This window comes from Notothenia rossii (assembly GCF_949606895.1).
Source record: "Notothenia rossii genome assembly, chromosome: 3".
Taxonomy (NCBI): Eukaryota; Metazoa; Chordata; class Actinopteri; order Perciformes; family Nototheniidae; genus Notothenia; species Notothenia rossii.
Window position 1 is genome coordinate 52033847 of NC_136901.1, and position 72089 is coordinate 52105935.

The 72089-nt window shown below is 41.5% G+C and overlaps 2 long non-coding RNA genes across 2 annotated transcripts; one reads left to right on the top strand and one right to left on the bottom strand.

Annotated features, from left to right (window-relative positions):
- Nucleotides 1–41884: 41884 nt before the first annotated feature.
- Nucleotides 41885–44296, top strand: LOC307031287. The gene is made up of 2 exons (XR_013805911.1): nucleotides 41885–42225; nucleotides 44113–44296. It is a non-coding gene; the product is annotated as an uncharacterized lncRNA (long non-coding RNA).
- Nucleotides 44297–44479: 183 nt separating this feature from the next.
- LOC307031286 lies at nucleotides 44480–46228 on the bottom strand. Its single transcript, XR_013805910.1, has 2 exons — nucleotides 45276–46228; nucleotides 44480–45055 (listed from the first exon to the last, which is right to left on the bottom strand). It is a non-coding gene; the product is annotated as an uncharacterized lncRNA (long non-coding RNA).
- Between the last annotated feature and the right edge of the window lie 25861 nt (nucleotides 46229–72089).

Consider the following 72089-nt stretch of genomic DNA (forward strand, 5'->3'; position numbering starts at 1 on the left):
CAGACAGTCAAACCCATGTTCCACAGGTTCGTCAAGTCCTCCAGAAGCTACTGGAAAACCAGTTGTACGTCAAAGCCGAGAAGTGTGAGTTTCACGCAGACACCGTTTATTTTCTGGGACACATTGTAACCGCCAACCAGGTACAGGTGGACTCTTCCAAGGTTAGTGCTGTGGCTAATTGGCCCACACTAACCAACAAGAAAAAGGTGCAACAGTTCATAGGGTTTGCAAACTTTGATCCTAAATTAATCCGGAACTTTAGCTCTGTAGCCGCTCCTCTGCAGAATCTCACTTCCTCCAAAGTCTCCTTTCAGTGGAGTCCCCAGGCTGAGACCGCCTTCCGGACTCTTAAGGAGAGATTCACCCCGGCACCTGTTCTTACCATCCCAGACCCCAGCGACATTTCGTGGTGGAGGTGGATGCCTCCAACGTGGGAATAGGAGCAGTGTTGTCCCAGAGATCCACCAAGGACAACCGGATGCATCCCTGCGCATACCTGTCCCGTAAGTTATCCTCAGCTGAGCGAAACTACGATGTAGGTTACAAGGAGTTGCTAGCGGTCAAGGCAGCATTAGAGGAGTGGAGACACTGGCTAAAGGGGCCGGAGCAACCCTTTATTGTCTGGACAGACCATAAGAACTTACTCAACAGAGAAAAAATACTATGGTGCATCATCCAGATGGCCACGGAAACTGCTCAGTGGCTGCAGGTACTTGCAAGGCTTTATGACTGTGGAAGGGGAGGTGGTGGATGTCAGTTTTTTCTTGGCTTCTATTATTAAGATGGGATAAAGTAGTGTTTTGTGCTCTCCATACACTTCTGGAGCAGGTTGTGTTTTGAGGATTCTCTTCTGTGGCTTCATTCTTGAAGAAATAATAATATAAAGTGTGGTTCTTGTATAGTTATTAGGGCTATCAAACGATTACAATTTTTTATCAGATTAATCACAGCTTAAAAATTAATTAATCATGATTAATCACCATTCGAACTATGTCCAAAATATGCAATTTCTTTATTTATATTGTTGTGGGAATGGAAAGATAAATGAAAGAAGGCGGATATATCCATGTTGATTATAACATTTTGTCTGTGTGTCAAAATGAAAGACAGCCCACACACCTATCAATCATCAAACCGTGGGGTCTTAATTCATTACGTGTTGATTTCTATCAACGGGGGAGTACTTCAGGAAAGTCGACGGGTTGGGGGGCGGCTAGTGGAGTACTTCGTGACCACAGAGTGTGAACGTCGTGATCAGCTGTTTTAGCACAGTTCTACAGTGAAGGGGGGGAGTCTCCCTCCACAGCCGGTTGGCTTAGTTTTGGCACAATTCCGTTGTACAGACCGACGTTAACAGCATCCCTGTCTGTGCACACGGAGACCGACTCTGTCGTCCGGTGATCTAACCGCCTTCTGGAAAAACTTCACAAGTACGTCGGTACGCAAATGCGCTTTGTGACACAAGTGACGGCATTTCAGATTACACACATAACCTGCGTACCAGTTATGCAAAAGTATTTCCGTCGGGACTTCCTGCAACAACCGCCGTTATCTTGATTCTGATCGGCCAGAAGACATTATCAAAGATGTTCTATTGAGAAGACGATCACTACGTGACAAAAGTTTTCAAAACCGTTTCTGGTCTTCGGTAAGTGGCTACTGAAACCAATCTTACTAAGCCATTTCTTGGTATGGGTGTAGCCTGCCCCAGCCATACCCTGGCGATGCCACTGGTGGGATGCATGGGGCGGGCCATTCTGCACATGAATTAAATGCGTTAAATCTTTTAACGCAATTAATTAAAAAAATTAATTACCGCCGTTAACGAGATCATTTTGACAGCATTAATAGTTATAAAACAAAGAATAACAATTAATCAAAAAAGCAGTAAACGTTGTTTAGAACCTTGCAGTGAATGGAGTTAGGTTTGGCAAGGACTACATCCCAATGATGGAAATGCAATATACAAACATTACATACATCGGTTAATTTTAACTGATGATTCAATTTTTTATCAAACTTTTTTGGTTTTGATATTTCGCCTTTGTTATTCTTCTAGTATTTTAAATAATAAATTCATGGATACCCTTTTTATATTATTGTTTTATGAGTATGTACAAACATTTTATTGAAACATTTATCCACTAGGGGGAAAATATTAATAAATACAACAATAAGTGTAAGAACATGTCAGAACCACGATAGACAGTTTCTGTTTTATTCCTGGATTGAGATGACATACTCATTTGAAATACTGTGATAAGATGTCGAAAATAAAACACACACGTCCCTTATCACAAGACTCTCAATGTTTCATCCAGCTTTCTACATAATTGAAAGCTGGCTCTAACTAGCTCACACACACACATATACACACTAGGGGTTTCACCAACTAATCGACTAGTTGACTAGTCGACTACCTTTACCACTAGTCGGCGCTGTCGGCCCCAGTCAACTAGTCGTGAAACAAATGGAAGTAAACGAGGTGCTGCAAAATCCTACAAAACACGTCCGACATTCTTATATATGGTAGTACTTCAACGAAGATGTAACCAACTCCACAGTGAAGTGTCAGTTGTGTACAGCTGTACTGAAGTACAATACAAATGCATCTGCTATGCGCAACCATCTGAAGATGAAACACCCGCTGCCGACAGCTAGCACTAGCAGTAATGCTAGCACCAGTGAGCAACGGACCGGCGTCAGCACTGAACAGAGGCAAACGAACAGCAAGAAAACACCGGTCAACAGTGATGCGGATGATGAGCTACGGGATTACTGCCAGCGGACACCGCATATCCCCACAATGGATAATCCACTGGAGTGGTGGGCAGAAAACGTGCACCGCTTCCCCCGCTTTCGAGGAGCTACCTGGCTATTTCAGCCACAAGCACCCCGAGTGAGAGGGTTTTTTCCCTGGCATGCAACACTGTCATCCGAAAGCGGTCAAGCATTCTTCCCTCACATGTCGATGCGTTGGTGTTTAAACCAAAAAAAATGGAAAGGTGGACGTTATCGTGGAGGACAGCGAATAAAGTGTTGCGCAATGCGCTGTTGCGCACTGGATTTACGTGGCATTTATGTAAACAAGAGTTTTTTGCTGTCGATTTTTGGTGAGTCCAGTTACTGTTTGTTATTTACTCAGCCATGTAACACAAATTTAAAATGCAGTGTTTAATGTTACTGTATGACTTCCAATAGAAAATACAGTTGTAAACCTCTCTTTGTGTGTCTTTATTATGACGTAACGACTAGTCGACTGCTATTTTGAAAAACGTGTCGACTAGTAAATATTGGTAGTTGTGAAACCCCTAAAACACACACACACACACACACACACACACACACACACACACACACACACACACACACACACACACACACACACACACACACACACACACACACACACACACACACACACACACACACACACACACACACACACACACACACCACTTCCAGAGTACTTGTGTTCCATCATACGCTAACCGACTAACATATGCCAGTACATCATCGGGGAGCTGGGGTAGACATGATTCGGTTAGACGTTCTTTTTCTCGTTCAGTGACATTTTGTCTAATTGGTGTTTATGTTGGTCTAGGCCAGGGGTCGGCAACCCGCGGCCCATGGGCCGCATGCGGCCCTTTAAGCCCTCTGCTCTAGCTCCCTTGAGCTTAGACAAAAATAAGAAGGATATAAAATAAAAGTATTTGTAGGACTATTTATATTTTGTTGCATGGTTGAAAATGTTTCGTATCTTGTATTTTGAGGTGATACTGTGACACATAAATTAAAAAAAAAACGTTTTTAATTAGGTCAACTAAAATATGCGTCACATCCTGCTACGGTCCCGCGTGAAAGCCTTTTCTTGGAGGCACTCGCGCGGGGACCCCCGGCTCGATAAGCGAACTATGGATAAATCAAAGAAAAGTACCGGAGGATCACAGGATTTAATTCAGTGTGGACAGAGTTATATGCTTTCACAGCAAACGATGCTGGTTTACCGGTATGTTTGATATGAAGAGAGAAGTTGTCAACGGTGCTGCAGCCTTTACGTATCGAGGAACAACAAGGGAGAGGAAGACAGCTGACGATCTTCAGTCATAATTCAATGGGGTATGTAATTTATTTCAGAAAACACTTTTTGTTATATTCCATGGAATGCTCTTAACGTCCCATAAAGCGATGAATATATTACATGCTTTGACAATAAATACATACACAAATTAATATCTGGAAGCCGTAGCGCTGTAAAGATCACGACCAATCATTTTAGCCGACCCGGCTAAAATAACTGGATGGCCTACCTGCCTGTCAGCCTTCCATCTGTGCACAAATCTATCTCGTGGCCTCATTGATGATGCGCGTTCGTGTGTGTTGGAGGAGGGACTCTGTAAGAAAGTCTGAAGGAAGAGGCCTATTTTTTCCGGTTGTGTATTTTCAAATTCTAGCGTACTCAAGCTGGTTTCTCCATTCTTACCTACCCTACAAATAACTCTTTTTAGGGTGCAGCTATATATTTTATTTATTTCAAAGTGGGCCCATATTAATATATTTTGTTCCTTAAAATGTGCAGAGGACGCCCCAAGTGCTGTGTTTAATTTATCTTAAAGTAGGCCTGTGTATTATTTGTAATTCTCCTTATAGGAGTTCTTTGTTTCTTATTAGAGGTTAACAGTTGTATATAATGTAATAAATAGCCTAATAAATGCAAAAAAACTGTAGTTTTTGTCTGATATAACAATAAATACAACTTTATTAGCTATCAAACTATGAAATATGTTTTGAGAAAAAGGAGCAAAATTGCTCTTTTGGTCAAAAAGGTTGCAGACCCCTGGTCTAGGCCTTACACTGGTTCAAATCTGAACCATTGGGATAGTAGGAGTTAGGACCAATAACGGCCATTCAATGGTCTTATAACATTGGAAACAGGAGACAAAACATGCCATTTATTCAATTCTGATGGACACAGCTGAATATAATTGTTCTTTATCATGTACAAGACAACTGTTCAATAAATGCGTTTTTTCTTTGTAAAGTAAGGAACATTTGTATTCAAAAGCACCCTAAAGAATATAGGTTTCTATTGGATATCCTTTATTTGTCTCAATAGGCAGGTACAAGTGTTAGACACCTTGTAATTGTTACTGCTGAGGTTACAGGTTGACGGTTTTAAAGATTAATACTATAACAAAAAAACACCTTGGAGGCCCGAGGCATCTGTACTGCAGGGTATTACTTCATGTTAATACCAGCAGTACTGCGACTTAACAACTGGCCAGAGGGTTTTAGTGTCTTTATCACAGGATGGAGGAAAAGACCAGTCTGAAGATGATGCCATCTGCTTCATTTACCCCATGCCTATTAATACAGTAAATGAGTCTCCGGCTACTTAAGCTTCTCCTGTTATCTCACTGTTAACCTTCAGTTTAATTTCAAGGTGGATGAAATAGTAACAAGAAAGTATTGGAGAATACAAATTGAGCATGGACTAGCATATGACACCAATGGCTAAAAATGACTTGGCCGATTTGGACAATTTTGGTGTGGTTTTGGGGATGTTGAATCAATTTCTGCAATTTTCAGGATAAGCTATTTCAGTTTTAACCAGAAAGCAGCCATATTTGTACTGAAATGTATTCAAAATCGTCAATATACCTCCAAAACCACACCAACATTGACAAATCGGCCAAGCCATTGTTTAGTCTGCATATACTTATTAATGCTAATTAGTGCACCTTGTGCTAATTGTGTGAATCGCCAAACATGTGCAAGTTAGCATCCGGCAGTTTCTATGTGCTGTGGACTTGCACTATACATTTCTAACATAAACCCTTGTTTACAGTTCCGGGTTAGCAATAGGACTATGTGCTTGCATATCGACTATAATAGGCTAAAGATAACAGAGTTGTTCCCCCTTATTTGACTCCATGCAGAGAAAACAACAAAAGAGACAGCAGGGAACATTGACATCCAACATGATCACAGTGCCAGCAAATACACATCAGAGGCATCAGTTTTAAAAGTTGAATCCACTGTGTCATAGAAAATGTCTGTTGTGTCCCGTCAAAAGTGTTGAGTCTAGTCATGTTTCATGTTTTTGTTTAGTCAATGTTGTATTGTTTCCCACTTCCTGTTTTGTTTTGACACTCACCTGTTACATTTCATTCCAGGTTCCCTGACTCCCTACCCGTGGCCGTTTCTCAATCTCGAGAATACTGGCTTCCAAGCCAATATTTCAAGGATGCTATCAAGTGGCGCAGCAGGACCGTTCCAATGTCCAGCATACTTGGAATTCCACCGAGGCCGCGTCCTTGGTTTGGGGGAAATTTCGAGGCTGCACATGGGTAGACTTCGCGTTCTTAAAATCCCCACAATGCTTTAAGCACGGACCAATTTCAAAAACCCTTGCGGAAAATGGCTGAACCGACGGAGCACACATTTAAATGTAAGTATGTAGTGGCGTAGAACATGTGTTGGTAAATATGTTACTTTGTTACATTTGTTATCACCAAAAATGTGTTCCGTGAAAGTAAAGCAAGTTCATAATTAGATAGACATCGTGAGATATTTATTTTCGGTACAGTTTATGTTGAAACCGTTAGAGAGAGTGGCACACTTGTTAGCCTGTTCCATTCTTCTTCGTTTTCTGAAGCCGTGGCTTGGAAGTATACTTGCTTTGCTTCTGAAGGAAGTGACTTGGAAGTACGCGACTACCAAGCCAGCATCCTCGAGATTGAGAAACGGCCCGTGTGTGTGTCTCCCGCTCTCATCAGCGCCAGCCCCGCCCCTGATTGTTTCCACCTGTGCCCAGTTACCTTTTGTTTAAATGCCCCAGTCTCCCCTTGTCTTGTGTCAGTTCGTCTTTTTTTGTGTCAGTTCGTCTTGTCCTGTGTCAGTTTGTCTTGTCCTGTGTCAGTTTGTCTTGTCTTGTGTCAGTTCGTCTTGTCCTGTGTCAGTTCATCTTGTCCTGTATCAGTTCGTCTTGTCTTGTGTCAGTTCGTCTTGTCCTGTGTCAGTTCGTCTTGTCCTGTGTCAGTTTGTCTTGTCCTGTGTCAGTTCGTCTTGTCCTGTGTCAGTTTGTCTTGTCCTGTCTCTATGCAAGTAGTCAGCGTGCCTGTGATTACTCACCTTTTCTCAAGCCTGATTTTTGCTCGCAAGTTATTTTGTAAGTTTGTTCCTCACTTAGTGAGCGATTTTCTTTTGTGCCTTTTTTAACCTTTTTTGTCACCTCATCCAGAGTGTCGATTCTTATTTATATCCTGATTTTTTGAATAAAGTATCTTACTCATACTTTACCTCTTTACTCTCCTGGGTCGTGCATTTGAGTTCAATACCTTGTGTTTCCAAGTTCGTGACAATGTATCCCTACTCAAAATGCTGGGCCAAAATGAGAACGCCTGGGTTTATCGGCCTCCGTTACGAGCAGACTTGACATAATGTGAACAGCGAATAGAGGGGAAATTGTAACTCTTGATAGCTGGCTGAGTCTTGGTCAGCAAAAGTGTTTTGCCTTGGGGAGACTGGGGTTGAGGGAGAGGCAGGGTACGGGGATACATTGTGCTTAGAAGGAAGTTTCTACTGATGCTGATCATTCCTTTAAAGTTGGGAGGTTATTGTTCTTGTAGCCAGGGCAGACAGCTCATAAGAGCTGTGTGTGTCTTATGTGTGGAGGGCTTGAGGAATTGGTTGGTTCAATGTTAAAACTAGAAAAAAAGTCTGGTAATCTGTTCAAAGCAATTGTTTAGCTTTTGAGCCTTTTTGTATATCTTAATTTAACACAAAGACAGAATTGTTTCACTGGTCTGTTTACATCTGTTTTCCCCACTTGCTGAGCAACCAAGCTAATCACAGCTTTGTAATAAGGATTAACACTATAACTCAAAAAGAAGTTTAAGAATGCATGAAGGTGTGAGACCATAAAGTGGTTTAATGTTCATCTATTTTAATATATAGATTTGACAAAGTAATTGTTTCAAAGTCATTCGATTTATTTATTTTACAATATCTTCAGTTTATTTCATTTCGCAGTTAATCATCGGCTACATTTTAAAATTAATCAGACTGTAGGCTACATAAACAAGTAAATAACACACCTAATAATCAACTTATTGTAGATTAAAAAGATTTAGTAAAGTATCTACTTTGGATAAAAACGTATGAAGTCGCACTGTGGGGGCTCCCTCTCTCTTTCTCTCCAGTCAGTTTGCATGTATCCATTAATGATTGACCCAACGCTAAAGAATGTATATATTTAAAATACATTTAGGTAATGGAAGAGATAGGCAAGATTGCGAAATCTAATAGTTCAAACTAGAATTGAGAAAAATTGAATTGAAATAAAAAAATATATATATAGTCATTTTGTATGTGACCTTGAGTCTGAAATAAAGATTGAATTGAATCAATCAATTAAACATTAAGTATTGATAGGTGACTGACCATGGCAGCATCATACTGCTGTTTCTATGAGGGGGTATCCCATTGGAAGATACATATACAGTTGCAAGAAAAAGTATGTGAACCCTTTGGAACTACCTGGATTTCTGCATAAATTGGTCATAAAATGTGTTCTGATCTTCATCTAAGTCACAACAATAGACAAACACAGTCTGCTTAAGCTAAAACCACACAAACAATTATGTTTTTATGTTTTTATTGAACACACCATGTAAACATTCACAGTGCAGGGTGGAAAAAGTATGTGAGCCCTTGAATTTAATAACTGGTTGACCCTCCTTTGGCAGCAATAACCTCAACCAAACGTTTCCTATAGCTGCATATCAGACCTGCACAACGGTCAGGAGGAATTTTGGACCATTCCTCTTTACAAAACTGTTTCAGTTCAGCAATATTCTTGGGATGTCTGGTGTTAATCGCTCTCTTGAGGTCATGCCACAGCATCTCAATTGGGTTGAGGTCAGGACTCTGACTGGGCCACTCCAGAAGGCCTATTTTCTTCTGTTGAAGCCATTCTGTTGTTGATTTACTTCTGTGCTTTGGGTCATTGTCCTGTTACATCACCCATCTTCTGTTGAGCTTCAATTGGTGGACAGATGGCCTTAAGTTCTCCAGCAAAATGTCTTGATAAACTTGAGAATTCATTTTTCCCTCGATGATGGCAATCTGTCCAGGCCCTGAGGCAGTAAAGCAGCCCCAAACCATGATGCTCCCTCCACCATACTTCACAGTTGGGATGAGGTTTTGATGTTGGTGTGCTGTGCCTTTTTTTCTCCACACATAGCGTTGCGTGTTCCTTCCAAACAACTCAACTTTGGTTTCATCTGTCCACAGAATATGTTGCCAGTAGTGCTGTGGAACATCCAGGTGCTCTTTTGCAAACTTCAAACGTGCAGATCAGAACACATTTTATGACCAACTTATGCAGAAATCCAGGTAATTCCAAAGGGTTCACATACTTTTTCTTGCAACTATATTTGAAAATGCAAGGTGGTAAAAATGAATGAATCTTGGCGGTAGGATGTTATGGCGACAAGTTCAGGATAGATAAAAGCAGCTTTACAAAATGATGGAAATCAACAAACAGAAATAAACAAATGTAACTGTTTTTAGACAGAAGCAGAAATGTATAGTTTACGTAACTCTGAAGGAACAAATACTCCTAAATCAGATGTTCTTGTTTTTGTAGAGATAAAACACAACTAAAGGGGAATCTCTGAGTTTATGAAACTTCAAGGGACCTTCTACTCCTAAATCAGATATTTGATATGAAGCTTGATGTCACAAAAAACATATCAAAGATGCATGTACATAAATAACTAATAAACACAGCAGGTACAAGATCAAATGTAATGAATGCAGTGGTAATTACAATTTTCATTACACTGGTATTTTTATTTTACTTTCTACGTCTCATATGGTTCTGAAATGGGCCATTAGAGTACTTTATGTATAAATGGATGCAAATATCTTTCCCCTTTTCAGTAAGATTTCCAATGCACTACTTTGACTTGTTTTACTGTATTTTTACAATTTGGAATTGCTTGTTTACTTAGTATTATTTCTGAGGACTGCTTTTTCCACCGCTGAATGAAATCAATATGAATATCATAATGTATTTCCAACCAAGTGACCTTGCCTCACTGCTAACAGTATGGCTGGCCACTGTAACCTGTATCCTCAGTTTCTAACCTTACGATTACTAATAAATACGAATTAATTAAAAAAGTATTCTGCAAAAAGGGTAATTTTGACTCATTTATGCAAGCAATGTTACAAAATAAATGGTCATGCTACACCCGGCAGGCTCCTTGCTCAAGCTGTTTAATAGTTTAGCCTGTGTGAGGTTAAACACAAGTCTTTTTTTGACTTCTTCAATATACTGTAATGGGGTGAGCTGTTCCAAGCTTGTCTCTCTCTGTCTTATTCACCTTGAGTCAGCTCAGCCCTTTCAATTACTGGTTAATATTACATGAGCTTGTGAAGATGTAGAGCTCTCTTTTTCTTACTTTGTTTCTGTGCTTCTCTCAGTGCTGACTCCCACTATCATTAATGGCTCCTCTCCTATTGAATATCTAGAGTGTGAAGTTGGAAAAACCCTTATGCAAGACAATATAGTTGCAAGTATTACAAGAAAATACATTACAGAAGCAGAACACTGGGAAAGTATTTTTCTTCTTGGCCCTCACCTGCCAAATGGAGGAATCAATGTGGTCGGAAATCAAACTCTGATTATTTCTTCTTGCTTAAAGGTGGGGTAGGTAAGAATGGAGAAACCAGCTCGAGTGCGCTACAGTTTGAAACTGCGCAGCCAAGCTGCACATAGCTCCAACGATCCATCACACACACACACACACACACACACACACACACACACACACACACACACACACACACACACACACACACACACACACACACACTTTGTATTGTATTTTTGTATTGTATGGTGCTGACAGCCCCGCCCCTGCCGTCCGCTTGCGGCAGACCACACTTCCACGCTCACCGGCAGGCACCGACTGGCCATTGGGAGGACCGGGAGGGTGTGTGTATGTGTGGCGCGAGCGAGCAAGAGCGAGAACGTGTATTGTTTTTTGTTAGCATCTGGATATAACGGATATAAGGAGCTGTTTAAATGAAAACAGAGGAGCGACATTTCGCCGACAACTGCGCCGAGCACTTGACTTTATGCAGGCAGCCAGACAGTGGGACATTGTACGAAAAGTCAGCACACTCAGCACGGATCAACATGATTGCAGCGTCCAGGCAGCTCCCGTTCGAGCATATGCCTTGAGTTGCACATAGCTCCAACGATCCATCACACACACGCACGCACACACACACACACACACACACACACACACACACACACACACACACACACACGCACACACACACACACACACAGACACACACACAAACACACATTAATCGTGATTAACTATGGACAATGATGCGATTAATCGCGATTAAATATTTGTAATCGACTGACAGCCCTAGTATTTTTACCTAAGTAGTTATGTGATTTAGGAACATACACAATGAAGTTACATAGGAACGGAGTTACGTAGCTACGTATGTCTAAATGTTGTGACCAACTTTACTTAAAATAACTCAACGTGTTTTAGTATCGCACAAAAATAAGTAAGGGTGTTCTTCTGGTTGAAAGTCATAATTTCTACGAACTTCTAGAGCAGGGGTCGGCAACCCGCGGCCCTCGAGCCGCATGCAGCCCTTTAAGCCCTCTGCTCTGGCTCCCTTGAGCTTAGACAAAAATAAGAAGGAAATAAAATAAAAGTATTTGTAGGACTATTTATATTTTGTTGCATGGTTGAAAATGTTTCGTATCTTGTATTTTGAGGTGATACTGTGACACATAAATAAAAAACAATTGGTTTTAATTAAGTAAACTAAAATATGCGTCACATCCTGCTACGGTCCCGCGCCAGCGCCTTTTCCTGCGGGTGAATAACCTGACCCCCGGCTCGATGAGCGAATTATGGATAAATCAAAGAGAAGTACCGGAGGAACACAGGATTTAATTCTGTGTGGACAGAGTTATATGCTTTCACAGCAAACGATGCTGGTTTACCGGTATGTTTGATATGTAGAGAGAAGTTGTCAAAGGTGCTGCAGCCTTTACATATTGAGGAACAACACGGGAGAGGAAGACAGCTGACGATCTTCAGTCATAATTCAATGGGGTATGTCATTCATTTCAGAAAACACTTTTTGTTATATTCCATGGAATGCTCTTAACGTCCCGATAGCCATCCATCCATCCATCCATCTTCTCCCGCTTATCCGTGGTCGGGTCGCGGAGGTAGCAGTTCCAGCAGAGAGCCCCAAACTTTCTTTTCCCTGGCCACATCAACCAGCTCTGACTGGGGGATCCCAAGGCGCTCCCAGGCCAGAGAAGAGATATAATCCCTCCACCTGGTTCTAGGTCTACCCCTTGGTCTCTTCCCAGCTGGACGTGCCTGGAACACCTCCCTAGGGAGGCACCCAGGTGGCATCCTAACTAGGTGCCCGAACCACCTCAACTGGCTCCTTTCGACGCGAAGGAGGAGCGGTTCAACTCCGAGTCCCTCCCGGATGACCGAACTTCTCACCTTATCCCTAAGGGAGACACCAGCCACCCTGCGGAGAAAACCCATCTCGGCCGCTTGTACCCGCGATCTCGTTCTTTCGGTCATGACCCATCCTTCATGACCATAGGTGAGGGTAGGAACGAAAATGGCCCGGTAGACAGAGAGCTTTGCCTTCTGGCTCAGCTCCCTTTTCGTCACAACGGTGCGGTAAAGAGACTGCAGTACCGCTCCCGCTGCTCCGATTCTCCGACCCATCTCACGCTCCATTGTTCCCTCACTCGAGAACAAGACCCCGAGATACTTGAACTCCTTCACTTGGGGTAAGGACTCATTCCCTACTTGGAGTGGACAGTCCATCGGTTTCCTGCTGAGAACCATGGCCTCAGATTTGGAGGTGCTGATCCTCATCCCAGCCGCTTCACACTCGGTTGCGAACCGATCCAGTGAGTGCTGAAGGTCGCAGACCGATGAAGCCATCAGAACCACATCATCTGCAAAAAGCAGTGGTGCAATCCTTAGTCCACCGAACTGCAGACCCCCTCCCCCACGACTACGCCTCGAAATCCGATCCATGTATATTACAAACAGGATTGGTGACAAAGCGCAGCCCTGGCGGAGGCCAACCCTCACCTGAAATGGGTCCGACTTACTGCCGAGGACCCGGACACAGCTCTCGCTTTGGGAGTACAGAGATTGGATGGCCCTGAGTAGAGACCCCCTCACCCCATACTCCCGCAGCACCTCCCACAGTGACTCCCTGGGAACCCGGTCATATGCCTTCTCCAAGTCTACAAAACACATGTAGACTGGATAAGCATACTCCCAGGCACCCTCCAGGATCCTTGCGAGAGTAAAAAGCTGATCCGTCGTTCCACGACCAGGACGGAATCCGCATTGTTCCTCCTCAATCTGAGGTTCAACAATCGGCCTGACCCTCCTTTCGAGTACCTTAGAGTAAACTTTCCCGGGGAGGCTGAGTAGTGTGATGCCTCGGTAATTGGCACACACCCTCTGATCCCCCTTTTTGAAAAGGGGAACCACCACTCCGGTCTGCCACTCCTTCGGTACTGTTTCCGACTTCCACGCAACGTTGATGAGACGTGTCAACCATGACAGTCCCTCAACACCCAGAGCCTTCAGCATTTCTGGGCGGATCTCATCCACCCCCGGGGCTTTGCCACTGTGAAGTTGTTTGACGACCTCAGTGACCTCCCCCCGGGAGATTGGTGTCGATCCCCCTTCATACTCCAGCTCTGCCTCTAACATAGAGGGCGGAGTTGTCGGGTTCAGGAGTTCCTCAAAGTGCTCCTTCCAACGCCCTAACACTCCATCAGTTGAGGTCAACAACGTCCCATCCTTACTGTACACAGCTTGGATGGTTCCCTGCTTCCCCCTCCTGAGGTGTCGGACAGTTTTCCAGAACAACTTTGGTGCCGCCCGAAAGTCTTTTTCCATGTCTTCTCCGAACTTCTCCCACACCCGCTGCTTTGCCTCGGCCACGGCTGAGGCTGCTGCCCTTCGGGCCTGTCGGTACCTTGCAACTGCCTCGGGAGTCCCCCGGGATAACAAATCCCTGAAGGCCTCCTTCTTCAGTCGGACGGCTTCCCTGACCACCGGTGTCCACCAGGAGGTTCGAGGGTTACCGCCCCTTGAGGCACCTAGGACCTTGAGACCACAGCTCCCCGCCGCGGCTTCGGCAATAGAGGCTTTGAACACCGACCACTCTGGTTCAATGTCCCCAACCTCCACAGGAATGCCCGAAAAGCTCCGCCGGAGGTGTGAGTTGAAGGCCTCCTGAACTTGGGCCTCCTCCAGACGTTCCCAGTTCACCCGAACTACACGTTTGGGCTTACCAGGTCTATCCAGAGGCTTCCCCCGCCACTCGACCCAACTCACCACCAGATGGTGATCAGTTGACAACTCCGCCCCTCTCTTTACCCGAGTGTCCAAAACATACGGCCTCAGGTCCGATGATACGATAACCAAATCGATCATGGACCTTCTGCCTAGGGTGCTCTGGTACCACGTACACTTATGAGCATCCTTATGTTCGAACATGGTGTTTGTTATGGCCAATCCATGACTAGCACAGAAGTCCAGTAACAAACCACCACTCCGGTTAAGATCAGGGGGGCCGTTCCTCCCAATCACTCCCCTCCAAGTGTCTCCATCATTGCCCACATGTGCGTTGAAGTCTCCCATCAAGATTAAAGAGTCCCCTTCAGGAGCCCCATACAGGACTCTTTCCAGGGTCTCCAAGAAGGCCGTATACTCTGAACTGCTGTTGGGTGCATAAGCACACACAACAGTCAGAGTTTTCCCCCCCATAACCCGCAGGCGTAGGGAGGCAACCCTCTCGTCCACTGAGGTAGACTCCAACAACGAAGCACCCAACCGGGGACTTGTGAGTATCCCCACACCCGCCCGGCGCCTCACACCTTGAGCAACTCCGGAGAAGAATAGAGTCCAACCCCTATCCAGAAGTAAGGTTCCAGAGCCGACGCTGTGCGTAGAGGTGAGCCCAACCAGATCCAACTAGTAACGCTCCACCTCCCGCACAAGCTCCGACTCCTTCCCCCCCAGAGAGGTGACGTTCCACGTCCCCAAAGCCAGCTTCTGTCGCCCGGGTCTGGTCCGTCGAGACCCTCTGCCTTCACTGCCACCCTTCTGGCAGCGCACCCGACCCCATCGCTGTTTCCCGTAGGTGGTGGGCCCGCGGGACGGAGAAGCGGAGGTGTTGCCCACGTCGCCTTTTCGGGCTGTGCCCGGCCGGGCTCCGTGGCAAGCCCGGCCACCAGACGCTCGCCGACGAGTCCTCCTTCTGGGCCTGGCTCCAGAAGGGGACCCCGGGCTTCCTCCGGGCCGGGTATCCTCACTTCGTGTGTCGTCTTTCATGAGGTCTTTTGAACCAATCTTAGTCTGGCCCCTTGCCTGAGACCAATTTGCCATGGGAGACCCTACCAGGAACACAAGGTTCCAGACAACACAGCCCCCAGGTTCATCAGGGCACACAAACCTCTCTACCACGGTAAGGTGCTGGTTCTTCAGAGAGGACGTCCCGATAGCAATGAATATATTAAATGCTTTGACAATAAATACATACACAAATTAATCTCTGGCTGTAAAAAGCACGACCAATCATCTGAGCCGACCCGGCTAATATAACTGGATGGCCTACCTGCCTGTCAGCCTTCCATCTGTGCACAAATGTATCTCGTGCCCTCATTGGTCATGTGCGCGTTCTTGTGTGTTGGAGGAGGGGCTCTGTAAGGAAGTCTGAAGGAAGAGGCAGATTTTTCCTGGTTGTGTATTTTCAAATTCTAGCGCACTCGAGCTGGTTTCTCCTTACCTACCCCAACCGTTAACTCTTTTTAGGGTGCAGCTATATGTTTTGTTTATTTCGAAGTGGGCACATTTTAATTATGTGTTTCCTTCAAATGCGCAGAGGACTCCCCAACTGCTGTGTTTAATTTATTTTAAAGTAGGCCTGTGTATTATTTTTAATTCTCCTTATAGGAGTTATTTGTTTCTTATTAGAGGTTAACCGTTTTATATAACGTAATAAATAGCAAAATGGCTCTTTTGGTCAAAAAGGTTGCAGACCCCCGGTTAGCGTATGATGGAAAACAAGTACTCTGGAAGTGATGTGTGTGTGTGTGTGTGTGTGTGTGTGTGTGTGTGTGTGTGTGTGTGTGTGTGTGTGTGTGTGTGTGTGTATGTGTGTGTGTGTGTGTGTGTGTGTGTGTGTGTGTGTGTGTGTGTGTGTGTGTGTGTGTGTGTGTGTGTGTGTGTGTGTGTGTGTGTGTGTCCACCTTAAAGCTCACTGACCTGACTTACCTACCAGTCCTTTTCCCCTAGTTGGGAGCATTTAGAAAACAACACAACACCGGGGACTTGATCGACCCCGGCGGGGCCACCCTGGGGAGAGAGTGTCTGGTGATAATGGCCGAAACACTCGATGATCTCTGGGTCCACTACTGAGGATGTGTTCAAAACAAAACTCATAAAGGACTATTTTGCTCCCCCAAATCCTCTATTCTTGACAACAAACAACAACTGACTACCTGTCACTATTGCTATCTCACCATTTTTACCAAACATAGTATACTCTCTCTGGTTTTATTTAGATGGATGACAAACCATGGCAATTGGATCTTCAGATAATACTGATAGTTTATATTATTCATGTGTAACAAAACAAATCAGTTTAACCAATGGTGTGGTTTCTCTCTGACTAAAAGACTATCTGTCTTTCAATTTAAACCACTAAATACAACCAATAATGTACTCTTCTCTTTTACCAGTCTAACCTTAAAAAACTCTCCCATCTCTCAGTATTTATTTCAATCCCTCTTGTATTTTTAACAAAAATAACAATTGTTCTATTCTACTAAGCAGACCGGGTGAAAAAAGTGTACTCGCACTACCCTCTGTCACCACTAGATGGAGGCAGGAGACCACGAATGGATGGCTGACGACTACAGTAGATCTGCAAACCACTAATCATGGGTACTATATCTCTTTAATAAACCTTATTTTCGGATCATTTATTTCTTAAAAAAACAGATCATTTTAACTACACGGATCTGGCCTTTTTACATAATCCTAACATATCTGATCCATCAATATATGTACTCTTTGACCTTATTTTTCACTCTTAAACCTAACCATTTAGTTCTGTCACTTATAACCTTAATACTTTAGATTATATACTTTTAACTAGGGATATTATTACCTCTCATTCTTTTTAGTATACATCAATAGGCCTATTACCTGACCTTTAATCTGATCTCTAAACTTAAACAGTCGGGTTTAGATGCCTAATCCTAAATTCAGTTCCATATCCATTTATTTATGGACCATCTTTCCCTCAGTTTGACCACTAATCCTAACCACTTTGGCTCTTTGCCTAATCCTAAAATACTTCTCCATAAAAGGCTATTTGACTTTCAATTCCAACAATTAAAATTAACTTATGGTACACTCTTATCTTAAGTCCCAAATTAGAAATTTATTTAGATAAATAGTTGGATTTATCCCTCAGTCAGACCCCGGTCTGCCATAGCTGATAAGGGTGGGTGTGGTTCTTTTCAAACAGGCGGTGCTTTTACACGGCAAAGTTTGTTTGGACTGGGCTCCCCCGACCGGGGGTGACTTTATTTGAACTGGAATGGTAATTCCCTCAGTCGGTTCCGGCCCTTCCCTGGTCGAGGGGGAGAGTTGGTTTTGCCCGGATTGAGCGGTGTTCTGGCGCGGCTGATGTTTGGTGGACCCGGTTTCCCCTGCTTGGTGAGTCCCTGTCTGAACTGTTGTGATAGATCACTGGCACTAGGAGGCATATCATTTATTTTCTCTAAAAATACATCTCCACAAAGAGCTATTTGACTCTTAATTCAAACAACTAAACTTAACTAATGGTACACTTTTACTTAAGCCTCATAGTCTAATATTAATTTATAGAACCACATACTCTCTCTTAACAGACCAGATGGAAAAAATAATACTCTATTTGGTTCACCAATGGATCTAGCACCTGACCTTAATCTGACCTCTACATTTAACCAGTCGGGCTTAGATGCCTAATCCTAAATTCAATATCTATTATTTTATGGACCATCTTTCCCTCAGTTTGACCACTAATCTTAACCACTCTGGCTCTTGGCCTAAATCTAAACCACATTTTCTCCTCACTTTTTCATTCTGCTCTTCCAACCCCTTCTGGTCCGAGCCCCTTTGGGGGATGACGAAAGGAAACGGGTTATAAACAGATACGGCCATTGCGGCAAGGGGAGATTTCGGCGGGAACCACTAATGAACCTCCCTGTCTCTGTCCTTCAAGCTTAAATTACTCTGTCTACTTCACCTTTACATATTTATGACTCAGTCATTATGCTAAGCTAAGGCATGTGCCGACACGTCCTCTAGTGCGCGTGCCTTTCCTTGGATCTCTGTATAACCATGAAGTCGTCGGGCGACATGGGGAGATCTGGTGGCTTTTTACCTAACCTAACCCTAATCCTAACCCTCACACCAGATACTGACTGGTTTTCGGACCCCCCCAGACCCCCCCAATAAAGCAAAAATGCATTTTTCAGAGTGGCCTTTTATTGTGGCCAGCCTAAGGCACACCTGTGCAATAATCATGCTGTCTAATCAGCATCTTGATATACCACACCTGTGAGATGGGATGGATTATCTCGGCAAAGGAGAAGTGCTCACTATTACAGATTTTTTCAGATTTGTGAACAATATTTGAGAGAAATGGTTATTTTGTGTATATAGAAAATGTTTTAGATCTTTGAGTTCATCTAATGAAAAATGGGAGCAAAAACAAAAGTGTTGCGTTTATATTTTTGTTCAGTGTAAGTAGAAGTAGATCAGCGCAAATGGTATTTTCTTCCACTTTTGTGTTATAATCAAAAGGTGGTTTTTTTGGCTATTTGTGAGTAGTTAAGGTACAGTACAACCTGTGATTTCTGCCTTGAGTAAAATGATTACCCGTTGATAAGTATTTTTCCGAAAGTCATTTTGGACTTTCAAGGGCGGAACTCAGTAGGTTATCTGTAAGACTTTTTTGTATGATCTGGAAACTTAAATTAATAAAAGGAGGAAATGTTATGTCAAGTATTGGACCTTCTCAATATAACTATAATTTAATTACAGTTTCCAGATATTAGAAGAGGCCCATGAGTCTCTTTGCTAATTATCAATGGTCTTTGCAATTAACAGAGGAACTCCAAGAGAGGGCTTCCTCAGATATAATACAGTTAAAGTCTTGTTAGTTAGTGGTTCATATCCTGCAAGACTCCTAAAGAGGCCTTGAGACGATTGGGTCACACAGTTAGAGAGACAATGGTCGGTCTGAATTATCAATAGATGTATTCATTTTAAGTGAGCTGACTTCCAGGTTGGAGGAAGTTCAGAGAAGGCCTTAGGCTATAAGAACAGTTAACCTTTGTTAGTTGACTAATCCTATGGATGTCATGGGAGGATGACGTTTAAACATATACAAATATAGCTTTCATAGAGATAAACATGTGACAAGTGTGGTGGGCTGCATGATCAAATGTGTGTGTGATCTAAAGTAACTTACATGTATTACTTGTATTAGCCAGTGGAGTTTCTATGTGTACAAAACTGGGGGGGCAGAGAGAGGTGGGGGGGAGAGAGAGAGAGAGAGAGAGAGAGAGAGAGAGAGAGAGAGGGGGGGGGACAGAGAGAGGGGGGGAGGAGAGAGAGAGAGGGGGGAGAGAGAGAGGGGGGGAGGAGAGAGAGAGAGGGGGACTGTCAAATTACATACTGAAGACCACACGGAGCAACACTGTGAACGCATACATTTACGTACACAGGGTGGGGATGTCATAGTAATGCACCTTAATACATGGAGTAAAGGGCAACATCACAAAGCAATTATTAACAATAACAACAACCGTAATGCTTTAGCATTAAAACACCATAGACTGTAAATGTATGGAAAACACAGACACTCATCACCGAGGTCACAATATCAATCGATCCAGCAGAGGCAAAACACAGAAGATCAACAAAATATATGACATAAATGAACTTACCAAAGCTGAAGGCTCACTTGAGAAGAAAAGCGGCACGGCGGTCCTTCCTCTTACAGAATGTGTCTATCACTTTGGGGATGAAGTCCTGTAGTTGCTGGATCAACTGGCTTTCAATTGAAAGCATGGCCAATGCGTTAAGTCGCGGCTGTCCCATGGTGTTGCGAGTGAAAGTCTTTATCCTTTTGAGGGTGGAAAAGTTCCTCTCTGACTCGGATGTCGTCATCGGAGTTGTTACTATTATTTTGAACAAAATAACAGTCTCAGCAAACGTATCCTCCAAGTTGTTCTCGTGAATGGATTTCAACAGAGACAGTGTTTCCAGTGTGAAGCTCACTGTGGCGGTAGAGTGTGGTCAGCTCAGACTTCAACTTCTCCTTGTTTCCCAACGCAGGCCACAGTTTCACGGCGCAGTCAAGCTCAGGTGTAGGAAATGACAGGACATGCTGTGGGAAGAATGAGCTGTCAACAAGCTTTGCAGCGATCAAATGGTCACTCTGTGAGAACCTCTGTTCCACCTGTGAGATGAGTGTGTCACAAGCCTCCTTCATCACCGGCGCGGTGCTGCTGACTAGTCGGCCTGGCTCGTCTGTTCCATCATGAGCGGTGGTGGCCAATGCATCAGTTTGCTGCCTCATTTTCTGGAAAATTTTTTTGAAACGGCAGACCGTTGTATAAAACATCCAATTCTGGCATAAGCAACGAAAAAAACTCCAGGAGCTGCATAAATGCTCGGTCTCGCAGTTTCTTTGACAGGCCATATGCCTCACTTATGGTGACCGCATCCCATCCTGGTTGTGTGCGTATATGCTCCATACACTGAAGCAGTGCTTCTCGGGTCTCCCAAACCGCGTTCACAGTTCTGCTTTTAAAGTTCCATCTCACAGCTTGTGGCCGTGGTATGCGTCTCTGTGTTGCGTCTGCAAGAGCTGCAACACCTTTTGGAGCACCGGAGAAAAAAGTGGAAAAAGCAGTTAGATCTGCAAAAAACACCTTCAGGATGCTCATCCTTGCTGAACACAGTTGCTGCAGGGTCAGGTTCAGTTGGTGGGTAGCAGTGAACAAACTGAGCGTTTGGGTACGTCTCCTTCATCACCGTCTGTACCCCGCGCATGTTACCGCTCATGACGGCCGCCCCGTCATAGGTCTGAGCGATTAGCTTTTCTTTCAGCTTCAGAGGTTCCAGAACAGCCTTGATGCTGTTTGAGAGACCTACGCCAGTTTTTTCCTTTACTTCCACAAACTACAAAAAACGCTCTCTAACTGTGAGGTCAGGCATAATGTATCGCAGCACAATCACCATTTGCGATTTAAAGGAGACATCGGTTGTCTCGTCGGCCTGAACGGCAACAAATGATGTGTTGTCCACTTGCTTGGCTATGTCCTCCCTGTACACATCATACATTCAGTCTAAGAGTTCATTCTGTATGGCGCTTGATGTCCCTTTGAAAACGGGCTGAGCTTCCTAGTGCCGTCGAAGCCTGGAATCATCCTCACACATTGTCTCGAAAATTGACCTGAATATCCCTGGATTCAGAGAGTCTGCCGACTCGTTGTGGCCCCGCAGTGCTGTCTCACATTTCCCACACAGTTTAATACAGGTTATGATCCGACCCAGCACGTACCTGTTTTATTCCACCTTCCTATTATGATCATCAATGCCACGTCTGTCGGCGCTGTCAATCTGAGCTGCAACATTCACCCTTCGCAGTAATCCCAATTTTACGGCATTTTCCAAATGACTGTTGCTGCGCTCATGCTTCATTGTCCTCTCCGAAATATGCTTTAAATCCTTGTAACCTGTCCTCGACCAAGTACCTTGATCTTCACCAAAAAGCAGGCAAGGAAAGCAAAAGAGGGAAATCTTCTGGATGCTCGCCGTTAGCCATTTCTTTTTAGCAAACCACTCAGTGTTAAACCCACGTTTAACTTTGCCCGCAGTCTGGACCATTTGGAAATCCGGTGGATGGTGGGCACCGAGGCGCTTTACCTCCAGTTTCTCTCCGAGACTAAGTCTCTCAAATGTGTGCTCCAGTAAATGGTCAACTTCATTCATTTTCTTTCAGTTTTTTACTTCTTTTAATAGCTGGTGATTTTAGCTATATTCTGCTCTCTCGTCTCCTCTTCAAACTACACGTGACGTTTCGCAGCACTGCACACGTGACGTACTTACAGCCAATCAATTCTGAATTATGTGAGATGACGTATGGTGGGGATGGCAGCTCAATGCCCCTATGGTCATTATTTTTTTGCCACACCCATTAAATAGAAAAATACTCGTTTTTACAGTCACCGTTCACTTAGACAGTAAGGGGGAGGGGCAGGATCGGGTTTTGTCCCACTTGGCTCTAAACAGTTCAAAACGGCACTGTAGACACTAATTAGAAGAACACAGACTAAAACAGCAATGTACAGACGAATCAGATGATAAAACCTGATCTAAAAAATATATTTTATATATATTTTTATTTATTTGTTTGTATTTTTTTGTAATCATTATTTGTAATACTTTCTGCTGACACTAGGTGAGGCTGTGCCCCTAATGACCCGTCGCCACTGGTATTAGCAAACTATAAACAACTATATCTTAAACATATCTTTAAGATGCCAAAAGTATGTGAAACTGTGTGTGTATTAAACTGATGGGGGAGGGGGCGGAGAGAAGGAAGTCTATGCAAAATGTGTGTGTGTGTGTGTGTGTGTGTGCAGGCTGCCAGATGCAAGTACCGGACACCAAATGTGTCTGTTTTACCTCAAACTTAAGAGACTCCTGTTTCCGGGTCGCCTCGGCTGGCTCGCGCTGATTCGCTGCGACAGGCTATCGTTTTTGTATCTCCCAATAAGATGACCCCCAGGGAGGAGCAACCGACACAACTCCTCCCAACTTGTGTGTATAAATATTATGATATTCTTATGCTCGGGGCTCCTTCTGACTGACCATCCCGATATTGTATCGCACGGTAGTAGAATTGAGCCCAGAGTACTCTGTATTTTGTATTGTTGTTTTTTTTACCATTGAAACAGATTATTGTTTAACCTTTATCTTGGTGCTTTGAATTCCTTCTTTTATAATTTAACCAGCTCATCAAAGGACGCGCGGAGCCGAGGTGGGTTTCAGACCACTCAGCGCCCCAACAAGCGCTAGCGCACCTAGGCGAGTCAGATCATGTGTCCCTTCTCCTAATTCCGGCCTACTCCCCGATCAGGAAAAGTATTTCCGTCACTATAAAGACAATTAAAACCTGGCCTTTAGACGCCACTCCACAGCTGCAAGACTGTTTTGAGAACACCGACTGGGTGGTTTTCTAACATGAGGACCTGGAACAGTACACATCAGCGGTCCTGGGATACATAAAGCAATGTTCAGACTCCGTCACTGTGGATAAGCGCATCCGGGTTCATCCCAACAAGAACAAGCACTTTGTACGACTGCGCTCAGGCAGGCGCTTCTGTACCATGTCTTCCCGGACAAACAGACTCAAATTCAGTTTTTTTCCCAGGGCCATATGAGCACTAAACGCTGCTAATATTTAAATTATATAAGCCTTCCGTGCAATAAGAGGGGAATCGTGCAATTTAATTTATTATTTATTTATGTACATATTCCCTATCATGTCTATTTAAAGGCCCAGTGAAGTGCATATTTTTGCACCAAAATGAAATGGCAGTTTCATTCCTTACATATCATTGTGCCTGTTCATGGCTAAAATAATTTTTAATAATTCATAATTAATGAATTAATGAATTATTAATTTTGCCGTCTGAGCCTAACGGAAGTTGCAGACGATAGTGGCTGTGACGTCACAAGATGTACCCAGTTGCGATTGTAAACATGGCGGAGACTCTGGAAAGTGATACTAGTGTGAGAGAAATGATTGATTTGGACAGCTTTTCGGACAGGATAGATGAGGAAAATGATCAATCTGGTGCACTTTGAGGGCAACATTAAGAGATTTACGGATACAGCTCTCAACACTCATATGAAACATATATTTCAATAATCAAAAAACATTGGAATGATTTCTTAACCTATTTTATACAACTAATATTACATAGATGGAAATATTTGTTTACATAGATGACCAAACCCACTGAGATAACTTAGGCTACAGTTTACCTCCCTGAGCTGACGTTATCTCTCTCAGTCCCACAGGAGAGCACTCTCCCTCTCCTTATTGTTGAAAGAGCTAATCTCCGTTAGCTCCGAGCTAGCACCAGATGCTAACAACAACCCTGTAACTCTCTCAGTCTCTCTTTCTCTCTCTCTCGAATCGACCAGTGGCCTTTATTTATCATGATCAATCAAAGAATCTCCGAAACAATGACACCAGCCAGGCTCACCTTCATCTTTTGGGAACAGAAACATCGCCACTTCGGCAGACTTGACATTACTACAGCCAGCGGCAATGCATCGTTTCCCCTGTGTTTTTCATCCCTCTTTCTTCACTGTCGCCTCCATTGTCAGGTTTTCTCGATTGGCAATCACTTCCAGTCGACTCCGACACACTTTCCAGGAAAATACTAGCTCAAAAACGTTGAGAAATTCGACTTTGAAAAAGAGAAAAAACGAACGGTGGTGAATGTAAACAGTGCAGCGGCGTCCATCTCGTGACGTCACGCAGTAGATCGCAAGCCACGCCCACGAAGGCAAAGGTCGACTGCAGATTTCCCCGGAAAATTCAAAACTCGTCAAATTTGTTGCTATTCCAACATTTTTTGATATGGGTTCCAATGGACAATTTTGGTCATTACTATACGTATTAGCATAACAGATCATGCACAGGTGCACACTTCACTGGGCCTTTAAGTCCCATTTCTTGTTTTTATAGTGTCTTGTTGTTTTTATATTGTCTTGTTGTTTTCATATTGTCTTGTTGTTGCGTGTTGGCACCTTGAGTTCATTGTAATTTTGTTGTATCTGTACAATGACAAATTAAAGACCTATCAATCTATCAATCAATCCATGTTCTCATCTGTCTATCCGCCGGTTACTTCCACTAACAGCGAAGCTCCGGAGGCGAAGTCCCGCCCATCTACTTCCGACCTATGGGACCTTATTATCAACAGTTCACGAGCATGTCCCCCCCCCTCCCCCACCTGTTGACAGTGCATGAGCATGCCTCCCCCACCCCTAGTTTGTCAACTACATTCATTCGTTGGGCCAAGACGTTTAAATGTATGGATTTTGTTGCAGCGGTTTGACTCTGATATTGTGTAAACATATGTTTTAGGATAAGTTTTGGCGTAGTTTAAGTTTGACAGTTCAGTAACATAGAGGGGAATGGGAGTCACCTGACAGGTTGCAAACGGAAAAATTCATCTAATCATTCACTATCATGTTAAATCCCCGTCCAATCAGCAAAAAGAAACTGCCTGCTAACTTTTGGCCTTTTCCACTTGCCTTGGAGCTTGAGGAGGAACGTTGGAAATGTTGTGCATCGAAAATGGTAAGTTACGTGCTTTGCTTTCTTCTTTTTGTATTCATTGTATTGTATTTGTTGAAAATGCTTTCTTTCATGTGCACTCTGGACCTCTTTGAATTCACTATTACTACTCACGGTGTTGGCTGCGTTAGCTCAATATCGTCATGTAACCTACACACTACTTGGCTGTATAATTCGTATAATGTTCATTATTGTTAGTCCATAAGTTAATAGGGACCCATTGCTTTTCAAAAGTAAATTATAGCTATCTTGCAAGCCGATTAAAAATTGTAGTTAATCACCACAGCCAACATTAGCCCCGCTTCAGAACGGAGAACTTGCTAGCTAGCTAACAACTGGCGCGAAGGCACATGGTTATCTTTTACTTGGTTTAACCCCCTCTCTGTACTCCCAAAGCGAGAGCTGTGTACGGGTCCTTGGCAGTAAGTCGGACCCATTTCCGGTGAGGGTTGGCCTCCGCCAGGGCTACGCTTTGTCACCAATCCTGTTTGTAATATACATGGATCGAATTTCGAGGCGTAGTCGTGGGGGAGGGAGTTTGGTGGACTAAGGATTGCACCACTGCTTTTTGCAGATGATGTGGTTCTAATGGCTTCATCGGTCTGCGACCTTCAGCACTCACTGGATCGGTTCACAACCAAGTGTGAAGCGGCTGGGATGAGGATCAGCACCTCCAGGGGGCCATGGTTCTCAGCAGGAAACCGATGGACTGTCCACTCCAAGTAGGGAATGAGTCCTTACCCCAAGTGAAGGAGTTCAAGTATCTCAGGGTCTTGTTCTCGAGTGAGGGAACAATGGAGCGTGAGATGGGTCGGAGAATCGGAGCAGCGGGAGCGGTACTGCAGTCGCTTTACCGCACCGTTGTGACGAAAAGGGAGCTAAGCCAGAAGGCAAAGCTCTCTGTCTACCGGGCCATTTTCATTCCTACCCTCACCTATGGTCATGAAGGATGGGTCATGACCGAAAGAACGAGATCGCGGATACAAGCGGCCGAGATGGGTTTTTTCCGCAGGGTGGCTGGCGTCTCCCTTAGGGATAAGGTGAGAAGTTCAGTCATCCGGGAGGGACTCGGAGTTGAACCGCTCCTCCTTTGCGTGGAAAGGTCAGTCGCTTTCATTTGGCCAGCTCGCTGCCTTTTAGACTCATGTTTGTGCACTCCAACTGTTATCCAATGTACATATTCAGCCCTTTACACAATATGTAATAGCTTTATTCTTATTTTTTGCCTAAGGCAAAGAAGAAGAATCAGGTCCCAAAAGAGGAATCGAGGATGGAGTTGATCAAAGACGATCTAAATGGTAAATTGTATATCCCACAACTAAGAAGTACAACTTAAATGATTTCCTTGATTTTAACATTCATGTCCTCTATTCATTTTGTGAGTTTATTGTTCTTATACCATAGGTCCTGAAGATACAGAAAGCTTGGCCCCAAGTTGCAGTACCATTCTTGGATCAGGTGATTTCTTTTTTTTTCTTGCATTGATTCTTTGTGTTGGTAGTTTATAAACATTAAACTATATGGTGTTATTTCTCGTTCATCCTGAGATGGAAATTGTTGCCAGATGTAGCACCTCCTTAAGTTATGGTAAAAAATAAACAGCTCGTCAAAATTCTGAGACTGTATAGGTTAGAGACAATTCACTTCAGTAGCCTTCCAAGGATAAATGTAAGCTTAAAAGAGAACCCAACATGTAAATAAATGTTTCTGTTATATTGTGCTTTATAGAATAAAAGCACACATTGCCTCCAGGTTCATGTTTGGCCACTCAATGATACATTTACATATTCACAACATAGTGATCACTAATATATAAAAAGTGTAGTTTTTCCTTACCACTGTGCATGCTCATGTGGGTCAAAGTTGGGTCTCTATAAAATGTAAGAGTAGGCCTACACAGGGTTCCCGCGGGGTCTTAAAAAGTCTTACATTTGATAATCTGAATTTAAGGCCTTAAAAAGGTCTTAAAAATGATCGGATTTGAAAGGTACTTCTGTGTTTTGGGGGAAAGGTCCGGGCTGCAAAGTAACCAGTACGGTAAGAGCCTTTCAGTTCCCCCCAACAATTTGTATTGAATTAAATCAACATGGAGCCAGTAATCACTAAGTTTGTTTCCCCCGGCCCCTTATTGGAGAATACCCAGCTACTAACCTAGCAACCAAACTTCAGCTAGCGGCAGTCAGAAACTCATGTATCTTCGAACCAACTTACAAATTAATATGGGGAAGTGTCAGTTAAACCGTATTTGGTTGGAAAACATCTAATTTAGTGCTTGGTTGAAACCAGTGGAGGGGAACGTGTTTGAAGCCTGCCGCAACTTTTGCAAAATAAATTAGCGTTTGTTTTGCTAATGTAGCGTTAGCTAGTGCAGCGTAAGCTAGTGCAGCAGCTCCCGCAACAACACCGGGGGACCTCCGGGCGACGTCAACCCTAAAAGCGGAGGTGCTGTAGACGCTAAATACCGTAGCTAAACACCAATCATACAACAGCAACGATGAAATAGTGTAGACAAGGCAGCAGAGCTCTGAATATAGCTCTTGTTACTCTCTCACTCTCTCACACACACACACACACACACACACACACTAGAGATGTTAAGATTCACCGATTCGCATCGGTGCACCGGCATAAACGTTCAAGATGCGAGTGCACCGGTTGAAAGAGTGCACATCGGCTACAGTTTGGGTTGAACCGGGTTGAACTCGCGATGCATCGATTGCGTAGCGTCTTTGCATCGGTAAAAAACCGATTAATTCATATAAAATCCCCTCATCTTGTCAACGCTCAGCAGAGACGATCTTTGATATTTGCTTCGCCACTACGGAGAACGAGAGTCTCAGTTATCAACACACACGGAAGTTGAGGAGAAAGAGAAACACAGCGCACCGAAAAATACCTACAAACGTTTGGCAACACTTCGGATTGTTCAAGAAAGACGGTGTAATAGTCATTTATGCTATATAGTTGACCGCAGGTCATAGAGAGTAATAAGGTATCCGTAGACCTTTGTATGAGGTATCTTTATTACTTAACAGGTCTACAGCCATGATACATAGATCCGTCCTAGATGCGGACTTGCATACACACAGTATCACTCCGCAGCCGCACCCCATCAGCAACGTCCTGATGGTATATGTGCGCGGCACTATTACTACAGACGGTCAACTTGAAAAATCACTCGCAAATTGTTAACGATGCCGAGCCGCTTTAAAGTACACAAGTAGTACGAGGAACTTAGCGACGCACATAAAGAGGCGACGTGGGGTCTGCGGCTGAAAAGAGAAACCTGAAAGTGAGACATATGAGTTAAATCACTCAGTGAGGTGTTCTGTCAGAGAGGTGTTTAGCTTACAGCAGCCTGTGACGGCCAATAATAATTTAAATGTATTCCTTACTGTAAGCAGTTATGAAATACCTGTTTGTGAAAGGTTATTTGTTTTCTTTATTGTTCAGATAGAAACCACTGCTTTCTGCTCACTGGTGAGTGTTAAGCACATCAGGCTTGCAGCTGTATGGGCATTGCTCTATGGTAGCTGTTATTTGCACATTGTTAATCATGAGCAATGCATCCTTACATTGTTTAACTGTGAGGTGTTATACAATCGTACTGTACTCTGGAGAGCTTTTAAAGGTAAACAAATAAACGGCATGATGGGATGTGCAGTAGCAAATATGTAAAGCACTTTTTTGTTAATGTATGATTTGCTGCATATAAGGAATAAAACAAAAATCCTCTGTCGGACCATATTGAAGTATCATTATTTTTGCATCGTGTTGAATCGCATCGTATCGCCCCGAATCGCATAATGTTGAATCAAATCGTATCGAACTGTATCGCAACAAGGGTGAATCGTATCGTATCGCATCGCCTGGTGTTTCAAAGGTATCGTTAATGTATCGTATCGTGGCAACGTATCGAGATGCGCATCGCATCGGCCTCAGTGATGGAGATGCACATCCCTAACACACACACACACACACACACACACACACACACACACACACACACACACACACACACACACACACACACACACACTGCTCGATTATGGCAATAATCACGATCATGTTGGTCAATAATTAATATCATGATTATTAAATACGATTATTCATTGACTTTGACGACATCCATTTATTGAACTTTAAAACAAATAATAATTTGAACAGTATTATTTTTTGTTTTTTTAATGCAACATCATGGTCTCGTTCCAACTCTCAATTTGTGGTGTCGTTCATTTTTATTTTATATTCAACCCATTTTTCCCATTTGGACTCAAATGTCCCTTCCTGGACCCTCAATATGTGTGTGAATCTCTCCATATCAAATATTTCCTGTACTACTCCCAGCCATTGCTCCTTTGTAGGTGGATCTGCTTTGTACCATGCTCTGGTAATTGTTTTCTCGCTTGCAGCCAGCAGCACCTTAATCAGGTATCTGTCCCCACCCTGTGTGTTTTCCTGCACCAGATTCCCCAAGTATAACATCAGGCCGGTCTTAGGAACCTCATAACCTAATATCCCCTTCAATACTCCCCATACTTCCTCCCAATATCCCTTCATCTTTTGGCATTTAAAAAAAATGTGTGTGTGGTCTGCCCCCACCTCGCCGCATTGCCTCCAACATGTGTTCGGTTCCGGGGCATACCTCCCTTTTATCTTTGGGGTTATGAAGTATCTGATTATGTTTTCCCACCCAAATTCCCTCCATACCCTTGACCCAGTAGTTGAATGATGCACTCTACATACATTATACCATTCTTCCTCTGTCATATCAATCCCGAGTTCTTTCTCCCACTTTTCTTTTATATATAGAGTTGAATTCCCCTTACTCTCCAACAGAGCTTGATATAGAGCTGAAATCACCCTGCCTTTCTTCATATGCTTCAATCATTACCTTAATTACCCCATTTTGTTTAGTGTTTTTATCCATTTTTATTTATTTTATATAATAGTCTCTCACCTGTAAGTATCTAAAATGGTCACCCCTTTCCAGATCAAACTTATCTCTTAGATATTGAAAACTCTGCATTTCCCCTTTTTCCACCATCCTACATATTGCTGTGATGCCCCCTCGCGCCCCTCGTTTAAAACCTGCATCTTCTTTTCCCGGCTGGAATTTATTATCATTTGTTATCCATCTCAAAATCTTTGTCTGTTTTCCTATTTTGAATCTCTTTATTACCGTGTTCCAAGTGTTTAAAGTGAATTTTGTGATTGGGTCTAATACGTTTTCCTGTGTCCTGAATAATTCTTTATCCCCGAGTAGTTTTTTAATCTGGTAATTTTCCCCATTTGTTTCGATGTCCTTCCATTTAGCTACATATTCCATATTACACCAGCATGCCACTGTTCTGATTTGTGCTGCATAATAATAATCCTGGAAACTCGGCAATGCCAATCCTCCTCTCCCTTTGGGTAGCTGCAATGTCGCAAGCCTAATCCTGGGCCTTTCCCCCCCCAAAATAAACCTTGAAATCCATTTATCCCATTCCATAAATTGACTTTGTGGAATAGATATAGGTAGTGATTGGTAAAGGTACAGTAGCCTAGGCAGTATATTCATTTGAACTATTTCAATCCTTGAACTAAGGTCTAAGGTCTGTATTTTCCACCTACAATGGTTTGTGTTTTTGTTCTTGTTTTGTTTGTCGACCTGACTCATAATGTAAAGCGTCTTTGGGTCTAGAAAAGCGCTATATAAATCCCATTTATTATTATTATTATTATTACATAAATCCCTCTTGATATTCTGATTGATCTGCGTATAATTTGCATTATATAATTTGTCTAACCCTTTTGTGATGTTAATCCCTAAATATTTAATTGTATCCATGTTCCATCTAATTCTGTATTTTTCTTTGATCTCTGGTGTTGGTGTGTAGTTTAGTGCTAAAATCTGTGTCTTTGTCACATTTAGTTTGTACCCTGAGTATTGTCCATATTCCTCCAGTAAATCCATCAGTATCGGGAAGCCCACGTCTGGTTGCCTCATGTATGCTATCAAGTCGTCCGCAAATAGTCCCAATTTGTGTTCAAAACCTCCTGCCTCAACCCGCTTTATATTCTGGTTCTGCCTAATTGCTTGGGCCAATGGTTCGATGAAGATATCAAAAAGTGTTGGGGAGAGACAGCAGCCCTGTCTTGTCGACCTCTCTAATTTAATCCGATCCGTCAGACTACCGTTCACTTTCACTCTAGCTGTTGGTTCATGATACAATTATTTTATACATTTGATTGACTTTTCATTGAATCCAAACTTTTCTAAGACATTATACAAATAGACCCAGTTCATACTATCAAAAGCTTTTTCTGCATCTATACTCACTAAAATTGCACTGTCTCCCCTCCTTTGGGCCTCCTCCACAATATGAATTGTTTTCCTTATATTATCTTGTGTCTGTCTCCTTCTAATAAAACCAGTCTGGTCCTCATCTATAATGTCGGGCATGAATGTCTCAAATCTTTTCGAAATGATGGACGTATACATCTTGTAGTCTACATTAAGTATGGATATTGGTCTAAAGCTACAACATAATTCTTTATCCTTGCCTTCCTTGGGAATTGTAGTAATGATAGCCTCTTTCCATGACGGGGGAGTTTTGTTCTCTTTCATAGTATATTTAAATGATGCCAACAGTAAGGGGCTTAATTCCGATTTGAATATCTTATAAAATTCGGATGGCAGCCCGTCGCTGCCTGGTGACTTACTATTTTTCATTCTACTAATTGCATTCCCCATCTCTTTTTCTGTAATATCTGAGTTCAACAACCTATTCTGTTCTTCTCCTATCGATGGTAGGTCCAGCCCCTCTAAAAATGCCTTCATACTCTCTTCCTCTACTGCAGTTGGTTGTGCGTATAGTGTCCTATAATAATCCTCAAATGCTCTCTCTATTTCCTCCGGCTCTCTTAGTAACTCATTGGTTTTAGGATTCCTAATCTTATGTATAGTGTTTAATGTTTGTTGTGCCCTTATCTTTCTAGCCAATCATTTATTTGCTTTGGGCCCCCCTTCATAATATGCCTGCTTTACAAACCTAGCTTTCTTCTCCACCTCTATTAATAATATATTTTCTATCTTCCCTCTAATGTCCTTAACCTTCCTAAGTGTCTCTGGGTCATTTGTATTTTTATGTTGCCTCTCTAATTCTTTTAGTTGCCCAGTTAAATTTTGATAGAATTCCAGTCTGGTTCTTTTAAGGTGTGCTGTTTGTGCTATTAGTTTCCCCCTTAATACTGCCTTTAGTGTATCCCACATAATAGTTGGGTCTACTTCCCCTTTATCTTTTTCCTGCTTATATCTGATTATCTCTCTCTTTTACTTCTTCCACTAACCCCTTATTGTTTAATAGACCCACATTCAATCTCCAGACGGTGTTCTTCCACCTACTATTTAGATTCAATGTTAGATATAATGCACTATGGTCAGACAGGTCTGCAACACCTATTCTACAGTCTTTGACATAAAAAAGTAATCTATCCTAGAATAGACTGAGTGTGGGTGTGAGTAGTGTGTGTAGTCTCTATCTAGTGTGTGTATATCTCTCCATATATATGTGATTCCTAGTTCCCTCAGTTGTATGTTCATGTATCTGACAATGTGCATCCTAGCCTTCCTTGTACTTGTTGTATCCAAATCATAGTTTAGTACCACATTGAAGTCCCCCCCGCAAATCAGGATTCCTTCCATTTCCACAGCTATGATATCAAACAATTCCTTAAAAAAAGTCTTATCGCTGTCCGGTGGGGCGTAAAGATTAATTAGTGTAACCATTTGTCCTTCCATTTTCCCCTTGATCACCACATACCTCCCCTCTCTGTCATATATTTCTTTGTTTATTTCAAATTTTACTGAGTTCCCAATTAGTGTAGCCACCCCTCTCCTACCTTGCTTAAATGAACTATAAAATGTGTTGTTATATCCATACCTTTTCAGTTTTTCATGTTCTTGTACTGATAGGTGAGTTTCTTGCAATAAGATAACCTGCATCTCCTCCTTTCTAAATTTGGTTAATACTTTCCCCCTTTTAATCGGATTGTTCAAACTATTGACATTTAACGACACCATTTTGATTCCCCTACGTTGCATTATATTTCCCTTCAAAGCATATTTTCGTTCCCTCCATGTCACAAAACACAATATATATAGTAGCAGCAACCGCTAAGCTAAACAAATACAAATTAAACATCAGAACTTGGTCTTCCAAGGTTTTCGGGGGTTTTAAAAATATCCCCCTTTCCCCCGCTGGTGGGTGGAAGGTAAGGCCTCTCCTAGTGAGAGGGCCCCCCCTAGTGGCGGAGATCTCTCCTGTGGCTGATCTCCCAAGCTCACTATAATTGTCCAGCGTGTGGTTTAAACTCCGGAGCTCCCGGCCGGAACTTTGTGAACATTTTTGATATAGTCTTTAAACCCCTGGTCTCTGTATTGGCGATGGAGGTGATTCTATGTTTCTAGTGAATTAGCACTTCTTTAAATTAGTCCGAATCAAATCGTAAAATGTTATAGATAAATAATTCCCCAGCCTGCATACATGTCCATACAGGTTCCTTTTATAAAAAAAAATAACAATCTTACTTACTCACACACTGCAGTGTTTCAAAGTGGCACAAAATAAAAGGCTATAGCATTTATAAGTAATTTGGTTAAATCTGTTTGTGTCTGTGCTGTCTTTTTCTGATCGCCGTGGCCCGTCACCTCTCGTCCTTCTGTCTTTTCAACACTGTATCTTGTTCCCTCATAGACTACTCATCAACAACCTCGATACGGTGCCGGTCTTCCGTCACTCCCATCTCGTTGTTGTCTCCCCGCTCTCGTCTCCGAAGTCTGGTCGACTTGCGCGCTGCCTCCAGTCTCTGCAGCAGCGTAGGTCTCTCTACTCCCGGGTCCGGCACCTGCCAGCCTCTCTGCCGCATCGCCCTCGCCGCGTCCTGAGCACTCTTATACACCATCGTTCCTTCGTTCCAGTAAACCCCTCAGTGTGTCCATTGGAGATTGAAAACGAATCCCTTTATCTTTGAGAATTCTCTTGAGCCCCGCATATTTCCGACGTTTAACCGCCACCTCAGAAGAATAATCGTGGTCGAATGTCACTCTCCGTCCCTTCACTTCCATCGCCGTTCTCCAGGCCGTCTTAATGACGTTCTCCTTGACCTCAAACCTCAAGAAGTTGACAATAATGGCTCTTGGGGGTTTGTCTGGTTGTGGTTTTGAAGCAGGTGCCCTGTGCGCCGTTTGAATCTCCAACTTAATATCCTCCGACATTCCCCCCTGTCGACGTACTCGGAGACCGAGTCTCCCTCTATTCCCTCCTTCAACCCCCAGATTCGTATATTATTTCTTACGCTCTTCAAGGATCTCCATATCCTTCTTTTGGGCCCGCATCTCCGCCTCAGCGGTCTCAAATGTTCTATTTGTTTCCTCTCTGAAGCTATCAAACCCTTGCTTCATATCTTCTCCGTGTTTGTCCATATATTCTCTCAGTTGTCCCATTTCTTCACGTACTCCTCTTAGATTTTCTTCCATCCGGCTGCCAATTTGATCCAGTTTAGCATCCATGTTGTGCTGGGCTTTCTCGAGTTTATCCTGCATGGCATCTAAGCTAGTTTGCAGCGCCGACACCCAGCTAGGTTGCTCGTCGTTGCTAGCTTTAGCGTTAGCCGGCTGACTGTGTTCCATCTGGACCTGCATCTCTCCCGGCTGTTTTTCGGCTTTCGTCTTTTTCTCCATTCCTTTCTTATTTACTAATTTGCTCATGACCTATTCTTCCAACTTCGAATCACATTTATCGGGGTTTTCTTCCTTTTTGAACTTATTTGGCCGGGAGCTCCTCTTCTTAGCTGCTTATCGCCTCATGTGTAATCCGGAAGTCCGAACAGTATCTTTTTAACTGTTGATTACCCTGAACGTATAATTCAACTGAAAAACCAATACAAAAATTAATTAAATAAATTATACATTTAAATAAATAATATCAAAATAATAAATACCAATAAACAAGATCAACAAATATTTTGGAGCGCACTTCCACAAGCTACTAAACATATATAAATATGATAAATAAATTAGACTAAAATAAATTGGATCAAATATGTTGTAGTGCACTGTCACAACCTAGCAAAGCAAAATAATCTTTTTTTTCGATTATGTTGTTTTCGTAATTGTGGCAGGCCAAAATCGTAATTGCGATTAAAATACGATTAATTGCACAGCCCTAACACACACACAGACTCTATGTCGCTAACACAGTTCTGTGTACTGTTATGCTGTTATGTTCAGTCATTGTTCTTATGTTGAACATGAATACATTTACTTTGTAAGTAATTATGGGACGTATTTCTTCTTTTATAGCAATTTTCCTTCATACTTTATTGCCGTGAAATGGGTCTTAATTCCATCAAAGTGGTCTTAAAAAGGTCTTAAAAAGTCTTAAATTTGAGTTGGCGAAACCTGAAGGAACCCTGAGTACAGTCTTGACCTGCTCTATAGGAAAAGTTGCTATTTGGAGCTGCAAAGAAATAATTGTAATTGAATTAATATCTGATCATTAATATGACGGACAGTGGTGATGATAAGCAGTACACTGTAACTGACATGGCCCATGTTGACTTGGGAAACCACATACAGATGTAGCACTGAATTTCAGACTCCAGTTTACAGCTTCCTGCCTACGACCTGCCTAAAACCAGTATAGAGTAGGGATGTGCATCTCCATCACTGAGGCCGATGCGATGCGCATCTCGATACGTTGCCACGATACGATACATTAACGATACCTTTGAAACACCAGGCGATGCGATACGATACGATTCACCCCTGTTGCGATACAGTTCGATACGATTTGATTCAACATTATGCGATTCGGGGCGATACGATGCGATTCAACACGATGCAAAAATAATGATACTTCAATATAGTACGACAGAGGATTTTTGTTTTATTCCTTATATGCAGCAAATCATACATTAACAAAAAAGTGCTTTACATATTTGGTACTGCACATCCCATCATGCCGTTTATTGTTGTACCTTTAAAAGCTCTCCAGAGTACAATTGTATAACACCTCACAGTTAAACAATGTAAAGATGCATTGCTCATGATTAACAATGTGCAAATAACAGCTACCATAGAGCAATGCCCATACAGCTGCCAGCCTGATGTGCTTAACACTCAGAGGCTAACTCACCAGTGAGCAGAAAGCAGTGGTTTCTATATGAACAATAAAGAAAACAAATAACCTTTCACAAACAGGTATTTCATAACTGCTTACAGTAAGGAAGACATTTACATTATTATTGGCCGTCACAGGCTGCTGTAAGCTAAACACCTCTCTGACAGAACACCTCACTGAGTGATTTAACTCATATGTCTCACTTTCAGGTTTCTCTTTTCAGCCGCAGACCCCACGTCGCCTCTTTATGTGCGTCGCTAAGTTCCTCGTACTACTTGTGTACTTTAAAGCGGCTCGGCATCGTTAACAATTTGCGAGTGATTTTTCAAGTTGACCGTCTGTAGTAATAGTGCCGCGCACATATACCATCAGGACGTTACTGATGGGGTGCGGCTGCGGAGTGATACTGTGTGTATGCAAGTCGGCATCTAGGACGGATCTATGTATCATGGCTGTAGACCTGTTAAGTAATAAAGATACCTCATACAAAGGTCTACGGATACCTTATTACTCTCCATGACCTGCGGTCAACTATATAGCATAAATGACTATTACACCGTCTTTCTTGAACAATCCGAAGTGTTGCCAAACGTTTGATTTGTAGGTATTTTTCGGTGCGCTGTGCTTCTCTTTCTCCTCAACTTCCGTGTGTGTTGATAACTGAGACTCTCGTTCTCCGTAGTGGCGAAGCAAATATCAAAGATCGTCTCTTCTGAACGTTGACAAGATAAGGGGATTTTATATGAATGAATCGGTTTTTTACCGATGCAAAGACGCTACACAATCGATGCATCGCGAGTTCAACCCAAACTGTAGCCGATGTGCACTCTTTCAATCGGTGCACTCGCATCTTGAACGTTTATGCCGGTGCACCGATGCGAATCGGTGAATCTTAACATCTCTAGTATAGAGGAATGTTAAGCCCTCCCACTATTTTCCAAGAGGGCGTTGCCAGATTTTCAATTTCAGGTTTTAACCAGGAGATGGCGCTTCATTCACAAATACAGAAAGACAAGTTTCATGGACTTTCAGTTGTGTTTTGAAGAGCATTTGAACACATCAATATTTTAGATCAACTAAAGTATATCTAATCTTGTAATTCAATAATATATAGTCTTTATATATTAAATAATCATAATTATAATGTAAATGTTTACATTACACTTCTTTATTTGTTATGCTCATACGTTTACCTTTACAATCGTTTGCTTTAATATGCAGTATATTTTTTGTATATTTTTGTGTTTGCTTCCTCCTGCTCCCTTTCGGACACATATTGTATGATTTATTATTATTATTAATATGAAGATATTATTAAGATAAGATAAGATGATAAGAATAAGAATAATGCGTATTGAACTGGTTTCATTAATTAGTGAGTTTATTTAACACTAGAACCGCCAATCGGGTCAATTTGTGTGATGTGTGTGATGTGATGTGTGCAATGTAACTTTTTTTCAATGAAATATTAAAGTCTCCCAGTCCGTGACTTTTCCTGAAAGTGTGTTATGTAGCACCCTATGTTGTTAAAAATTGCATTCTAATAGCGGGATTTGACAGGTTTAGGTAGGCCTATACAAAAACCTCTGGCGGTTCTAGTGTTAAGGTAATTAGGTACAGTAGAAGCCCTTTTTTTATCAGTAACGAATTTAGCAGTTGAACATAAAAGTCAACTAACTGAGGGTCACTTGTAATGACAGTGTTGTGTCTAACTGTAAGCTTGTCACTCAGAGTAACCTACAGTTAATTTAGCTGCTGGAGAAGAAAGATCAGGGGGGGAGGGGGGGAGAGAGCTGTGGTTGATGGGCCATTAGTTGTGTAAATACACAGCTGAGAGCTGCCGTTTAATTCAGACTGTTTAAAAAACGGTAACAACGGACTATTTTTCTTAGCGGATGCATGTCAATTTAAATCAATACATACAACTATTTTTTAAATCAATACATACAACTATTTTTTAAATCAATAAAAACATTTTCTAAATCCATAAAAGCATTTAAATTAATATTGGGAGTCATGTCGTTACTTTGTTGAGAATGTGGCCATGTAATAAGCGGGATAATTTGCAGCGACTTGTTCCTTATGGGGAAAATAACACCTGTCATGTGTGTGTAGAGGTGTGTGTGGTTAAAACACTTTCATGAAGTGAAGGAATTTCCTTCTATAAAACAGCTGTGGGCAGCAGTGAGTGTCACGGACATGAATTCATAGATCAAGACAGACTGGTGCACACACTCTCCTGTCCTGCCAGGCGACACGCCCGTTCTAAGCCGTGTCCCTCACTCCTCACATCCCAAGCTGCATCCCCACAAGTGTATTATGTTGTTACATCGTTTCAGATGTTATGTTTCAGTTGTGCTCTGTCTATGTTCAGTGATGCAAACGTGTCACCTTTTGGCGAAATTCGCTGTTTTGAATCCAAAATAGGGGGGTTGTGTGATTCATGTAGATCTGCAATAAAAATATTTATGGGGTATGGGGGGGTCTGGGACACGGAGTAATCTGCGGCCGTGAGCTGTTATGTGCCATCATGACACGCATGGTTTTCTTTTTTATATATATTATAATGAAGTGTGAGATGTGTGCTCGAGTCTTCCTGCCTGTCGGCTCTGCTCATGGTGGATGTATAATAAGGCTCTGCTGCTCCGACATGATGGTCTAGCTTCAGCAGCTACATCACCTACGGGTGCGTTCGTTAATATTAACTGTGCGTCCGGAGTCACTGTGGCACAGACTGGACCGCTGGTGAACAACTGTTAGAACGGGCCGTTCAGGTGTTCAGAGCAGAGCTCCCTGTTGGAGCGGCAGAGCGTGATGTGAACTGAAAAGTTTTTCTGTGGCAATATTATTTAAGGAAATGTTGAGCTAGCTAGCTAGCAGACATTGTCACTATCTGCTAACGTTAGCTTTAGCCTTCTATTTCTAATAGTTTTTTTCATAGGCTATAAACAGAGATGGTATAAGTATATATATATATTGTACTTGAGTAAAAGTAGAAGTACTCAGATCTTGTACTTGAGTAAAAGTAGAAGCACATAGATCTTGTCCTTGAGTAAAAGTAGAAGCACCGAGGTCTTGTACTTGAGTAAAATTAGAAGCACACAGATCTTGTACTTGAGTAAAAGGAGAAGTACTCAGATCTTGTACTTGAGTAAAAGTAGAAGTACTCAGATCTTGTACTAGAGTAAAAGTAAAAGTACTCAGATCTTGTACTTGAGTAAAAGTAGAAGTAGGCCTACCAGAGTGTAGGAATACTCTGTTACAGTAAAAGTCCGGCATTCAAAATGTTCCTAAAGTAAAAGTAGAAAAGTATTCTCATCAAAATATAGTGAAAGTAGCAACAGTAAAAGTAGCCATTGTGCAGATTGGTCCATTTCAGAATAATAGATATGATATGTTTTATAATGATTGATCATGAAAGTGTTCTCAAAGCTGGTAAAGGTGCAGCTAGTTTGAATGACTTTGTATACTGCAGGGTAGCTTGTGGATTTACTCCAGGTGGAACTAAAGTCGGAATTAACACTTGATTATATTTCACATCATTCATCCACATCTGTAAAGTAACTAAAGGTATTAAATACATGTTGTGGAGTAAAAGTACACCATGTACCTCTGAACTGTAGTGGGGTAGAAGAACAAAGTAGCAAAACATTGAAATACTTAAATAAAGTACAAGTATCTCAAAATTGTGCCCAAGTATAGTAGTTGTTGAGTTTATGAACTTAGTTACTTTACACCATGTGGCTATAAAGATAGAAAGACTAAGCCTTGCACAGAGGCATGAAAATACATTTTCAAAATGCTCAACAGTGCTGCCAAAATTATAAACTGACTGCTCCACAATATAAAATAAATGCTTTTATATATTTCCATTAGATGTGACTCTTTGGCGTGTCTGTTATTATTAACACTGCTGCTTCAGTTGTTCTGCTAATATCCTCTGTTATTCCTCATTTTAAAGCCGATATTCTGTGGGGTGGGGGAGCCGGGGGCTCGGATCCTTGTCACCTTTTTCATACCTGATGAGTTTGCATCACTGTATGTTAAAAAGCCTCAGTCACCTTAATTCATGTAATAAAAACATCTCAGGTCAGTAACACTCAAAGCTAAATGTGCAATACCATGTTCAGCTATGTTACTATTTATAATGTTTTTGTTGTTACATCAGAAGATGTACATATTGAAATGATTTCTTAACTTACAGTAGGCTATTTTTTACAATGAGTGTTGGAAGGATTTATTAAATTACTATGAATATTGTCATTGTTGAAGGCTTTTAGAGAAGGATGAACTATAAGCCTGAATTACATAACATTTTATACCTAAAAACATAAAAGCCACAATAAATGAATCACAATTATTCTAGTTATATTTACCTCCCGTATTGCTTTAAATAAAAAGCAATGTTAATTTTGTTCACAATTTGTTAAATTAATTTAATAATATATGTATTTTTGAATCAAGTATTCATCTTTATTGTCTTCATTGTTAGTTTATACATGCCTAAAACAACCTCAAGCTAAATCTAAAAGTTGATGGCTAAATAAGAGCGTTTGAGAAATTGTGCAAGGCATACAGTAATAGTCTGAATAGTCGATTAATTGTTTTATTAATCGATAGATTAATCGATTATCAAATGAGTCGTTTGTTGCAGCCTAGTTATCCCATGTATAAATAAAACGTGTTATTCAGCAACCCTTGCAATTTGGGATTTTATTTTTGGTTGGTAGACCTCGGTGAGCTGGTCATTTCAAAAGTAGCTCACCAGCCAAAAAAGTGTGGGCACCCCTGCTCTACGCCTTTCCACCGCTGGGTCTAATGCCCCACTCCTGGAGGGGGTGAGACAAGAACAGTTGTCGGTCATTCTGGTAGCCCCAGGTCTAGTGACACATATGATGGTGGGCCAGCCCTGGACAGTTCCTCAGTTCCAGGGGCACTGTCTCAGGAAGCGGGTATATTAGGGGCGTTACCCACTCTGGGCCAACCTCTCCAGGCTTGGCTCCTGAGAGGGACAGGCTGAGAAGGGGTGGACTGTCTGACAAAGTTATAGAGAGGCGAAGTCCCGCCCATCTACTTCCGACCCATGGGACCCCGGAAGCGGAAAATATACATTGACGTCAATGGAGAGAGAAAAGTCATCTTTCGATCCCGTTTGAATTGTGCCACGAATGACACATATGATGTTTGTCAAATTAAAAGAACATTTTGCAAGTCAAAAAAATAAAAATGTGTCGTAAAACTGTGAAGTTACAATTTTGTTTGTGTGAAACCGCTCAGTGAACTACAGGTCTCTGGTCTCGCACAATACGCGTCACCATCACAAAGATGGCTGTCACGTTAGTAAATTTCACCTGTTTCTTTCAGAATGAGGCGAAAAAGTATAAAACGAGGTGAAAATCACTACAAGTCTGGGCATGTTGAGAGCTGTACATACACGAAAGGGAGCGGTTCTGTAAGAGCCAGCATGCGGGACCGGCTTTACAAGGTTTCAGTGAGTAATATGAGTGCAATGTTTAAGGTTAATGTCAGCTAGCTAACAAGGTACACTAACGTGTTTTGTTTTAGAAACTAGTTTTCTCCTTAAGAACTTTGTGGTGTCTGTGTATGCTGTGGATAACATTAGTGTTCACAAGAACAAGATACACTCCCGTGTTTTGTTTTAGTTGCTCTTCAGATTGAAACGGCCAGTTCTATATCGACTATATGTGTGATCTCCTTTTTACATCTCGTTGTGTCATTTGAGTTTATTTGCTGTGTGTAGATTCAAGGATTTTGGTTATCTTGTCCAGGGATGCAAACTTGTCACCTTTCGGCGAAATTCTCCGTTTTGAATCCAAAATAGGTCGTTTTTGTGATTCCTGTAGATCTGCAATAAAAATATTTTTGGGGTATGGGAGGGGGTCTGGGACCCGGATTAATGTGCGGCCGCGAGCTTTTTTTATATATATTATAATGAAGCGCGAGCTGTGTGCTCGAGTCTTCCTGCCTGTCGGCTCTGCTCATGATGTATAATAAGCCTCTGCTGCTCGGCGATGATGGTCTAGCTTCAGCAGCTACATTACCTACGGTGCGTTCGTTAATATTAACTGTGCGTCCGGAGTCCCTGTGGCACAGACTGGACCGCTGGTGAACAGCTGTTAGAACGGGCCGTTCAGGTGTTCACAGTAGAGCTCCCTGTCGGAGCGGCAGAGCGTGATGTGCACTGAAAAGTTTTTTTTTCCCGTCGCAATATTATCGTTGAGCTAGCTAACTAGCATACATTGTCACTATCTGCTAACGTTAGCTTTAGCCTTCGTTTTCTAATCGTTTTTTTCATAGGCTATAAACAGAGGTGGTATAAGTATATCTTGTAATTGATTAAAATTAGAAGTACTCAGTTCTTGTACTTGAGTAAAAGTAGAAGTACCAGAGTGTAGGAATACTCTGTTACAGTAAAAGTCCTGCATTCCAAATGTTCCTCAAGTAAAAGTAGAAAAGTATTATTATCAAAATATAGTGAAAGTAGCGACAGTAAAAGTAGTCATTTTGCAGATTGGTCCATTTCAGAATAATATGATATGTTTTATAATGATTGATCATGAAAGTGTTCTCAAAGCTGGTAAAGGTGCAGCTAGTCTGAATGACTTTGTATACTGCAGGGTAGCTTTTGGATTTACTCCAGGTGGAACTAAAGTCTGATTTAACACTTGATTATATTTCACATCATTCATCCACATCTGTAAAGTAACTAAAGGTATTACATACATGTAGTGGAGTAAAAGTACACCATTTACCTCTGAACTGTAGTGGAGTAGAAGTACAAAGTAGCAAAACATTGAAATACTTAAGTAAAGTACAAGTATCTCAAAATTGTGCCCAAGTATAGTACTTGTTGAGTTTATGAACTTAGTTACTTTACACCAGTGGCTATAAAGATAGAAAGACTAAGCCTTGCACAGAGGCCTGAAAATACATTTTCAAAATGCTCAACAGTGCTGCCAAAATTATAAACTGACTACTACACAATTAAAATAAAGGCTTTTTATATATTTCTATTAGATGTGACTCTATGGCGTTTCTGTTAATATTAACACTGCTGCTTTAGTTGTTCTGACTGCTAAAATCCTGTTATTCCTCATTTTAAAGCCGATATTCTGTGGGGTCAGGGGGCTTGGATCCTTGTCACCTTTTTCATACCTGATGAGTTTGCATCCCTGTTAATTTGTTTGGTTATCTAGGCACAGCTGTGTGTGACTCCCTCTGGTACACTGGTATGTGTTTTCCTAATGTAGAGAGCATTGATTAATTAATAAACTACACACTGACTCTAGATCCTGACCAAATCCTTATTTTTTGATCAAATGTTTTTCAAAAAAATGTATTGTATATTATATAACAGCTGCACATCACAGACCGGAGTCTCTGCTACTGTGGACCACGAAGGAGGGGATCATCATCCCCATCCCCAAAGACCCTGCATGGCATGGAAATCTCCTCCTCCTGGAACAATTCTACACCCAGCATATGCTCCCTGTGTTGGCCAGTAGAGAGGAGGACATTTAAATAAACATACTCTTAACACCCTCGGACTCTGCGTTGTGTTTCGTATGTGTGATGGGGTGTTATGCAGAGGGGAGGAAAACAGGACACAGCAGATTGGGATTGTGGTGGAGATGCTGAGCAGTTATTTAATTGTTGCGTGTAATTATTATTATACTGCGTGCTTCTTAGTTATTCCATCTTTTGCTGTAACATGGATCTGTATGTAACTCTATATTTACTTGTTATCTACCACACTTCCTTCTACATCATACACCATCATTATACATGGTGTATATAGGATATATATATATTTGTATAAATATCTGTAAATTGTATAATTTTATTTTTCGTATTTGGGATTTCTCTTTTGTCCACTCAAATACACTTGGCCCTTTCTCTTTTCCATGTGGAAAATGGCAGCTGCATATTCTGCTTTTCTCATCTGCTCCCTGTCTGCTCATCTACGATGAGAAAATTATATAATTAATTACTTATAATCATTTAAACCTGTTATTACCAATATTTCACAAATTCTTCATGTAAACTTAAGAGCACAGCTGTATGTTGAGTATGTCAGCTTTGCTTGGTTCATCTTACTGGGGGGGGGGGCTGCTACATGGATGTCGGTGCAGTCCACAATAATTTTGCAGCTGAAGGCAGAATGAATTTATTATTGACTCAGAATGAAGCACAACTTAATGTCATACAATACATTGACTTTATTTGTAATTGTGTAAAAAAAATATGAGCATTGATTAGCAAGCAGGACCTGCAGGAACAGAGAATGGTGATGGATGGAGCTGGGAAGAGAGAAGAATAAAGAAAACAGATCAACTTTATTATCGGATATTAAAAATTCAATTTCAAAACAAGTTGCCGCTCCAACAGTTTTCTAGTGTGTAAAGATGATTTCACATGACCAATGCAAAATATCACACTCAATACATGTGTGTCTCTGAGGGGTGCATTGTGCCTTTGATGTATATAAATAATATACCATAACCAAATACTATTACGTACAGTGGAAATCAGGTTGCCAAAGCAGGTCAGTCCAATGTGCATGTTCCTCAGGGTCTCAGCAGTTACAGGTGAGGTAAAGAAAATAAAAGAGAAAAAGGTCAGTAACAACACTTTAAAGTAACAACACTGAATAATTATCTCTTAATAATTTTCTCTCAGTAATCACTCAACTACTGTCTTTCCAACAAACAGATTGACTCACTCTCACTATCATCACAATGAAACACGTCCAGAAGAATGTCATGCAAAGCTGCCTGCCTGCCTTCCTTCCTTCGACTCTCCCTGAACTGCCTGATCTTTTAATGGTCAATGTTAACCATTTGTGCAGATAGCATTAAGTAGAAAAGATCGCTGATACTAATGTGGCGTTAGCCTACCTCCCGCCCCCTTAGCACCTGGTGGAGGGGGCGATAGGCTACTCTTCAAATGTTTCACAAAATACTTACCATCATGACTACTCTTACTGTTTAACATTTTGGTTTACTTCATGTTAAGGCTAATACAAATGACAAGGCTAAGTAATGTAATATAATGCTAACTAACATGCTCGCTACTAGCTAGGTAGCTAACTTGACTATGTTCCATGCAAAACATGTAGCCTATATTGCCTGATATGTTTGGTCCAACGACTCCTGGTCCTTTCATCAGACGGGAAGCGATAGAACGAGCAAGTGGTATGATCTCTTTTGTGATTACAACCTCGTACAAAGCACACAGGCATCTTGTAAAAGTGAATTTATTGGAGCAATCTCTTATATTTATTGGAGGGAATAAATCAGTCTTCTTCTTCCTCTTTGCTTTGCGAGTCACAACCAGTCTTGGAGCATTATCGCCTATGACATCACTTACGCGACCCAGAATGCATTTGGGATTTGTAGTCTTTCTAGTTGCGTATTATTCATAGTCTTATATTTCAGCATTTTTACGACAAACTGTGACTTTTTTTGCATGGAAATGATTGTTTAAGATTGACAAACATCATATGTGTCATTCGTGGCACAATTCAAACGGGATCAAAAGATAACTTTTCTCTCTCCATTGACTTCAATGTATAATTTTCCGCTTCCGGGGTCCCATGGAGGCTCCCGGAAGGGGAGGGACTTCGCCTCTCTATACAGACTATCCAGGTAGCAAGGGCGGGATCCACCACAGCCTGTTACAGGACGAAGTGACTGGGATTCCTACTGTTACTGGAACTGGTGCAGCCGGGCGTTTGGTTCACAAACCATCGACCTGAAGGACGCTTACTTTCATGTTGAAATTGCTAGAAAGCCAAAACACAGGAAGTATTTGCGTTTTGCCTTTCAGTGGATAGCCTACGAGTACAACAGACTACCATTCGGCTACTCCCTGTCCCCACGCACGTTCAGCAAATGTGTGCCAACAGCGCTTCAGCCACTTCGCGGCCATGGCATGAGGGTTTTATTTTATCTCAACGACCTCGTAGTCATGGCCAGGTCCAGGGAATGGGCAGATGTTCCACACAGCCCAATTGATCTTACACCTAACCTTGGGGGTTTGCGTTCAATTGGAAGAAGAGCAGTCCCATTCCTCACCAGCAGCTGGGGTATCTGGGGATTTTGCTCAATGCAGCCCCCATCGAGAGCGAGGGGTACGCCCCATTGAGAAGGAGGGCAGGCTACGTACCACTCTGTCAGAGGACAGACAGACGTGGTGCGAGGAAGGGAGTCTAGAGCCTCTGTCCGGTACATTGGGCTCTATTCTTTCCTAGCTATAGCAAATGGTGGACAAGGGGCTTGCTCATGCCACAGTCAAGGTGTATGCAGCAGCCATCTCGTCCTGTCATGCGGGATTTGGCGGCAGACTAGTCTTTAGCCAACCACTTATAAAGCGTTTTTTGCAGGGGATCAGGAGACAGCGCCCAGTGGTGCTCGAGGCTTTGTTTAAGAAACCGTTTGAGCCTCTACAGCTCTCCTCCCTGAAGGCGCTATCCTTGAGAGAGAGAGAAGCAAAAAGAAACAGCTTTGCTGCTTGCTTTGACTTCTGCCAAGAGAGTATGCGAACTGACCGCTCTATCGGGGCACCCAAGTTGCCTTCTGGTTCGTGGTGACCGTAGCAGGGCGACACTCAGACCGAACCCCTCCTCTGTTCCCAATAACCTAAGGAGTTCTTCCAGGTCGAGGGTTATACAGCTAGACGGCTTTAGTCGTCCACCTATGCAGGGCGGTGTCTTGGTCCACGCCAGGCCCGTTCATAAGGTGAGTATCTGTTGGACATGTCTGGCTCCTTTTTCATCGTCGGTGCTTGCAGGGGCAACACAGGACTGGTGAAAGGAGGAGAGCTGTGGGTCAGTAAGCTGTATCTGACCCCTTGGACATAATGCACTTACGTTGGTGCGCAGTAAGCCCTTTACAGGGCTGGAAGACTCCGGCGGGGAGAGCCTTCCCCACTACAGTCCATGCATACTTTACACGAGGTAAGCGTGTGTGAGCGTGGGGGACATGGTGCACTTACGTTCTCCCCATGCTCCACAGGCGGAGCCCTCTACCTAGGATCCCTGTCTTTCCTATGCCGCTTGCTGAAGAGGGTGTAGGATGACAGTCAGGAGGTGTAGCTGCCTTATATGCGCGCACATTCAGGTAGGCTCGCCCTGATTGGCCCGCTACGTTTATACAACTTCAGTGTGTGAACGCTTGCGTGTCATTGATGAGAGTAGTACCCATAGAGTCCAGTAGAGGGCTCCGCCTGTGCTTATAGAACTAGGGTTACAATACGTAACCCCCCATTAGTTTTTTAAAACTTGCAATATACCTTGAGTACATTTTCTGAATTTGTGCTGCTCACTCTGGAGCCACAAAAGGCTCTATACAACATTGTACCACTATTTTCAGTTATCCAGTAGTATTTCATAAGACCATTAAATATACAATCTGTTAATTGGTTGAGTTCCTCTTTCAAGCTATATTGGTGTAAATCATGTGAAAAAAACCTGTTTCTATCTAACACAGCCTTTATTTGTGTGTATTTATTCGAAAGGATCTTGCCTTTACTATCCATCAACCGTAACATTATATGACCGCTCTGTTTAGGTCACTAAAAACGTAATTTGGCTTAAAATTAGATCAGTTTGGTATTTAACTTAAGGTAAAATGGTGTGTCCTATACATCTGATCACCTTTGCTTCAGTTGTTATTGTACTAGCAGTTGTAGAAGTGGCAATTATTAGCAGCAGAGGCAGCTGTTGTAAAGCAACACATTTATAACCAGTTTCCTGCCGTTAAAACTTGAACGACCTCACAGCAACAAAAATAGTGAAATTCTTCCCTTCCTTCATTTCCCTCTCATTCCCGTTTCTCCCAAGGTGACCCTGTCTCCTCCCTCCCCCATTCTTTCCATCACACACTCCCCTAATACTCTGTCAGTCAGAAAATAACCTTAGCTGTGTGTGTGTGTGTGTGTGTGTGTGTGGGTGTGTGTGTGTGTGTGAGTGTGTGGGCATTAGCTGGTTGTGTGGTTTGCATGGATTTGAGGGGGAGAGTAGTCAAGAGGCAACTATAGAGGGAGGATGTTAAGGAAGCAAAACAAAGTGAGGAGGAAAGACAGACAGAGGAACATGACGAATCATAAAGAGGGAATAAGGAAATTATGTTTTGTTTGATGCTGCTGCTGTTAACTTGTCAGGAACGGTGTGTGGACATAATACAAGTTTACCTACAAACCAGGTTGTGTGTCAAAGAAATGGCAGACATGTTTTTACATAGAGACATTTCCCTCTCAAAGACAAAGTCTAGTCTGCTGTTCTCAGCTTGGCAAAATAATCATAATTATTTGTGTTCAGGAGTTCCTTTGTTCCTTATGTGCTGATTAAAGAAAGCTGTGGGCTATATGCCGCAGAATGTTTAATATATTTTCATCATCAAATACATACTCGTAAATTCTAGAAGTATGGTGTTTTTTTTCCTGTGCATCTACTACTAAAGTTAGTGCTCGGAAACCTCTGTGACGCCAAACAAACCTTTGAGGATTCATTTTGTATTTGTTTGAGTAACTAAAGCTGAAAATTTACATTCTAAGACATGAACAGATAATATTTAGGCAATTTACTTTACCTAGGATAACTTTCAGGTTCCATTTGCTCCAAATACTGGAGGATCAAATTATTGAATTAAGCTAAAACTGAGAGATTCCAAATCAAAAATCAACAGCAATCAGCTTGATAGTTTTTAGAAGGGATGATTACCACTGTTAAATATGTTCTTTATTCTCGCGTCCAGGAGAGAAGCTTTAAAATGAGACTAAATGGAGTCTCTGAAAAGATTCAAATGGGATACTTTAATTAAAAAAGGCGCGGTAGTGTTACAGACAGAATATTGTTCCGGCAGAAAACAGCTGTGATCTGGCTCTCCTGAGCAAGAAGAGAAGAGACCGGATCTCTCCTCCGGCGCTGTTATATATCCTCTGCTGGCTCCTCCCCGCCAGCCGGCTCACCTCGTCTCCAATGTCCGTTATTGCATTTAAACAGAGGATAGGTTCTTTTCACATTCAATATATGCTTAACACGCCGTTTCTCCTCATATTCTCTTTCATCACTTTTCATTTAACACATTCTAAACGCTGTAATCAATACTCTAAACAATACTTCTCGGCTCGTTTGGTTTCCGGTCATTCCGGATGTTGTCACATGCTACTCTCGTCTGTAAACAATAATGTATTCAAATAAACTGTACTTTCATTTAATATTCAACATGGTAGTACCTCGACATCTATAGTTGTAGTGTTAAATCCGTAGGTTTCGGTTTGCACCACTCCATATCATTTCGCTACTCAATTCACCTCTTTAGGAAATCGTATATTAGCCACATGCTAAATGCTAACCGTAGATGAAGGATTTTCAGAATAAAAGCTTAACTGCTTGTGCACAAGAATTTCTGTTTTTTCAGTATAAAAGAGCGTTTAAACTGACGGTATGTTTAAGCTACATTATACCATCAAAACATTGATTTTAATTTCTAACACCACTCAGAAAAATACAGAGTGTGTTGTTTGCTTATGCATTGTAAAGACCCTTAAGGAAATTGTGTGATTTCTGACATTCTCCAATAGCAGGTTGATTAAAAGTGACCTATCATGCAAAATGCACTTTTGTACGTCTTTTATACATGAATATGTGTGTCAGGGAACTCACCAAGTGTCAGGAAACACAACCCTCTCTATTTTCCTTCATACCCAAATCTCTAAAAACGGGGCTGCAACGGATCTGATACAGACTGATACAGATTTGAATTATTTTCTACGTCACAGAAGTGGTGCTCCGCTTAGTGGTCAATTTTCCACCTATCAGGGGAATGTGGGGTTGGGCCACGGCCGGCCATTGCCGCTCGAAAGCACTGGAGATGCTGTAGTACATTTGCCAGGCCTGTAAGTGGCGCTGTAGTCTGCCACAAAAGCAGCGAAGAAGACTTCCCGCGCATGGTTGCCCTTCTGTTTATTCTCCTCTGTGGCTCTTTTTCTCCCTCCCCGAGGCAAGCGTTTGCTCCCGCTGCTGTAATTCAATGCAATCCCTCCCCGTCGAGGCAAGCACTGTAATTCTCTCCGGTAGTCCACCAGCAGATGACAAACACCAACCTCTCCGCCTCTTCCACATCACCTACCGTGCAGCAGAGTTTCAGTTCGGTTTTCTTTCGCTGGTCAAGATGTCCGTTAAAGTTGAAATCTTCTGGACAAAATTTGAAAAGTGCCGGTCAAATGTCTTCTTTGTTATTTATTGAGCTTTAAAACAAATGAATAACGACTCTATATTATAATATAAGAATAAAACACGCAGGACGGAGATATATTTTTCTCCCCCTCTTCTGACTTGATCAGAGTACGCTCCCCTCTCCTGCAGGGGGGCGTGGTCAGCTGCAGCTCACGGAATCAGCCCCCTGCAAAAACAGGGCTGGAGAACAGAAAATAGAGCGAAATGAGGCATGGCTAAAATGCATGATCTGTTTGGTATTTTGAAAAAAAAACTATATTTATATACTTTATATAGGTATGGCCCTACAATATATTGTTCAAATATAGCATGAAAGGTCACCTTTAACAATTTAGATATCAGGCTAGTTTCTAACACAAGAGCAGGATAGGAACATGCTAATGCAAATCAGTCACAAACACTTAGCAAGCTTCTTTGTACTATTTCTGTATTGTACCCATGGACGAAGGATGAAACAATGGGTCCCTGGCCAGAGAAATGCACATGGCCCCACTACCTCTCCTCCAGTGGAGCATCCATACAGACTTTACAGTTATTTAGCCTTTTTTTGTTGCGGGACTATGTAGCCATTTTCAGTTTATTGATAGTTCCTTTTTGTCTCTTTGTGTTTTTCACCTTTTCATAGATGGTAGTATCTATTTTTGTGTCTCAGTTGTCATTTTATGTTTCTTCATGGTCGATCTGAGTCTCCTGCTTGACTCCTTGAGGGGTTGGGTTTACATCTGATAATTACTAAATCTGAAGTACTGAACCTGCTTATTAAATTGGAAACCTTAATTCACCAATCAGGATTTGACTTGTAAGACTACAACAACAGATTAAAGGTCCCCTATGATACGGTTTCTCATCAATATAGCAGTGGCGGGCCGTGCATTTCACACCTAGGCCTTCAGTGATGTCCTACACAGTCCTACCTGAATTATTCCACCTCTTAATACCATCATTATGACGCCATGGCTCTAGAAACTATACATTTAGACAGAAACGCAGTATAACCGGGCGTTGCATCACCTTAACATAGTCAAGTACAACAGAGTTATATTAATATTTCCGAAGCATTTATAATCAATATATCCGCATTTACAATTAAGAGTGTTAAACTACCAGCTTTAAGATCGCTTGGATACGGTCAAAACTTAAAAATAAAAAGGGCTTTTAAGGCATTAGTCTACAAAGTTTTATTAAGTCCACCAAACCAAGTTTGTTCACTAAACAGCGCATTGTCGCACCCAAAGCAGTTTCATTTAAGAAACGTGACAATAAAGACACAAACTATTCACTGAAAATAAAAGAAAACAAACAAATAATTTGCATTTGTTCATGAGGATATATTTGCGACAGTGGTGAAAGTGTATTCCTAGCACTGAATGTCCACTTTGATAAAGGTTAAACCAAAACAATTCAACAAGTCTCCTTGAGTACTTTTACTGCACAGCTGAGCCAGTGCGCCACACACATCTCTATATCTCTTGCAGAAGCATCAAACATTTATTTTTTATATATTTGTCATTTTAATTACATATATATTAATTCGTTAATATTGATTTAATATTAACGACATAAAATGACAAAAATATATTAAAATAAAATAAAAAATAAAATGCTTTGTACTCACCAAAACAACTGATTATTTGAATACAAAATCCATCCTCCTTTCTTTCCTCAAGAAGACTTCAATGACTCTGTTGTACAGTTTATCTGTGCGTTTCAGTTCCACCAATAAGTCATTTTCTATAGACATGAAGGCTAATGATGAAAGCCTAGTCTGTCCAGTAGAATTTCTGGCATAAGTTTTAATTCGCTTTAAGGCCGAGAATGACCGCTCGACAGAAGCAGTGGACACAGGGATAGTCACTGCCACACATGCCAATGTGTAAAGCTGCCCCATGCTCTCACTCAGATTTTTCTGCTTAAGGAAATCAAGGAGATCAATGGGACTTTTCCCTTCAAAATCAGTCATGGCATACATTACAGTCAGTTCTGTTTTTAGCCGGGACAGATCGAACAGTGTTCCGTGACTCTGTGTTAATTTGGCTAAGGCTGTATGCGGGAATTTTTTCCGGTAGGTCTGAAAGTGCTGGGGGTCCAGGAGGGAGAGAAACATTAATTTTTCGTGGTCTTGAAACCTACTCCGTATCTGGCAAAGAATGTTGTCCAGAATATTGCTGTGGAGTTGTTGGTAGTATGCGCGAAGGTCTCCTTGTGCTGTACGTGGGCCTCTGCGTGCGCTCGGACCACTTGAGATGCGCGCTGTGTCCTCGTAGATCTGACGAAACTGGCACCTCTCTCGCTCAATTGTGTCACAAAACTCGTTCACCCTTGTCAGACAGAATTGTACATCCAATGTTTGTTTCTGTAGTATTCCAAAGAGCACATCTGAATGCTTAAAAATCCCATTGAATGTTTCAAGCAAAAAACAAAACTCAAAATCATCCAGACGTGCATTAAATCCATCAGCGCTAAGCATAGTATCCCCATCATACTCCTCATGATGTTCCAGTATGTGGTCAAACACCTCCTTTAGGGAAACTCTCTTCTCAAAGACTGCATTGACCAATCTCGATGTATATTGCCACCGCGTTGGTGCAACATTAGGAAGACGACGCTTGCAAATGTCATCCAGCAGTTGCGTGCGCTTAGGGGATCTGGAGAAAAATGCTGCAAGGCCATTGAGGCTGGCAAAAAAGACCTTGCATTCTTTAAGCTTTGAGGCCCCTTGAGTCAGTACTAAATTTAGTCGATGTGCATAGCAGTGAATGAATAAGGCCATAGGTGCCCTCTCCTTAACTTTAGCCTGCACCCCGTTTAGTCCAGATGCCATGACCGCTGCGCCATCATAACACTGTGCCACAACTTTATCCAGACTACATTCATATTCCTCCATGAAACGGAAAATAAGAGCGGCAATGTCATCAGCTCGCTTGCCGCTTGTAACATCTTCAAATCTGACAAACCGCTCCTTGACACCTGTGTCCGTCACATAACGCAGGACAAGTGCCAGTTGTGCTACATTACCCACGTCTGTCGTTTCGTCCACCATAACAGCGACAAAGGGTGCTTTTTTAATCTCCATTTTGATCTCTTCTCCCATCACTTCAGCAATAGCATAAATCAGGTCGTTTTGTATTTTGCCTGACGTCCCAGTAAACACTTTGTTTGTGGACAGGTGGTAATGCAAGTCTGTGTTGTTCTCAGCAAGCAAAGAAAGAAGCTCCACGTAGTTTCCTCTGTTTCTGGACTCGGCGCTTTCATCGTGTCCCCTAAATGAAAGTTCCTGTTTACCCAAAAACAGGACACAATCAATCAGTCTTTTCAATATTTCCCTATTTTTGTTCACCCTTTCGTTGTGGAGCTCCGTTTCCCGGCGCACTTGTTCGTTGAGCTGTAGATCCACTCGGGTGTCCCCAAAGGTTTTCAAAAGCACCATTGCTTGTAAGTGCCCAGCCGTGCTTTGGTGTCTCGTTGCTGCCTTGGTTAGACAACTCAAGTTTGCAAATCCAGTGTGGCTCCAAACACCAAATCGATCAGTTGCAAATAGCAGGCATTCCCAGCAGTACAATTTGCAGTGCCTCTCGGAGGCTGTGAGCCAGGGGTACCGCTCGTAGTTAGTGATTTGAAAGTGGCGGACAAACCCTTTCCCCCGCTGTGATAGGCTCGCTAGCGTCGGGGTTGGCCGTTCTCTTCTCACAATGTCTAGCTTTTCTTGAAAAGTTCGTCTTGAAAATGGCGTTGTAATTATATCTGCGACCAAATCGATCTCTTCTCCTCCTTCAGCCATTGTGGGTTGAAAAAAAACAGCTTGTAGAAATCTACACAAATTAGCTCGTTCAAATTCAAGTTCAGTTTGCTAGCTCTACATAGCTCTGCCTCTCAATAGTGCGTATCCAATCAAAAGACGTGCACGTGCTAACGTCATCGTACGCCTGCTAGCTGGCCCGTTGTCGCCAACTCAAAATCTGATTGGTTAACGCCACAGTTTTGTTTCCGTTCACTTTAATCTACAGGCGCCCGCACTGTTGATTCTGAAGGCCTAAGGGCAGATTTCTTGGACCCTGGCAACACATTATGGCTGAAATATGATTGGATAAAAGCTCTAACATAAAGGCCAACCCTCCAAATCTCGTTCTGAGGCTGGAAGTAGCGCAACCAAGAGGAAAGCTATGAAATGAAGAGAATAGACTACAGGGAATAATTTAATACATATTTGTGGAAAAAATATATCAACATTTAATTTATATTCTGATGATGTTTAGGCCAGCAGAGAAGGCCTTGCTGGCCCTGACGGCCCACCACTGCAATATAGTATAGGTCTCAGATATATACAGAACCTGTCTCTGATTGGCTGAAACACCAAACAGATCATTGCAGCATTGCCCATAATCCCCTCTGTTTCAGCCCTGTTTCCAAAGTGCTGATTCTCTGTCTGTTACTTTAGATGAAAATAAGGAGCCCCTCCCCTCTGAGAGAGATTTGGTTACAAAGAACTCAATGGTGCTCTAGGAGGAGATTCAGGTGATAAGGGGGGGGGGGGGGGGGGTTACCTTGGTTGCTGATTGGCTAATGGTTACACAAGACAAAACATCGGTATGACATCACAAAGTGGCCAAAATCTGATCAGCTCATTTTCAGACAGGTTTTTATATAAATGGATCAGGACAAAAAGAGAGAGAATCTTTTTTCCTGAAACTTTCAGAGTCTCTTTCCACAGGGGGGACACATGTTGATGTAGAAGAGACATGAAGAAGAGGGGACACATGCTGATGTAGAAGAGACATGAAGAAGAGGGGACACATGTTGATGAAGAAGAGACATGAAAAAGAGGGGACACATGTTGATGTAGAAGAGACCTGAAGAAGAGGGGACACATGTTGATGTAGAAGAGACATGGAGAAGAGGGGACACATGGTGATTTAGAAGACACGTGGAGAAGAGGGGACACATGTTGATGTAGAAGAGACATGAAGAATAGGGGACACATGTTGATGTAGAAGAGACGTGGAGAAGAGGGGACACATGTTGATGTAGAAGAGACATGAAGAAGAGGGGACACATGCTGATGTAGAAGAGACGTGAAGAAGAGGGGACACATGTTGATGTAGAAGAGACGTGAAGAAGAGGGGACACATGCTGATGTAGAAGAGACGTGAAGAAGAGGGGACACATGTTGATGTAGAAGAGACGTGAAGAAGAGGGGACACATATTGATACTCCAGATTGGAGGGTCAACAACTTTACTTTAACCAAAAGAAGAAAATATATTTTTCCACCTCCTCTCACAATCTTTATAAAGACATCTAAATCAGATGGTCCAAGGTCAACACAAATCGTAATTTCTGTCAAGCTGAGATGTTTGCTCTCCAACTACTTAACAAGAATGAACTGAAATGAGCTTTCAAACTTTTCCATTGATTCCATATAAATAAGGTATAAAGTATGAATCATGGTCTTCAAGGTTTGACAGCTGCTTTTCTCTCCTGTGAGTATAAAGAAGGATGCCCAATACCCATCTGGGGCCGTATTCACAAAGCATTTTATCTTACCGCTAGGAGTGCTCCTAACTCGCGCTAAAACATTTTACGTAGGACTTTTTTCTTAAAAGTTATTCACAAAGCCGCTGAGACCTACTCATACTCAGGATAAATCACTAAGAGTGAACTAAGAGTGACGCGCCGTTGCTATGGATTACGTCAATTCTCGTGCATGAGTTTAGAAGCGGTCAGTACGGTGATTGGTTGTTCAGAGCAGGCAGTCTCGGTGAAACTCATCCGCAACATCCCACAAACGAGCCCACTAAATCACCGAAAAACAAGGAAATAGCCTAGGCTAGAAACGTATTCCTATCAAATAGTTATGGACAGTGCAGTTAGCAGAATACACGCATGATGACAAGTTTGTGCAGACCACGATAATGACGTTGTATATGCACGTTAAAGAGAGAGAGCAAACAATACAAATACGTAAATTGTATTAAATCAAGGAGGCAATTAAAAGCACCCTGCAAACTATTATCCAATGAGCATATTTCTAGCACTTAAACACTTTCAATAACAGCCCATACCGCCGTTCAAGTCCCCCTATCACGATGAATGAAAACAATCTGCGTGTTGATGGAATGTACTTTCTTTCTATTGACGAACACGTCCTCATCTTTTGATGGCGCAATTATTTTTATGTGCGTCCCGTCAATAGCACCGACCACACCGGGCATACCTGCAATTGCCATGAAGTTGGCTTTGATCCTGTGTAGTTGTTGATTGTCCAAAGGAAACCGGATAAACTGTTGGATGATATGTGGTCTAGAGAGCGCGTTGATGGTTTGGTTTATGGCACGGCTGACTGATGGTTGCGATATTCATAAATCGGCGGCATTGCAAAGTTGCATTTTCCCTGTTGCTAAATATCGTAGTGTTGCCAAACATTTTATTTCCGGACTAATCGGGTTATTCCTGTTAGTCGGGGATGTTATTGCATCCCGCACTAATTCCACAACAAGTTTGATACCCTCACGATTTTGCCTATATCTCTTGATCAATTCACAGTCTTCCATTGTCTCCAAAACATTTCGTCTCACAGCCATTTTCAGATTCTTTGTGAATAGGTCTTACTGAGTTAGGAGTCCTCTTGAGGACTTTTAAGCTCTCCTAAACTTAGGTGCTACTTTTAGGCCTAAAATACTTTGTGAATTGCTCTTAGTGAATAAAATTAGGAGTCCTAAATGTAAGACCGACACGCCCATTATGTTTAGGAGTTTCTCCTAAATTCGCCAGTTAGGAGCTACTTTTAGCCCTAAGATCCTTTGTGAATACGGCCCCTGGACTATAACATAAATAAATCCGACTAGCTTTGGACCCTTGCACTGTAAGATCAGCTAAGGTCCTCACTAGTGTCCCTGGATATAGTTTGGTCCCTGGCTTTTAATAGCCGTGTCCCCAGCTCTGAATGGCTCTGGATTTATGTGCTTCTACGCAAGCTTTCTCTCACACAACAAACACTTTATTTTATCACTCTTCTTGGTATGCATGTTGAGTGACATATGGCTTTTCTTCTTCTATATTTATGCAGTGTTCGGTGGCCCCTGTCCCTCTCAATCATAATGTATGTGTCCTTTACGCTACCATTAACGAACGTTCCCAACACCAAACACAAACACCATCCATACCTAGTCAGGGTTAAATAGATGAATAGTGTTTCTCCTCTATGGCAGGCAAGACATGATGTGTGTGAGTGAGAGGTGTCTATTACTCTGAAGGCTTCCCTGCCTGTGATTCACGGTGGTGCTAATGATATTTAACCTGCCAGGCCATTTTGAAGTAAGAATCCGTGATGTAGGATCCCTTTTGCATGTCAACCACTCACACACATGCTAGCACTGACTCATACCGCAGAATTCCCTCACACACACATGGAGTCATGATCTTGTGCTTTTATAATTTATTTTATGAGCTAGGTTCTTGTGTCTGCCACGGGGTGAGGGCAGTTCATTCATTAGTTTAGCTTCTTACCATTATTAGCTGTATTGCACCTCTGCTATTATCTGCCCCGCAGATCTGCTCGCCCAGCTGCATTCATAATTAACCCTCCCCCACCCCCCAGCCTCAATACTGATAACGACTAAATATGATACACTCCAGCAAAGCGAGACTATCCTCACACCATTAACATGTTTTATTTTGTGGATAATATAGTGAACTATAAATGATGCCTGTACCTTTATAATAGGCTTTCTTAAGAGCCAGCGAGGGCTCATTTCAGTAAATAAATAAAAACAACCTGGCAAATAAGATAAAAATGTATTATTTATCATAAATGTATTGGTGAAAATACATTGGAATACTCATCTTGTTTTGTAGCGCAGTCTTCTGAAACATTTATGATGAAATAACCAAGAAAAAAGAGAACACTAAAGATATACCCACTGGACTAATAACAAGAGCCAGACACTCCTGTGCGGTTGATGAGGTGGATCTAATCGGCGTGGGGCAAACAATCACAACAATTGTGGGGGAAAAAAAGAAACCATGATGCGTTCAATTGTCAAATAAAGCGTCCTTCTTCATCAGGTATTAGGAAAGGACAATTGTATTTACACTGGGCAATCTAAGTTATTAACCTGTTAGGCCCCAAGCCTGTTTTTCAGGTTTCAGGCTCGAAAAGGACATTCCCAGAACAAATGACCATATCTTCCCTTCTAAAAGGGTTAAATTAATAATATTTTCTCTCTAAGTAATGATACACCTGTGAGTTGGATGTAGAAAAGTCAGAATCAATATAGATGTTTTTTATTTTAAAGAAAATTCAGAATGAACATGGTAAAAAACTGTAAATTATAGTGTCCGTCCAAAAGATATGTTGTACTTATAGTGAAAACTAACCTTGGATGATGGGTTAGTAGACTAAAAGCTTTAGTAATCCAAAGTTCAACATATAATAAGTACCCTGTATCAAGATTGATGCAAAACAAGTGATATTTGACCTTTTTAGACAGATTTAGCAAAAAAAACCTCTTCTGGGGCCATTTAGGTGGATTTTCCATATTTCTGCCCCCCCTTGTTCGATTTTGACATGTGACATCTCTTTCTGACCGTTAGAGCCAATAGAATCCAAGGGAAATTGTCCCGCACACACTCATGTTAAAACAAAGGTGGCGTCTCTGCGCATGCTAGCTTGCAGCAGAGGGGAGAAATATCCTGCAAGCAATATCAAGCAACGGAAAAGCTGTTTTAATGCTTATGGATTATCAGAACATTTCAAAGGGGACACAGACACATTGGATGCCATTGAAAACCAATTTAGACCAGACAAAGAGGAAGGTAAGCCATGTTAACGTTGTGGGCTACCTAGCGCCACTTGTTTTGATCTACGTTTTTGTTGATAACGTCGCAAGTTTGTATCTTTCAGTGTTGCGGTGGGCACAGTTAGATTCTGTGTCTCCTTGCGAAAATAAACGATGTGTTGGGTGTGCACCTAGGACAGGGGTCACGCATGCGGCCCTCTGCTCTTGCTCCCTTGAGCTTAGACAAAAATAAGAAGGAAATAAAATTAAAGTATTTGTAGGACTATTTATATTTTGTTGCATGGTTGAAAATGTTTCGTATCTTGTATTTTGAGGTGATACTGTGATACATAAATAAAAAACAAAACGGTTTTAATTAGGTCAACTAAAATATGCGTCACATCCTGCTACGGTCCCGCGGGAGCGCCTTTTCCTGCGGGTGAATAACCTGACCCCCGGCTCGATGAGCGAACATGGATAAATCAAAGAAAAGTACCGGAGGAACACAGGAATTAAATTCTGTGTGGACAGAGTTATATGCTTTCACAGCAAACGATGCTGGTTTACCAGTATGTTTGATGTGGAGAGAGAAGTTGTCAACGGTGCTGCAGCCTTTAGTATCGAGGAACAACAAGGGAGAGGAAGACAGCTGACAATCTTCAGTCATAATTCAATGGGGTATGTAATTTATTTCAGAAAACGCTTTTTGTTATATTCCATGGAATGCTCTTAACGTCCGATAGCAATATATTAAATGCTTTGACAATAAATACATAAAAAAATGAATCTCTGGAAGCCGTAGCGCTGTAAAAAGCACGACCAATAATTTTAGCTGGCCTGGCTAAAATAACTGAATGGCCTACCTGCCTTTCAGCCTTCCATCTGTGCACAAACTTATCTCGTGGCCTCATTGATGAAGCGCGTTCGTGTGTTGTGGAGGAGGGACTCTGTAAGAAAGTCTGAAGGAAGAGGCATATTTTTTCCGGTTGTGTATTTTCAAATTCTAGCGCACTCGAGCTGGTTTCTCCATTCTTACCTATCCTACCTTTATTTCTTTTTAGGGTGCAGCTATATGTTTTATTTATTTCAAAGTGGGCCCATTTTAATAATATTTGTTTTTACTTCAAATGTGCAGAGGACTCCCCAAGTGCTGTGTTTAATTTATTTTAAAGTAGGCCTGTGTATTATTTTGTAATTCTCCTTATAGGAGTTCTTTATTTCTTATTAGAGGTTAACAGTTTTATATAATGTAATAAATAGCCTAATACATGCAAAAAAAACTGTAGTCTTTGTCTGATATAACAATAAATACAACTTTATTAGCTATCAAGCTATGAAATATGTTTTGCGGCTCCAGACAAAAAAATGTTTGGGAAAAAGGAGCAAAATGGGTATTTTGGTCAAAAAGTTTGCAGACCCCTGACCTAGGATAAGTAATAAGGGAGCTAGGAGTGATTATCTGTGCAGTAATAGGTTAGCATTTTTCGCTCAGGGGTCATTTAGATGCTTCTTTTTTTTTTTTCACTTACATTTTTATTGACATTTTTACAAACATACAAAACCACATATAGTTCAGTATACACTTGAATAAGAAACTCATTGAAGAAGAAAAAAGAAAATAATAATAATAAAAACAAGCAAACAGTGACATGGAAGCTTTCTATCCTATTTTAATGCAACATCATGGTCTGGTTCCAACTCTCAATTTGGTTTGTCGTTCATTTTTCTTTTATATTCAACCCATTTTTCCCATTTGGACTCAAATTTCCCTTCCTGGACCCTCAATATGTGTGTGAATCTCTCCATATCAAATATTTCCTGTACTACTCCCAGCCATTGCTCCTTTGTAGGTGGATCTGCTTTGTACCATGCTCTGGTAATTGTTTTCTTGCTTGCAGCCAGCAGCACCTTAATCAGGTATCTGTCCCCACCCTGTGTGTTTTCCTGCACCACTGAAGTATAACATCAAGCCGGTCTTAGGAACCTCATAACCTAATATCCCCTTCAATACTCCCAATACTTCCTCCCAGTATCCCTTCATCTTTTGGCATTTAAAAAAAATGTGTGTGTGGTCTGCCCCCACCTCGCCGCATTGCCTCCAACATGTGTTCGGTTCCGGGGCATACCTCCCTTTTATCTTTGGGGTTATGAAGTATCTGATTATGTTTTCCCACCCAAATTCCCTCCATACCCTTGACCCAGTAGTTGAATGCTGCACTCTACATACATTATACCATTCTTCCTCTGTCATATCAATCCCGAGTTCTTTCTCCCACTTTTCTTTTATATATAGAGTTGAATTCCCCCTACTCTCCAACAGAGCTTGATATAGAGCTGAAATCACCCTGTCTTTCTTCCCTTCATATGCTTAAATCATTACCTTAATTACCCCATTTTGTTGAGTGTTTTTATCCATTTTTATTTCTTTTATATAATAGTCTCTCACCTGTAAGTATCTAAAATGGTCACCCCTTTCCAGATCAAACGTATCTCTTAGATATTGAAAACTCTGCATTTCCCCTTTTTCCACCATCCTACATATTGCTGTGATGCCCCCTCGGGCCCATCGTTTAAAACCTGCATCTTCTTTTCCCGGCTGGAATTTTTATCATTTGTTATCCATCTCAAAATCTTTGTCTGTTTTCCTATTTTGTATCTCTTTATTATCGTGTTTAAAGTGAATTTTGTGATTGGGTCCAATACGTTTTCCTGTGTCCTGAATAATTCTTTATCCCCGAGTAGTTTTTGAATCTGGTAATTTTCCGCATTTGTTTCGATGTCCTTCCATTTAGCTACGTATTCCATATTACACCAGCATGCCACTGTTCTGATTTGTGCTGCATAATAATAATCCTGGAAACTCGGCACTGCCAATCCTCCTCTCCCTTTGGGTAGCTGCAGTGTCGCAAGCCTAATCCTGGGCCTTTCCCCCCCCCAAATAAACCTTGAAATCCATTTATCCCATTCCATAAATTGACTTTGTGGAATAGATATAGGTAGTGATTGGTAAATGTACAGTAGCCTAGGCAGTATATTCATTTGAACTATTTCAATCCTTGAACTAAGGTCTAAGGTCTATATTGTCCACCTACATAAATCCCTCTTGATATTCTGATTGATCTGCGTATAATTTGCATTATATAATTTGTCTAACCCTTTTGTGATGTGTTAGAAATTAAAATCAATGTTTTGATGGTATAATGTAGCTTAAACATACCGTCAGTTTAAACGCTCTTTTATACTGAAAAAACAGAAATTCTTGTGCACAAGCAGTTAAGCTTTTATTCTGAAAATCCTTTATCTACAGTTAGCATTTAGCATGTGGCGAATATACGATTTCCTAAAGAGGTGAATTGAGTAGCGAAATGACATGGAGTGGTGCAAACCGAAACCTACTGATTTAACACTACAACTATAGATGTCGATATACTACCATGCTGAATATTAAATGAAAGTACAGTTTATTTGAATACACTATTGTTTCCAGAGAGTAGCATGTGACAACATCCGGAATGACCGGAAACCAAACCAGCCGTGAAGTATTTTCTGTATGTTTTAGAGTATTGATTACAGCGTTTAAAATGTGTTACATGAAAAGTGATGAAAGAGAATATGAGGAGAAAAGGCGTTTTAAGCAAATATTGAATGTGAAAAGAACCAATCCTCTGTTTAAATGCAACAACGGACATTGGAGATGAGGCGAGCCGGCTGGCGGGGAGGAGCCAGCAGAGGATATATAACGGCACCAAACGGGGGATTCGGGCTTCTCTTCTTGCTCAGGAGAGCCAGATCACAGCTGTTTTCTGCCGGAACAATATTCTGTCTGTAACACTACCGCACGTTTTTTAATTAAAGTATCCCATTTGAATCTTTTCAGAGACTCCATTTAGTCTCATTTTAAAGCTTCTCTCCTGGACGCGAGAATAAAGAACATATTTAACAGATGTTAACCCCTAAATATTTAATTGTATCCATGTTCCATCTAATTCTGTATTTGTCTTTGATCTCTGGTGTTGGTGTGTAGTTTAGTGCTAAAATCTGTGTCTTTGTCACATTTAGTTTGTACCCTGAGTATTGTCCATATTCCTCCAGTAAATCCATCAGTATCGGGAAGCCCACGTCTGGTTGCCCCATGTATGCTATCAAGTCGTCCGCAAATAGTCCCAATTTGTGTTCAAAACCTCCTGCCTCAACCCCCTTTATATTCTGGTTCTGCCTAATTGCTTGGGCCAATGGTTCGATGAAGATATCAAAAAGTGTTGGGGAGAGACAGCAGCCCTGTCTTGTCGACCTCTCTAATTTAATCCGATGCGTCAGACTACCGTTCACTTTCACTCTAGCTGTTGGTTCATGATACAATGATTTTATACATTTGATTGACTTTTCATTAAATCCAAACTTTTCTAAGACATTATACAAATAGACCCAGTTCACACTATCAAAAGCTTTTTCTGCATCTATACTCACTAAAATTGCACTGTCTCCCCTCCTTTGGGCCTCCTCCACTATATGAATTGTTTTCCTTATATTATCTTGTGTCTGTCTCCCTCTAATAAAACCAGTCTGGTCCTCATCTATAATGTCGGGCATGAATGTCTCAAATCTTTTCGAAATTATGGACGTATACATCTTGTAGTCTACATTAAGTATGGATATTGGCAGTGGCGGCTGGTGGAAAATATTTTTGGTGGGGCTATGGATATGGTGACAAAACCATACTAGGGCATTTAAAATCAGGAGACTAAATACGAACTGTGTGTGTGTGTGTGTGTGTGTGTGTGTGTGTGTGTGTGTGTGTGTGTGTGTGTGTGTGTGTGTGTGTGTGTGTGTGTGTGTGTGTCATACTTGCCAACTCTCCCGATTTCTGACAAAATTAGATTTACTCACGACTGTTTCCACTCGGACTTTAATACAGGTACACCATTGTTCGGTTTCCATGGTAGCACGTCTCTTTAGCAGCGCGCGCAACTCAAAGTCTGAGAGGGTGAGGAAGATGAAAACTGAACAAGAATCGACAACTTGACCCTCTGATCACTCCTTTCCTGTAAAATACAGGTCCAGCCCACACATATGCTAGATGGTGCCACAGGCCTTGCCCTTACAACTACAATAAGCATGCAAATGTTAATCTACAGCTCCGGCGATCCACTAGCACCGGAGTCTACAACTGCAGACGCAGCCATCCCCTACTGTAGCGTCACCTTGGATACGAGTCTAAACAGACACACAGGCCAGGGCGCTGAAAGGGCGCCCTTTGAGCATCAGATCTGACGACGCTGATTGGCTGAAATTATGTTTCGGTGGCATAGTTTACAGATAGCAACAGTCAGCTTGTTGGTTGCAGCTGCTCTGGCTGAGGGCTCTTTTCTAACGCCCGGACGAGAGAGGGTAATGATACACGCTGCGGCCAGGCAGGAAACATGTGACTTATCAGTAACTTTAGACATTGTAAAACAATTTTAAACAAGATTTTATTGTAGATTATACATTTTACTGATACCAACTATATAATATTTACCTTGTTCTTTAAAAATAAAAATAAAAATAAAAAATATATATTTTTGGGAAATATATTTTTTTATAAATTTTTAATTTTTAATGACAATCAAACATGTGGGAAGAGGGGGGGCGGCGCCCCTAGCGCCCCTATGGACCGGCCGCCACTGGATATTGGTCTAAAGCTACTACATAATTCTTTATCCTTGCCTTCCTTGGGAGTTGTAGCAATGCTAGCCTCTTTCCATGACGGGGGAGTTTTGTTCTCTTTCATAGTATATTTAAATGGTGCCAACAGTAAGGGGCTTAATTCCGATTTGAATATCTTATAAAATTCGGATGGCAGCCCGTCGCTGCCTGGTGACTTACTATTTTTCATTCTACTAATTGCATCCCCCATCTCTTTTTCTGTAATATCTGAGTTCAACAACCTATTCTGTTCTTCTCCTATCGATGGTAGGTCCAGCCCCTCTAAAAATGCCTTCATACTCTCTTCCTCTGCTGCAGTTGGTTGTGCGTATAGTGTCCTATAATAATCCTCAAATGCTCTCTCTATTTCCTCCGGCTCTCTTAGTAACCATTTAGATGCTTCTTATGAGACTTGTGTTTTGTTTTGGTAAAAATGGTTTGTATCGTCAGTTAGCTGAGATTATTCCCGTTAATCTGTTATAACACATTGATAGGTTCTTAAATATTAAGATCCCCTGAGACACAGTGTTGTGAAGAAAAAAAAGTGCCCTTGGGGCTTAACAGGTTAATGTGCGTCTGCAATGGGGAAACTACAATTTTCCTTAGATTGACTTCAAAAATATCCATCTAGATACTTTCCCCCGTGCATCCTCATTTATCATGATGTTTTATGCTCGACTATAGTGAAAAATGTATTACAGAAAGACTAATAACCCTTAAGTACAACAACAAAATGTGAGAAGAGTCAATTCAAAATAAAGCAGGAAATCTAACAATAACTAACAAACTAACTAACTTACTAACTAAGAATTAAGGACCAAAACCATTGAATAAAATGACATCTGCCTGATCCTGTGTTGGACATATCCCTTCCACAGCTTGATGTCAAACGTGCCATTACCACAAGGCCAAAGTCTGCTCTCAACATTCATTTACAAAAAACTCCGAACCGAAAGTAGAAATATACTTATTCCAGATGCTGCTCTACTGATATCAAACCAAAATACAAAGTGTTTTCTTTGTGAATGAAAACCCATCTGAGTTCCTTTTTCTTCTTAATGTTACGGGTAACAAGCCAGAATATGTGCTGATGCCTCAGTTAATTCACACTTTCCACAACATTAGCTCCCAGTTCATTGTTTTTGCAGCAGCTCAGGACTCCTTTTGATGACACCAGATATTATATTCTCGTCTCTGATGCCTCTTACTTCAGGCAGAAATTGTCCATGTTCACGGTTTTTGATTTTCCTGTCTGGAGCAATGTTAATTTTGGCAGCTGTTTTTGATTTAGTCTTAGTCTTTAGACGAAAATGGTTATTAGTTTTAGTCACATTTTAGTCATTTCTATCCTTCATAGTTTTAGTCTAGTTTTAGTCGACGAAAACTCAAAACGTTTTAGTCTAGTTTTAGTCGATGAAAAATTACATTTTAGTCAACTTTTAGTAAAAAAAGGTTTTTTCTCTTTAAACCAATTCAGTTAGGCAAATACAGGTATCTGAAATTGGAATCAATGTGACAGTATCAAGTGTTGAAATTCGTAAAGCAACATTTCACTCTCTTCACACTTTACTTGTGTAATATCTAGGGATGGGTATCGTTAAGGTTTTCTACGGTACCTCTAGTCTTATCGATACTGCTTATCGATTCGGTACTTTAACGGTGTTCTTGTATTTACTTTTTCTCATTTTTTTAAAGGGAAAAACTAACAAATTGTTAACCGAAATAATTGCTTTATTTAAATGGGAAATAAATGAAATATATATAATTATGTTAAAATATTGTACTGTACTTGAGTAAAATGTTTAGGTACTTGTACTTTACTGGAGTATTTAAATGTGTTGCTATTGTGTACTTCTACTCCACAACATGCATTTAATAGCTTTAGTTACTTTACAGATGTGGATGGATGATGTGAAATCTAATCAACTGTTAAATCAGACTTTAGTTCCACCTGGAGTAAATTAACAAGCTACCCTGCAGTATACAAAGTCCTTCAAACTTGAAGGACTCCAGCATGTGTCCCTTCTGAACGCTCCGTCCCCGGCAGATCTCTGTGTGCCGTTGCAGTGTGTCTGTAGGCACCGCCCCCCCCCCGGGCCCGCACACAGAGAGACACAGGGAGATTGCTCTTCTGGAGTGAAGAGAGCGTAAATAATGATATTGCAAGTTAGAAACGTAAGATGCATTTTGACAGACAAGACGGACAATTGGGGGAAAATACCCTGCATTTTGATTGTCTGATAGTCCACCATAACACCTTAGTCCCGTCTTGTCTCGTCAACGAAAACTTAATATACATTTCGTCAAAGTTTTTGTTATCAAGAATCTATTTTTAGCTCGTCATCGTCTCGTCTTAGTCATGTAAAAAAGGTTGTTGACGAACATTTTTCGTCATAGTTTTCGTTGACGAAATTAACACTGGTCTGTAGCCATATAAGTAATTACACAAATCATTAAATATGAGCATTATTACCCCTTAAGTTAGAGACCAAAGTGAGATTTTGCCTTAGACAGTTCATCACTATCTGGAATGGTGGAATCTAATAGGACAGAGTATCATTTTTTATATTACATCTCAAAGTAAAAAGGGCCAAATTACAGCGTTCACAACCGGTCGATATGTGAGCTTTGGAATGGAAAATCAATAAGAGTGAAAATTAATCAATTAGCTTCTGCTATAGAGGTAGGTGTCCAAATGGTCACACTCAGAGGCTTACTAAGATTTAATAGATATGTCAATATATTCATTTTGTACACAAGCATAAAGATGCACTGCAACATACACTTAAATTAGGGATGGTAACTTCAAAGATGTATTCTGATACACAAGCTAATCACTTTCAAACATAGTCAGTGATTTTGTTCAAGTAAGACAATGTTAGAAAAACGTGACTTGATTCCGTTGTTTTTGGATTACCTTAATGCTTAAAATGCTAATAAAGAAAAGAAAAGGAAATATTTTAAATGTGTCCATTATTTTGTCTGTAAAGCAGAAAAAGAATGAACAACATCACGGCAGAAGCGAAGCTATGTCTTTATGTTACAACAATGCTGTCATCATTCAAGATGCATACATTAATTTTGCCTGGTTTTAAAATATGACAGTTGAAGCGTGGTGGCCAAACGGCCAGGGTATTTTTCCCTCTCCATTCATTTGACTGAGCCGAGAGCGGGAGATTGGAGGTGGGCTTAATAAACTCAAGTGCTCATGCTCTATGGGCGAAGTAAAGGCACTTTTTAAAATATCTCATGCGCCTGCGATGCTGTTTCCAGTAATTTGTATACATTCATGGGCAGCGGCAGTCTTAGTACTCAGTACTAAAATAAACTAACCTACATGTATATTTCCCGGTATGTCTTATTTTAATTTGAAGCAGTCAGCATTCCTTATGAGTGTGTATGTTCCAAAGGTGAATTACAATGCTACGGAGCCCTGGAGGGTTCACAGAGAGAAAAATAAATAAAACGAGGCCACATTTTATTAATTAGTGCGCACAAGATGTAATTCGTGGCCTCAATTTAAATAAAACGAGGCCACGCTTTATTAATTTGTGCGCACAATATATTTTCTCGTTCGCACGAGTTACCGGTAGGCCAAGTAGGAAGTGGAGCGCACAGGAGACAACCGTTTCATTGCAGACTGTTATGTTTATGTGGGGAAATGGCAGTGCATACATTATTTGAGATATATTTCAAACTCAGACTTCATTTTAGGGACATTTCGGCCAGAGGTGTAGAGCTATATTTGTTTTAGCACCGGATTGGCAAAACAGGAGAGTCTGTGAACCAGTCTGCCTTGATCTATGAACTCATGTCCGTGACTCTCACAGTATCTGCTATCTGCGCACAGAGAGCTGTGTCTTTTACACAGCGCCTTCACTGTGTTTACCTTCAGAACAGCTGAATAGAGATCGAGGCTGCTACATTTTAGACATACACACACACACACACACACACACACACACACACACACGCACACACACACACACACACACACACACACACACACACACACACACACACACACACACACACACACACACACACACACCTCTACACACGTCGAACTGCCCGATTATTCCCCCTATTACTCGTTTTATGAAGTAGATGTCCGGTCACCAGGGCGCATGATGTGTAAATAACCCAATTTGTGTTCTGTGAAACTGAAAAGTATATGACATTGTTTTTGTTACTTTCGTTGCAGTTGTATATGTGTTAAATGTAATTTAGGTTAACTTTCTGTTTTATTTAGATGCTTTTATTTTGAAGGCGAGTTTACGCTGTTGACAGGAAGTTGTTGTTGCTATGGAAACGTGAAATGCTACATGATGTGTGTTCGGTGTATGTGTGTGTCCAACACCAGCATTTGTTTTCAAATTACACTTATTTACACACATCTGGCTAACTCCATATGTGTGTTCCCAAGTGAAAGAAGTTTGTTTAATCTTAATCTCGATGTAGGCTAGTGCTAAATGCTGTCGGAGTGCACCGGAACGAAAGCCATTATCATAATATCGTCTGAAAACAAATGCCCACACATACACACACACAGACACACACACACGCCCTGGCGACCGGACATCTTCTTCATAAAACTAATAATATGGCGTAATAATCGGGCAGTTCGATGTGTCTAACCATAAGAAAGTGCATTCTCGTGCATTCATCCTAAATGTATGGGTGTCAAGAGTATATCGATCTATAACTGCGTAACCAGTTCTCCTGCTGATTTCCACATGTATTTGCTCAACATGTGCTCTTTATCCCAACCTGCATTAATATGTTAGTCAAATTAAAACTTAATTACCATGATAAAATAGCTTTAGCCTTAATAGGGCAGAGCCTAATTAAACAGTGTAAACTGCTTTAGGTTGAGGTTGTTTTTAATTCGCTGTAATAAGGACCAAGCCTTAATACATAGGGAACCAACAATATAATCCTAATCCTAACCTCAAACCTAAATTCAAGGGTAGGTAAAAACCCTTTGAGTGGGATAATTATTTTTCTCAAATCGTCTCAAATAAACGTTCTAAACTTTGTAACCAAGAGAATGCACACAAACCCACACGCAAACATGAGTGCACTTTCAGTATGCGTGCACACATTTCCACATAAGCATGATCAAACATTACACACACATCAGCATGCACCGTGTATCTCAAAGCCTAAAGGTTGGTTCTGCCCTGAGGGCAAAACAGATTATTATGGGCCAGAGAGCAAGTGAGAGACGAGCCTCTGAATTTCTGGGAAAGGGAGCCACTTCCCTACAAAACTCACAATCTAACAAGCCTGGATCATTTTGCCTTAAGTTAAATTAATTAAGTTTCTTCAGAAGTAGCCTAATGGTCTTAATTGGAGCCTTGTCTCTATATTAATTTTGTATGTATCTGCAAGCAGACCAAAACCTGCTGCTCAGTCATTTCCTGATGCATGACTGTCACTTCTAATAATTCCCTTTTTCTACCTTGCTCAATTCTCACTCTGGCTTTATGCCGCAGTTGTGAACCTGAAATGCAGTAGCAACCTCTGTCAAATAAAGCTCTATAATTATTTAGCGATGGACACACTATTCTTTCTTCCTTTCTAAGCTCATGTCGCCCCAATTGAGCTGCTAGACCTTACTAAGGTGGTCAGTCTGTATAACTGGAAGAACAACATCTGAAGAGCAGTGTTTTTTAATTTACGATATCTACAGCTTGATTGTGTTTTGGGTATTTGGTCTAGTGCTGCAGAAAGAGACTTAAACAAACTAATAAGGCAGCACGATGTGCACTGCAGTGCTCCTACAGAACCAGAGTCACTGAAATGCTGGAGACACTGAAATGGTTAAGTGTCAGACAGAGGTCCATTTATATTTTGTTGAATTTTGTCAGAAATATTACAATGACTCACTACCAAATATATTATCACAAAGGTTTATAGTATTATAATATATATTATTTATAGTAGTAATATGTTCAACATAACTATCAAACACGACATACAATAGAAGGAAGGTTTGTATTACCCACATCTAAATCGAATATGGGACAGAAAACAGTCATGTCAGGTCAGCTGGAACTCTTTACCGGTCCACACAATTCTCAAGAACATTTCAAAAGGTTGCCAACAAATTATTTCAGTATTATAAAGTACAATTGAACTGTGCCTGTGGGTATGTATATATTATTATGTACACTTATTTGTATTTTTTTGTTTGGCCTTAGGATGGCAAAAATTGGATGAGCATTTTAGTTTCCATTTCATCACTGTAAATTTCATGAAAGGATGAGCTGTTTTTTTTTTTTTTTCACTGAACAATTCATTTTCATAACATGTCAAATGATTCAGAACACTTTTGAGAAAAAAACAAAAAGTACTTATTTCCATCAATGTACAAACATTTAAATAACCAAAATAAAGATATTTTGAAAAACAAAGTGGTTTGTAAGTTTGAACTTTCTGCTTCCATGTCTTCAAGTAAATTGCACATAATTGATACATTGTGTCTCTGTGTGTGTACCAGAGTCTATTTAAATCCATTTTTTCAACTCGAGCATCAAATTCACGTGACTCTTTCTCGCGGTGGCCAATCAGCGGTGTCTGTATCATGTTGTTGTGAGTTTGGACGGAGAAACTACAAAGTTAGTTTAGCTTG